This window comes from Dromiciops gliroides, chromosome 2 (genome assembly GCF_019393635.1).
Source record: "Dromiciops gliroides isolate mDroGli1 chromosome 2, mDroGli1.pri, whole genome shotgun sequence".
Lineage (NCBI taxonomy): Eukaryota > Metazoa > Chordata > Mammalia > Microbiotheria > Microbiotheriidae > Dromiciops > Dromiciops gliroides.
The window spans coordinates 444,852,668-444,924,756 of record NC_057862.1 but is presented as its reverse complement, the minus strand read 5'-3'; the positions used below and the strand labels follow the sequence as shown (position 1 = coordinate 444,924,756).

The 72,089-nt window shown below is 36.0% G+C and overlaps 1 pseudogene; it reads right to left on the bottom strand.

Annotated features, from left to right (window-relative positions):
* Nucleotides 1-44,884: 44,884 nt before the first annotated feature.
* LOC122744742 lies at nt 44,885-45,214 on the bottom strand (annotated as a pseudogene).
* Between the last annotated feature and the right edge of the window lie 26,875 nt (nt 45,215-72,089).

Sequence of the window (72,089 nt, the reverse complement as noted above, 5' to 3'; positions counted from 1 at the left end):
GCTAGGCCAATTCATGTTTTGCAAACTATAGAGCTACTGACGTCTTCTGGTGATAATCATCATGCTTCTCACTGTTTACATATCTCCACTGACCACTTTTTGCTACTTTCTGATGAGCATATCCCTGAAGCTGTTACTGCTCTCTGCCACAAGCTGATCTTCAGTTCCATTGTGACTTCTTTTACATAGAAGAAAAGATCTACCCCACTTTTTGGACTATAGCCTGAGACTACCTTTAGCTTTTTTGTGATACAGACTGCAGCCTACTGTACCCAGTCAACCACTTATAAAAGTCGTTAGGTAAATTTGAATCTATCTTTTGAACTATTGTTTTCTTATGCTGCAGTTTAGAGTCAGTATGAAATTCTTTTAATCTCCAATTATTAGTTATGTCCCTAGATGAGGTCCTCTGCAAATCATCCTTCATACATCACTTAGTAACCTTACAAAGAAGAACCTAAGTAGAGCAGGAGAAAGATGATTTTTGTCAACAATGTTCCTCCTGGTTCCCATGGAAATCTATCCAAGGGCAAGACTAAAAAGAGCTGGGTAGAAATGGTGAAGCTATAAACCTTATTCCATATCCTTCCAACAACCAACATCACTGTATTCCTTTTCTTCCTATAAATGAAACCTAAACTCAAATCAACTTTTTTCTTTGTCACATAACATTACTAACTCAATATTGATTTTGCGACTTGATGAATTCTCCCCACCAAAGTCCCTGTCACACAGTCTTGGCTCTGTCACTAACCATATGATATTGAATAAGTCACTATTGTTATTTCTCTGGGACTTAGTGTCCTCATTTGTAAAAATAAAAGGGTAATAGTAGGTAATTTCAAAGGGCACTTTTTTGTTCTAAAAGCCCATGGTTTGCAGGTCACAGGGACCAGTTAGTTAATATGGCCACTGGAAAGCAGATAAAACACCCTGAATGACAAAGCCAAGTCAGCATCCCAGTGAGTAAGATAGGCTACAAATCAATTGAGAGGGATTTATATAATTGAGGAATGGGACTCATAGAAACTACAGAAGCTCAAGAACTAACTGTACATAGCCACAGCAGCAAATTCACTCAGGAGCTGCCTAGTACTTGCTACCTGGTGTGATAATGCATACCTTAAAGAATGTTTTTAATGAAAATGTTTAGGATATCAGATTCAGCAACAGGGACCAGAAGAAAGCACTTTTCTCCAGTGCAGTGCTTCTCCATGTACTGTGTTACCATAGGAGAGGTCCAGGTTTAGACGATGAGAAGTGATAAGAATAAACTTCCCCAAGTGTGGTGCCACTAGTAGTAGAGGCTTTTAAAATTAAATTAAATTTGTATTTGAAACCATTACTAAACTCAGAAAAAATTCAGGCATGAAGTTAGTCCCTTAATGAATTGAGACAGGCAAAATGGGACAAATGGGGCAGGTGGAAGTTAAGAGACCTAAAAGGACCTATGAGCTCTCTGACTGTGGGCAAATCACTTCATCTCTCTGATCCTCGGTTCAATCATATGTAAATCTGCTAGAATATTACTTATCCATCTAACTTATAAGTTTGTGGGGAAAATAGCATCATGGATGTAAATAAGCCAAAATATAAAAAGTGCCACCTACCTGGATGCCCCCACTCCAAGCTCTTTCCTATTTGGACCAATACCTGAAGAACTGAATCTGGGCATTCTCACTTCTCACCTCCATAAAACAGGCACCCATCTCTGGAGAAGTTTATCCATTTATCCCCGGAGCTCATGTCTTTAAGGTCTGCTATATTGATTGGTTACTAAGTATAGACCAGTCCACCTAGAATACTATGTACCTTGTTTTGCCCAGACCCCAGAGTATGCCTCATCCCTCAAGTTACTCAGTCAGACTTCCTCAATACTTACCTGCCATCACTCCCCAAAACTCTCACCCTCAGATTTCAACCTTTTTCTATAGCACAGCAATTAACCACTGTTTATAGAAAGGTATATCAACTGCCCTATAGCTGCATTCAACATTTCAGAGACTGCACAGACTAAAACTCTTTCCTCACTTTCCTTGATATGAATTGTCTTTCCCTATTAGAAAATGAGCTCCTTGAGGGCAGAGCCAAGATGGCAGAAGAAAGACATTAAAAACACAGAGCTACTGATACAATTACCCCAAAAATATCAATAAAAGAAGCTCTGGAGCATAAAAACCCACAAAAATATGGGCTGAGATTATTGTCCAGCCACGAACAGATTAAAGGGAGCCATGCTGTGCTACAAGTAGAGTCTAGCCCCACGATCACATCAACAGAGACCTCAGGCATACGGAACCAGAGGAACTTAACCCTGAGCCTCTGAATCAGCTGCAGCACCAGCATCTTCTGAAACTTAGCTTGTGGTGGGGTGAGAAGGCTGAATGGCTGGCCGAGGAGGAAAGTGCAGGGATGTCAGCAGGACCTAGGGAGGAATTCAGCTGTCCCACCCCAGTGGAGAACCAGGAGGAAATTCTGAGTGGCAGGAGACCCAGGTAGGGGAGGGATCCGGGCTCATCAAAGCTAAGAACCATAGCACAGAACGCTTTCCTGGTTGGTTATTTAGTAAGCTGGCTTGAGGTTACCTTCAGACCAGAGAATAGGCCAGGCAAGAGAAAAACCTGCCCTCCCTCAAACCAAAACACTTGGGACCCTCCGAAGCTGGGGACACCAGTGTAGCCCAAAAGCAGGGCCCCCCAGTGGGGAGTTAAAAGTCAAAGAAAAGATAGCAAGATGAGCACGCAAAGAAAGTTGAGAACTATAGAAAGTTTCTACAGCAACAAGGAAGATCAAGATGTATCCTCAGAGGAGGATAAAAATCACAGGGCCCCTACATCCAAAGCTTCCAAGAAAATTATGAAATGGTCTCAGGCCATGGAAGCTCTCAAAGGAGACTTTGAAGAGAAAGGAGGAAAGATAGAAAGAAGATTCAGAGAGAGAGAGAGAGTGTGTGTGTGTGTGTGTGTGTGTGTGTGTGTGAGAGAGAGAGAGAGAGAGAGAGAGAGAGAAGAAAGAATGGAAAGAGAAATGAGAGCAATGCAGGGAAGTCATGAGAAAAAAGTCAACAGCTTGAAAAGTCAAATGGAAAAGGAAATTAAAAAGCTGTCTGAAGAAAATAATTGCCTAAGAATTAGGATTGAACAAATGGAAGCTAGTGACTTTATGAGAAACCAAGACACTGTAAAGCAAATCCAATTGAATGGAAAATAGAAGGCAATGCAAAATATCTCCTTGGAAAAACAGTTGATCTGGAAAATAAATCCAGGAGAGCTAATTTGAAAATCATTGGACTACCTGAAAACCAGGACCAAAATAAGAGCCTAGACATTATCTTCCAAGAAATTGTAAGGGAAAATTGTCCTAATATTCTGGAAGCAGAAGGTAAAATAGAAATTGAAAGAATCTACCAATCACCTCCAGAAAGAGATCCCAAAAGGAAAACTTCCAGGAATATAATAACCTGGTCAAGGAGCAAACATTGCAAGCAGCTAGAAAAAAGGAATTCAAATACTTTGGAGCTCCAATAAGGCCAAAACAAGATCTAGCAGTATCTACATTAAAGGACTGGAGGGCATGAAATATTATATTCCATAGGGCAAAGGAAATGGGACTACAGCCAAGACTCATGTACCCAGCAAAACTGAATATAATCTTTCAGAGGAAAAAATGGGATTTCAATGAAAAAGAGGACTTTCCGGCATTTGTGATGAAAAGACCTGAACTGATTAGAAAATTTGACTTTCAAATACAAGGCCCTGGAGAAGCATAAAAAAGCTTCATCCACACTTGGTGCAAGAACTTCCAGCAGGGGAGAGATTGTTCTGATGTCACACCCCTGCTTACAGAGCTCCAGGTTAAGGACTTCCTCTCTCAGTGGCTATTTCAGCTGGAAAAACCTAGCTTCACAAAAGCTCAACCAAGGCACAGGACCCTCTCCAGCCTCCATGCAGATTCCTGTGATTGTTTCTAGTTCAGATAGAGTGACTACAAACTTAATGTTCCTTCTCTCTGTGACACCTGCAAGAGGCTGTCACTTACCCATGAGGCACTCTCCTCTTCAACAGTCAATCAGGTACACCAATTACTTAAAAACAAATTATTGCCCAGACATGCTGAAGAATCCCTCATGACCACTGACTGAGGTGATTCCAATGACAATAGCAAGCAGATGCGGGAAGTGTGTATTCTCCAAATCTTCCAACATGTATAAGTTCAAGTGACAAAATTCACCATGAGAAGAAAGAAGGAGAGAAAAGGTCTGAGCCTCACTGAAAATACCAACTCATGTTTTCATGCTGATGGGGGTTTACAAAATACTCTACATACATTATCTCATCTGATCCCCACATTAACCCTGTAAGTTGACTTTGAATTAAGTAGGGATCTCTAGTCCCACACACACCACCAAATAAAAGAAACCTTTTTGCCATAAAAAGCCATCTCAGGGTTTCTTGAAGAGGAAGGAACCCACTACTTTCCAAAGCAGTCCATTCCACTTCTGGATAGCTCTAATTGATAGGAAATTGCTCCTTATAGCAAGCCTATATTTGCCTCTTTGCAACTTCAACTGACTCCTAATACTGTCTTCTTGGACAAGATGACCCTTCAAATATTTGGAACATACTCATGAGTCTTCTCTGCTCTAGATTAAACACCTAAGGTTCCTTCAACCAATCACCAATGTCATCAACTCCAAGTCTTTCTCAATCCCATATACAATCCTCTCTCTATCAATGTTCTTCCTAAAATATGGGATCCAAACTGAAATGGCCTGAATAGAGCAGACTATCATCTCCTTAATCCCAGAAGCTAAACCTCTCGATTGAGTCCAAGATCGTATTCGGTTCTGGGGTTGATATATCATGTTATTAACTTATATTGAGCTTAAAATCCACCAAAACCTCAGATCTTTTCTTTTTCAGAAAGACTACTATATAAGCACACTCCCTATGTTATAATCAGCCTCACAAATAATAAGCCTTTATTCCTATTTTAAAAAAAGAAAAAGAAAGTGAGCTCCTTGAGGACAGGGACTGTCACTTCTCTCATTTTGTGTTAGCAAAACCAACATTTAGTTCTCTGTCTGGAGCATACTAAGTATTTAATAAATATTTTTTCAATCATTTATTCCAATAAATATAGGCTATAAGAGAAGGAGCTCTCTAAATATCTAGATACCCAATAAATGTTCCCTAAATATTTATTATGCACAAGGGTCCTGTGTTGGACACTAGATTGAAATAAAAAAGAATAAATGAGTTAGTATCTGGTCTCAAGGAATTAGTAGTCTAGGAGGGATTTCAAGTATCACAGATCTAGAGCTGTACGAGATCTCAAAGATCATCTATTCCTACATGATAATTTTATAGATGAGAAAACTAAGACCCATAAAGGTTGTGACTTGCCCAAGTTCAGAGCCATAATAAGAATTAGAGGTTGGATTTCAACTCAAGTCTTCTGACTGAAGAGCTTATGATCTTTCTGCTATAACACACTCTTTCTTAGTTGAGTTCTAGCTCAAAAAGTGAGCTCTGACTCAAATCTTTTGGATCATAATTGATATTTTTACTCTGTTTATGATGATAGGTTTAAAGCTCTCTTTTTAGCCAATTGTCCAACATGTGGAATTATAAAAAATACTGATATGAGACATGTAGACACTGAGTTGCTATAATTTCTTGTACAAAAATCAGAAGCCCAGAATCATTAAATTTTATATTTAAAAGACTTCAATGGTTATTTATTCCAAATCATGTACCAAAGGATTCCCTCCTAAGACATACCCAACAACTGGTCATGCATTCTCTATTTGAAGGTCTCTCAAGGTAAGCCATTATACTCTTGTACAGCTGTAATTGCTGGGAATCTTTCCCTGATATTCAGTTGAAATTCACCTCTTTGTGACTTTTACTTGTTATTCCTAATCTGCCACCCTGTGGCCAAACAAAACAAGTCTAATCCCTCTGTCACATGGAAGACTTTCAAATACTTGAAGATAGTTTGTGTATCCCTCAGACTCTTCTATTTTTTATGCTAAACATGTCCAGCTCTTTCAACCAATTCATATGCCTTAAACTCAAGATGTTTCACTATCATCATTTCCCTTTTCTGGACAATGTCCAGTTTATCAATGTCCTTCTTAAACTGTGGTGCCCATAATGAAATATTATATTTAAGAAGAGATCTGATGAGGATAAAGTCAGAACACTCTTGAAGTTATATACCTCTTAATACCCAATATTATGTTAGCTTTTTGGGCTACCATGTTTTGCTGATTATATTAAACTTGAAATTGACAAACCACCAGGCGTCTTATCTAACCAAATGATATCTATCTAGGTTTATGACATCTTATATTTGGAAAATTCATTTATCTTTTGCACCCAAATGCAAGAATACATCTATCACTATCTATCTTATTAAAATCAGTCCAATGATCTACCCTGTCAAAATCCTTTTAGATCCTGACTCTGCCATCTAGATAACTGTTCCTTGTACTTTTTTGGTATCTGCAAATTGGATGCATGTGCCCTCTATTCCTTTATTCAGTTTCTTGATAAAAATATTTAACAGCATAGGGGAAAACACAAATCTCTGGAAGATGCCCCTATGGCATCCTCCTGCCCTATTGGCATTGAACCACTGACTACTGAATATATCTAATTGTATTACTTTCTAATCCATATCTTTCCCTATTTCCACAAAAACATATGAGATACTAAATCCACAGCCATGCTAAAATATATGTAAATTATATATGTAGGAATTCCCTTTCTCTACTAGTTTGGTAATTCTGTCAAAAAATGAAATACAATTAGTCTGCATCGCATCTTGATGACACCATTGTCATTTATGCTTTCCTTATTAAAGATTGGACAACCATCTCTTTAATGATCTTTCAAGATTTCCCCCAGGAATCAAGGACAAACTCATTAGCGTAGAGTTTGTAGAGACTCTTCCGCTTTTTGAAAATTGAGACATTAAGGTGGAGCCAATATGGTGGAGTGGATCCAGGAAGCTGTCTAAATTTTCCCAAATTTCCCTCAGAAACATTAAATTAGGCTTCTCAATGGATTCTGGACCTGTAAAACCTACAGAAAGATTGACTGAAACAATCTTCTGGTTTAAGATTACCTAGAAGGTCTTCAGGAAAGGTCTGTCTCACCTGGGTAAATGGAGAGCACAACTCAGCACAAAGGGTGTCTGGGAGAGCCAGGAAAAAGCTCTCAACCACTGCAAAGATCAGTGGTTGAGGATCCAAGGTCCAACCTCAGTTGTGAGGCTGCCAACAGGCCCAACTATGCTAGGCCACTCCAGTGCAGTGAGCAAGTAGCAAGTAAATGAGGCTTCAGAGCAGAAAGCCAGTGATTGGGCCCCTGGGCCCCAGGAAAGGAAGCATGGGACAGTTCATGATGTACCCCAAAAGTATAACTCAACCTTAAAAGACATGAAAGAGGTAAATAAGAAACAGGGGGGGGGAATAAAACCTCAACATAGAACATTACTATGGCAACAGTAAGGATAAAAACTCAGAGCAGGACAACAATATCAAAACACTTACACATGAAGCTTTAAAGAGGCAGATGAATTGGCCTCAAGACCAAAAGCCCTTCTTGGAAGAGCTCAAAAAAGGATTTTATAATTCAAATAAGATAGATAGAAGAAAAACTGGGAAAAGAAATGAGAGATATGCAACAAAGAATCAGTAGCTTGGAAAAAGAACGACAAAAATTTACCCAGGAGAACAACTCATTAAAATACAATTGGCCAAATAAAAAAGGAGGTACAAAAGCTGACTGGGAAAAAAATTCTTTAAGAATCAGAATTGGGCAGATGGAAGTTCATTGAAATAACAGGAAAAAGTAAAGCAGAATGAAAAGATTATAATAGTAGAAGAAAATACAAATACCTCCTCAGAAAAATAATGGACCTGGAAAATAGAACTAGGAGGGACAATTTAAGAATAGCTGAACTACCTGAGGACCATGATCAAAAGAAGAGCCTGGACAGCATATTTCATGACATTATCAAGAAGACCTGGCCCAATCTCTTACAAAACCCCCAAAAGAAAACTCCAATGAAAATTGTAGACAAATTCCAGAATAAAGGACTAAAATAAAGGAGAAAATACTATAAGCAGCCAGAAAGAAACAATTTAAATATTAAGGAAAAACTATCAGGATTACACAGGACCTGTCAGTTTAAACATTTATCCACTGAGCCAACTAGCTGCCCAGAGTATGATATTTTGGAGGGCAAAGGAAGTGGGATTACAACAAAGAATGTACTACTCAGAAAAAATTAATTATAATTTTTCAGGGGAAAAGATCAGCATTCAAGAAAATAGGGAACTTTAACACTTTCCTAATGAAAAGCCTAGAACCAAACAGAAAAGTAAATCTACAAATACAAGACTCAAGAGAAGCATAAAAAGGTAAAACATGTAATTCAATAAGGTTTAAATGGCTACATCCCTACAGGAGAAGAAGATACTTGTAACTTTTGAGAACTGTATATTTATTGGGACAAATAGGAGAAGTAAGCATAGATAGGGTCTGTGGGTATAAGTTGATTGTGATGTGATGATATTTTACAAAAACTTAAGGGATGACAAAAAGGATAACATTAGGAAAAGAAGAAAAGGAAGGCAAAATGTGGAAAATTAGGCACACAAAACATAAATATATAAATGAATATAGCAATATCCAGTTTGACAAACTCAATGCTTATAGCCTCTGGGATAAAAGGTCACTATTTGACAAAAACTGCTGGGAAACCTGGAAAATAGTATGGCAAAAACTAGGCATAGACCCACATTTTACATTGTATACCAAAGTAAAGTCAAAATGGGTACACGATCTAAACATAAAGAATGATACTATAGGCACATTAGAAAAGGAAGGAAGAGTTTACTTATCAGATCTATGGAAAGGGGAATAATTTATGACCAAAAATGAGATAGGAATTATGAAATGCAAAATGGATCATTTTGACTACATTAAATTAAAAAGATTTTGCACAAACAAAACCAATGCAAACAAGATTAGAAGGAAAGCAGAAAGTTTTGAAACGGTCTTTCCAGGCAGTATTTTGATAAAGGCCACATATCTAAAATATATAGAGAACTGAATCAAATATACAAGAATACAAGTCATTCCTCAATTAAGAAATGGTCAAAGGATATGAACAAGCAGTTTTCAGATAAAGAAATTAAAGCTAGTTATAGCCATAGGGAAAAAGAAAAATTCTTGAACACTACTGAGAAGAGAAATACAAATTTAAACTACTCTCATGTACCACTTCATATCTATCCAATTAGCTAATATGATAAAAAAAGGAAAATGATCAGTGTTGGAGGAGATGTTGGAAAATTTGAACACTAATGCACTGTTGGTAGAGCTGTGAATTAATCCAATCATTACAGAGAACAATTTGGATCCATGCCCAAAAGGCATGTGCATACTCTTTGACCCAATAGCACCACTACTGTGTCTTTATTTCAAAGAGATCATTAAAAAGGGGAAAGGACCCACATGAACAAAAATATTTATAACAGCTTTTTTTGTAGAAGGAAAGAATTGAAAATTGAGCGGATGCCCATCAATTGGGGAATAGCTAAGTACATTTGGCATATGAATGTAATGGAATACTATTGTGTTGTAAAAAATGATAAGAAGGTAGATTTCAGAAAAACCTGGAAAGACTTACATGGATTGATGCTGAGTTAAAGGAGCAGAACCAAGAGAACATTGTACACAGCATCACCAAAATTGTATGATGATCAACATGATAGAATTAGCTCTTCTGCTCAGCAATACAATGATCCAAGACAATGCCAAAAGTCTCCAGAACTATGAAATCTAAATACAGATTGAAACATACTATTTTTACTTTTGGTGGGGGGGTTAGTTGTTTCTTCTTTCTTGTATTTTTTCCCGTTGGGTCTGATTCTTCTCTTACAACATGACTAATGTGAAAATATGTTTAACTTTATTTAAATGAATAACCTGTATCAGATTGATTGCTGGCTTCAGGAATGTGGAGGGAAGGGAGAGTGGGAGAAAACTTTGGAACTCAAAATCTTACAAAAGTAAAAGTTGAAAGCTATCTTTACATGTAATTGGAAAAAATAAAGGTCCAGTAAAGGAAAAAAAATGAAAATTGATTCATTTTCCTTCTTCTTTTGGTATCCACCTTGTTTTCCATCATCTTTCAAATACAACTGATAGGGGCTCCAATAATATTTTCTGACCAGGTTTTTTTCTTTGTTTTTTTTGTTTGCTTGCTTGTTTGTTTTTCATGACCTGAGAATGTAAATCATCTGGGTCAAGGGAATTGAATCCTTCAAGGATAACTAATTGCTTTCTATTTCCTTACTTATCTTCTGTATTAACTCCATCATTATTTTTTTAGGTTTTTAAGTATTTATTAAAGTTAATTAGTGGTTAGAAGAGAGAGAGAGAGAGAGAGAGAGAGAGAGAGAGAGAGAGAGAGAGAGAGAGAGAGAGAGAGAGAGAGAGAGAAATCCACCTTCACCTAGCTGCTCACCAAAGAGAGCGAGTCCTAGCTGCTCCTCCCGGAAGCCCCCTGTCCTCCATCATTAATTTTTGATCTGTTATTTCCATTTTAAAGATCACTCTCTTTTGCAGAGGAAACAGAAAGGTGTTTGTTTTTTTTTAATTAATCAGCTTGGTCTTCTATTGGTTGACAGTTATCATTATCCTGTCCACTTAAAGCAAGAGCCCTATCACATCCCTCCTTTGAATGTCCTTGTTCTCTCAAGATACTTTTTTTCTTTTTGGCTCTCTCAAAATGCTTTTAAAAAATTGTTGAACTTTGTTTCCTTCAATAGCCTTGGTTCATTCTGAGATTTAACATTCATGATACTAATTTTATAGGATCATGCTAGTCTCTTATATTCATCTTCTTTCACATAGTCTTACTTTCCTGTTTTGTGAATTTGATTTTTACATATGAGTTGGTGTGTTCCTTATGTATCTAAATCATTCTCAACAGACAAATTCTATTTTTTCTCCTTAATGGAATACTTACCCTTTGTCTTTAAATTTTCACTCGAGCATTTTCCATCCCTCCTGCGCTGACTTTCTTTAAGGCATTTTTCCTCTGTGTGATATATCCTTCTGTCCTCTGAACCCTTTGAAATAAAAAGAAAATGTGAAATTTCACATTTATAAGGACCATTATGATTTGTGACCCTTTTAAGTATTAAAAATGAAGATTAGGTCTTATTTTCAGAAAAAAAGGTTAGTTTTATTTTAAATGCATGGATAAATAAGTGGAAAGAACAATCACAACACAATCACAAGTGAATGTTACAAAATGAGAGATTTAAGAAACTCTCATTCCAACTATAATAAATACACAAATTAAAAATAAAGATGAAGAAAGATGCTCCTGCATAATTATATACACATATGTGTGTGTGTGTATACACACACACATACACATTTCTAACTAATGGTGGCCATCTCTAGGGTAGGAGGAAGGGAAAAAAAGGAGGAGAAAGAATTTATGTGATAACTCTGTTATATATTTGGAGGGAATTTCTAGAAATTTGTACATGGTACATTTGCAGTTTTATGTCTAATCATCTTTCCTAATTGTACTGTTATGGAAATTCCTGTATTATTTTGTGAATTGAAAATAAAATAAAAAATTTAACAGAATATGACCCCAAAGAAGAGATGTAAGAAGATACCCCTACCTCACTACTTTGTAGTGTTAAGATATCCATGAATGCAGGGCATTGCTTAATAACTGTGTGACCCTAAGTCCTTTAAACTTTCTGTGCCTATTCATTCATCTGTAAATGAGGATAATACTTATACCTCCCTCACAGGGCTGTTGTGAGGACCAAATAAGTAATATTTTAGAGCTCTTTGGAAAATTTAAAGCACTTTATGAATCTTGGGTATTGTTTATTGCTGTTATGAAAATGAGAGACTGGACTAGATGGCCTCTGAAATTCCTTTCAACTATGCATCATAGATCCTGTGATTCTATTAAATAATTGGGAGTTCTTTTAAAAAGAAAAAGAATCAGCAATACCTTCTGGGTTTCAATGTGTGCAAACTCCCATCAGGAAATATAAAAGAAAAACCTATAAGTAATGACTCACATTAATAAAATTGTGGGACAAAGGGTAAATTTCACATGAGGGAAGCTGATTTGTATTGTGGCTGTTCCAAAGTTAATTTGCATGGTCATAGAAAACACATGCTCTAGAGAGGAACTGTCATTGATTAAAGCATGGTTGTCTTTATAAAATTCCATCTTGTTTACATACCATCACTATGGTAACAGGTTTATACAATGGCAGCAATAATTCTTCAGAAAAAGAAACATTTTCACAAAGCATTATTAACCTCTATACAATGGGATGTGCTGGAAAACAGGAAAAAAAACAACAGGTTGTGGGCTGAAGGGATAATGAGTCAGAAAATCAGGAAGACAGGTGAAAGGAGCAATTTTCTCTGATGAAAACAGAATCATTCAGTGTCTGGCTAGCAGGGAAAGGAGGGCTCTAACAGCAAGGCCTAATGTACCAATTAGTCCTTTACCTACATCACTCCATGCCATAGTATCCTAAGTCATTGGTGATGCAGCAGAAGACAACTGAACATGCTTCTAAGATTCCTTTCTGGGCTGGAATGGATTTATAAGACCACCATCTTTATTCAAATTTACCAATTATAGCCTACCTTAGGTCTGGGCCAGGTATGCTGGCACATCATGACAAGGAATATGCTTGACAGGCCAGAGAGGATGGAAAAGGGCCAGTGTTTAGTTTTTGATTTTCTTAGTCCCAATGTTTGGTGGCAAACCTAACACGTGCTCTATGTAGCCTCAGTTGCCAATACTGGTTACAAAAAACATTTCTGGTATTGTATATGCAGTTATCTCAGTGGCTTGGAAACAGGATGAGAACAGTGTGTTTTCTTTCACATGGTAGCCACATCTCAGGATAATAAACACACATATATATGTGTGTGTGTATCTATCTATCTATCTATGTCTCTATCTATATATTTCATGCCTCTCTATATATATAATATATGTATGTATGCATGCATGTATATGTATATATATGTATATATATATATATATATATATATAAATAAAATCCTGACATGTAGCTATCATGTGAAAGGAAATATATATATATATATATATTATGTCTACATATATGTGTGTATATAATACATAGGCATATATTACACACACATATGTGTGTGTGTGTGTATGTCTTAGAAAGCACAGCATTCACTCCCAAGCTATTATAAGACAGGATCACTTTCCTTCATCTCTACCTGTCCACATGGGCAGTGACATTTTGAAAGTTGTCTCTTGTTTGCACACTGTTGCTTTTCTTGTCAGTTCAGACCTGTGCCAGGCCTTCTTTGACTTCTGATGCTGTTAACAGCTCTCACCTCTCTTACTATGGTCTTTCCTGTGAGGGGTTTTTACAATGCTATGCCTAAGTCTTCTGCCCCCTAGAATACAAGGGGAAGGAGAGGAGAGGCCACCCTGTGGGTTGATATAGGAAACCCAGGCCATCATCATAACAATTTTGACTATCATTTTGGAATTCTGAAAAATCCTTAATCTCCCTTTGGAACAGAATGAAACAGAATAAAAACCAAGAAACTGTGTATTTTAACTATATCAATACTATCATAATGAATGCTGTAAGTTTATGGAAGCACTGATTTGTTCATGAGCAACACTCTCTTTTCCATTAATCATTTCATTGACAATAGAGTAGTTATCTTTAAGAGAAAGGAAGTTAATTCTTATTGCTCTATAAAAATTCACTTCCAGGAATTTGGGGACCAAAAGGGACTTTAGGGGCCATTTAATCTGACTTATAGCTGTAAAAGAATTTACCCTATCACACATATAACAAGTGATCACCCATTCGTTGCGTGAAACCTTCTAATAAGGGAGAAATCAGTATTTCCCAAGGCAGTTCATTCCATTTTGTGATAACTGTATTTTAGTAGCTATTTTTTTACACCTAACCTACCTTTGTTCCTTGCATTTTCCATCCATTGTTCTAATTCTACAGTTTGGAACCAAGCAAAGTCTAAACATTTTTTTCCCATATGACAGCCCTTTTAAGAGTCACTATCATATCGTCTTTAAATCTTCTCTTCTCCAAAGTAAAAAAAAAATCAATCCATTTTGCTGTATGCCTTCCTACAAGAACTCTTGAATTTGGCAATCATTTTCCAAAATGTTTGTTTGCCAAAATGAATACCCTAAGTACCCTGAGGTATAACAATGTTGCCTTTCAATATAGTACATTTTGATCACTGTGACTGGAGTTTTTAAGAGGTAAAATAAGAGCATGCAAGATGCTCAGAGAAAGGAGACCAGGGAACTTTTAGAAGGGCACATTTGCAATAACTAGGATTTGTTGCAACTCTGGGCAAAACTAATTTCTGGAGCCCAGTTCCCTAATGTGTAAATTAGGAAGCTGAAAACAGTCAAAATAGCCATTCAAGGATGGGGGAAGTTGTTGTTCATCATTAATTTTTGAAGAGAACCAATGATATCGCAATGTTGAGATAAAACAGTAGATTATGGGTAATGTCTTGACTTGTGCATGAATTAGATTTAAGTGAGGCAGAATTGCACAAAGACATCAGCCTCACTTTTCCATGATCATTGAAGTCTAGTGGCAGGACAAAAATCAATATAACTGGTATTGCATAACCTGGATGCAATGGATCATGTTGATATCTTCAATGACTGATCAAGTTCTAAGCACTCCACAGCACATACTTCAGTTGTTTTTATGGCCATTAGAACAAATTGTTTTCATCCATCCATTCTGCCAGGAAAAGTCTTCACATGCTTGGAATAGACACCCCCCTTCCTCACAAAAGGTTTTGTCTCTTGTTGGTTACCCTCATCTTGTTTTAGCCTGTGTGTTGATAAGGTTAACTGGAATATGCCACTCTACATGGTATAGCTTATTGGAACCACAGGTTCAGGGCCCCAATATGTCAGTGAGTTTTAGGGAGCTGAGAAAGGAGATGAAGGCATCTTAGAGGAGCAGTCAAGAAAAGGAAAAGTAGTCAGCAGCCCAAGACCCCAGGAAATATTCCTCAGAATAAAAAATAAAAAAAGTAGAAGTAGAGGAGAAGGTAGAGAGATTGGTACAAATTGTGTAAGTTGGAACAGGGGGGACAAATGGCGGGGAAAGATCAAGCTCTGATGAAGGATAAATAATTCAGAAATATTTGTGAGAGGACAATGTAAGAAATAAAAATTTTATGGATCATTGTTGAGGGAGGTGGGGCTGGGAGGGTATATAATATTATTTCCCAAACTATCTTGTTTCAAGAAGCAATCACTCAAATTCAGTTAGAATTTAGAGATATAAGGACAATGTTAAATGTGGGGATGTTTTTGAGGAAAGGATGAAGAGGAGAAATATGCTCTAGAATACTAAGTGCTGGAAACTCTATGGTGTTTGCACTCTCCTGGACCACTCTAAAAGGTGCCACCCTCATCCACGTTGGTTTCTTAGCAACTAAATACTTGACTAATATTCCATTTTTCCCTAGTGCTTTAAGAGCTGAAAGATATTAATTCCAAACAAGACATCTAAATTGTTACTCTGGCAACTTGGGTACTAAACCTTTCATAGATTAAATGATGAAATATTATATTAAAAATAACCTTTAGTATTTTCCTCTAGCATTACCTAGAAATGGAATTTTGCATTAACCCACCAACCTCCATGCTGCACTGTACGTGCTAACTGTTAAAGGTTTGTAAAACACTAGTAGAGGAAGCAGAGAGTTAATCAGGAGATGATAGGTTGTGTGTATCATAAACTATTATTAACACTCACACTGCCCTATGATCTCAAACCATAAGGGAGAGGGGAGAAGGCTATTGCAGATAAAAAGGAGACATCCATAACTGAAAACCCTTGTCAGTGGGATTGATATCGTGGGGCTCTGGCACTAACTGTTTTTAATATGTATTTGTTGACATAAATTGGAGGAGATAGCCACTGGGGGAGTGCATATTAAAGTATGAAGAAAAGTGGCAACAAAAGGTCTACTATTCCTCCAGAGGCTGCCCACTGTACCATGATATTAGGTATAAATTACATAGAGAGAGGTTCAAATATTTTAAAGTGGGGCTAATATCACTTTCATTCTTCCTCCTATATTCAAGAAACCTTTTTTTTTTTTTTTTGCAGGGCAATGAGGGTTAAGTGACTTGCCCAGGGTCACACAGCTAGTAAGTGTCAAGTATCTGAGGCCAGCTTTGAACTCAGGTCCTCCTGAATCCAGGGCCAGTGCTTTATCCACTGTGCCACCTAGCTGCCCCAAGAAACATATTTTCAACAAGCACTTACTTGTTTTAAAGAAACCCATAATCTCAGGAATGATAGGAACTTCAAAATTCATCTATTCTGAGCTGGAAGAGCAATCTCCCAAAAAGCAGTCAGCTAACCTCTACCTAAGGACTCCAGTAAAGGAATCTAAACTCCATTATTCCCCTAGGTAGCCTTTGCACTTTGGAACAATTTTAATTGTTGAGGATCTTTTCCTTATATGTCAAAGTCAAAAACCAGCCTCCCTAAACCTTCTGCCTTTTGCTTCTGGTTCTTCTCTTCCCCTTCACACCACTCTCCCCTGATCAAGACCAGCAGCACAAACATAAACCATCTTTCATATGATTGCCTCAAACACTTGAAGACAACTATTGGATTTCCCTCAGTCTTTTGTTCTCCAGTTTAAGTATAACCTATTTTTTAAACTGCATTTAAGTAACTGCTCTATATCCTAACCATACCAGTTGCCTATATTTGTTGTTCCTCCATTTAGACAAAGTCCTTCATACAAAATGGGGCCCTGAACTGAACACAGTATTCCATAGATGATATTATTCTCCTGCTATATTTTGTCCTATTCTGACCACGTTTGGAGTATTAGGTTTAGTTCTATTTGTAAAGTTTTTAGCATAGTGTCTGGCTCATAATAGGCATTTTATAAATCACTTTTCCTTTCTGGGCACCACAAATTGGGAAGGACATTTCTTGAGATTATCAAGAGGTGGACAACCCAATGGTGAAGTACTTTAGCTTTATTCTATATGAGGATCATTTGAAGGAACTGTGAGGTTTTCAAATCTAGAGAAGAGAGACTTGAGGAAATGATAATTCTTTTTTGAGTGTCTGAAAGAACTGTTGCCTAGAAGTGGGATTATACTTAATCCAAAGAACAAAACTAAGAAAAAATGGATTGAAACATTGAAAATAGAGTGGGAGCAAATTTGTGTTTATATAAAAAATATCAAATAATTAGAGGCCTCCATAGTAAAATGAGTTGCCTCAAGATTTAGCGGACCCCCAGCATTTGTTGTCTTCAAGCAAAGTCTAGAAAACCACTAACCAGGTATAGTTTATGTAAACTCCTTGAAGGAAGTGTCTTTTAACAAACTGTTTTGTCTTTGTATCCCCAAAGTATAGCATGGTGCTTTACAAATGGTATTTCCTTAATATGTGTTTATTGGGTTGTACTGACAGGGGACTCTGGACATTGTATGAGGTCTTTTTATATTCTAAAATTATGTGATTCTTCTTTTGGTGATTATCAAAGCAGAGTACAGCAGAATAATTATCTCCCTTATTCTAGAAACTACCACTCTTAAAGAAGCCTAAGAATGCGTTAGCTTTTCGGGATAATTGTACATGTTAGACAATGCAAATTAATTCAAAAATCATAGTTCAGTAAACCATCTCTTCTTTTCAGGGATTTTTCACAAGTATATTTATCTCACCAGTTCTCTCTGCCTTGTACATGTGCTACTGCTTTTTTGGAAACCTAGACATGACTTTGTATGAATGCTTATTGATTTCAATTTCTTGGCTTTGGATAGACTGGTGAAATCTTTTTTTTGAATCCTGACTCTGTCCACCAGCATATTATCTACCCATTCTCCAATCAAACTCTATGCCATCTCAAAAAATGATAAACCAAACAACCATGTTTCTATCCCTTACAAAGTGAAATAGCATAATGTCAAGAACAAATCTCTGGACCATTCCACCAGAGACCTCTCTCTAGTATGACACTGATCCATTTATCATTTTACTTTGGATATGATCACCTAATGAGTTTTCAATCCAACTAACTGTGCTCTCCATATTTTTTCATTTTTCTCCCAAAGGATTCTAAGAAAGAATTTGTCAAAAACCTTGATTAAATATGTGTACTGTTGGAAACTTCCTAAGTCTTCTTTTCTTCCAACCTAGTAACCTTGCCAAATAAGAAAATGAAATTAGTTTGCCATGGCCATTAATGATGAAATTTCTTAGTGAAAACTGCTATCTTTTCTCAATTTTCAAAAGTCCCTTTTTTCACAACATAATCTATAATTACAGCAGGAATTGAACTTTCGCCTAAAATTTAGAGAATTCACTCTTCCCTTTTGTGAAAATCAATACATCTGTCTTTCTATCTAGAGTCTTATAGCACTTTTTATTTTCAATATGGTTTTTCAGAGATAGCCATGGTGGGTTAGCAATTATATTCTCCAATTCATTCAGTATTTTTTGATATATTTTGTGCAGTTCTAATGAGCTGACAATAAATAACTAGATGTTCTCTTATCATCTAATCTTTGATTTAGGAACCTGAAGAATTAGTAGTATTTTTGATTCAGTGGATATATTGTAACTTATTAGAACAAAGTTATTACTCAGAGTAATTATAGAAAATAACTGGCCTTGGGGCTAATGGTTCAAATGTAACTCCACCTGAAGAGTAATTTAAATTTTGTTTAGACTAACTCAATTCCTTTGCTGAATAATCAAAATAGTTACATGATGTCTTCTTGTAGGTTCAAGTAAATCAATACTCAAATCATACAATGAAAAACCCATGTGGAACTTTATGCCATACAGAACGATTTGGGTAAAAAAAACCCTATATTTCCTTATCAATTACATTTATCAGTTTGAAATGTTTAAAAGTATACTTATTTTTCAGTATCATATTTAATCTTTACAAAAAATAATGCTCTTAGGGAATAACCAATGAAAGCCCAGAGTCACTGGCATTCTGACCCAGACTCTAAGCTTTGGCAAAAGGAAGTCAAAGAAGAGCCAATAGTTCTGATAATATTACTTGGAAATGCCCAAGTATTGGCATGTCAGAGTTCAATCCTGATAAGATAAAGTAAAAGGTCACCAGTTAGAGCCTCGTGTTCTAGGAGCAAAAGTCTAGGTTTCAGTGGGAGGAGGAGACTGGGATATATTCTTGGAGATGACAACAAAATCAATTATTGGCATTGGTCCCAATATTGCCAATTGATATGGAGGTGAGGAGGAAAGGATAGCTTCTGTCTGGAATGCCATTTGACATAGTGCTGGAAATTCTATGTACCTAATACATATAGCATTGTATGTAGCACTATAACAAGAGCTACTATACCAATGTATTGCCGCATTAGAGAGCATTAAGCTGTGTTACATAATATAATATTATAATACATACAGTGTTATAATATAACCTATTCTAATAATGTATAATAAAGAATCAGCATGATGTTATGGAAACAAAAACAGATTGAAGACAGAAGATATTGTTTCAAATACTACACTTTTTACTTCATCTATGACTTTGGTCAAGTCATCTTTGGTCTTCAATTTCTTCATAAATAAAATAAAGGGATTGAAAACGAGGCTTCTTATGTCTCTTCAAGCTCTAAAACTGTGACCACAGTACATAATACTATAAGTAAGAGTAATAAGGAAAAGAAACTCAAGGAATAAATATAAATGAGAAGGTTTTATTTTCAAACAGTATATATGGATATTTACTTATAAAACTCAAGAGGATCAGTGAGAAAACTAAAAAAAGTGATAGATTCATTGAAAGTTACAACATATAAAACAAATCCAAAATTAATTACCCTTTTTATATATTAATAACAAGTGCATAGAGGAAAGGCAAAAGAAATTATGTTTAAAATAACTACAACTGATCTACCAAGATAAACAATAGGCATTTATAAATATAACCGAAAATAGTGTTTCCAGAAATAAAAGAAGATATAAATAACTAGAAATATTTCATTTCCATTGATCATATTACAAAAAGACCATACAGCATCAATAAATCAACAATAAGCATTTATCCCATGCTTACTATTTGTCAGGGACTTTTCTAAGTACTGGGGATACAAAGAAATATCAATCTATATATCAAGCATTAAGCTAATCAAATTATCAAGAATTTATTTTATAAGAAAAATTAGTCAAGTAGTTCAAGGAAAATCATGAAATAAAGAGAATGGAGTCCTAATATTATAGATTTCAAATAATTTTTAAAAGCTGTTATTACCAATTCAATCTTATAAAGCTATATATATGTAGATATAGTTAGATATGTAGATAGACAGGTAGATAGATAGATAGATACAGATGGATGGATAGATAGATGGGTAGATGGAGGATGGATGAATGTATGGATGGATAGATACATAGATAGATAGATAGATAGATAGATAGATAGATAGATAGATAGATAGATAGATAGATAGATAGATAGATAGGTATGAATACTTTGTTGCTGTTGTTGCTTGTCCTTTGTTCTTTGTTTTTTGTTTTGTTTTGTGTGGGGATTTCTTTGGGTTTTTTGGTTTTGCTGGGCAATGAGAGTTAAGTGACTTGCCCAGGGTCACACAGATAGTGTCAAGTGTCTGAGGCCAGATTTGAACTCAGGTACTCCTGAATCCAGGGCCAGTGCTTTATGCAGTCTGCCACCTAGCTGCCCCTGTTTGTCTTTTGTTCTTGAAGAGGATCATGACATCAGGGAGGTGATGTCATGACTTGCAGTGAATTGGATTTAAGTGAGCAAGGGCTGTGCAAGGTCATCAACCTACCTCTTTCCTCCAAAGCCATATGGCTCCAGTGGCAAAACATATATCAGGATGATTGGAGATGCCCCCAGATATTTAAGGCAATTGTAAGTGTCTGAAGTGAAATTTTAACTCAGGTTCTCCTGACTCCAGGGCAAGTGCTCTATCTACTGTGCCAGCTAGCTTCCCCTATAGGAATGCATACATATATTTATATATACATGTATACATACACATATACATATGTAATGCAAATCAGTGAAATGAACTAGAGAGTAAAGTAGAGTCAAATGAGTTCTACAGTCGATTGGTCAAAAGACACAAATCAAAGATCACAAACTAATCAAGAAGGGACATTTTATTCAGCACAAGTTGCTGAGAAAACTTGAAAGCAATTTGAAAGACAATAGGTTAAGCTAATTTCTTACTCAAAATGAAGTATATAAATTCCAAATGGAATTCAAATGAATTCCAAATGGAAATATAATCTAGATTTCAAAAGTGACAACCAAAAATTTAAAAGGTAAAAAATATTGGAGAACAATAGGCCATAGTTTTTTAAACAATACTTTGGCGGGGAGGGGGCGGGGGGGAGGGAATTCATAGCCAGACAAAGTAGCAACTATATAAAAGATAAAATAAAATTTTTATTATATGAAATTAAAAATCTTTTTCAGGAACAAAATCAATGTGGATAGAATAAGATAAACTGTGGAAAGGAAGATATTTGCTCCTAAGTTCTCTGGTGAAAAAGTTTGTTTGGTTTTTGTTTGTTTTTTCCCCATGATATAATGGAAATTGACACAAATATTTAAGACCAATATATAATCCCCCAAAGATATATGGCTATAGAGTTTACAAAGAAGAACAAACATACTATAACAAACATGCTAGGGAGAGGGACAACAGACACAAGATTATTAATATTAAGGAGATGCAAATTAATATATAGCTAATTTACACATAGTTGTTTGAATATTGTCCTCCCCAATAGACTTTGAGCTCCTTAAAAACATAGACTGTCTTTTACCATTTTTATATGAGTAGAGTACTTGATAGAGTTCCTGGAACAGAGTAGACTTAATAAATATTTATTGACTGACTGGCTGACTGATTAGATCACATGCCAGATATCAGTTAATTCCCACCAAATTGGCAAAGATATTAATATTTGGGAAAATTAGATGTTGGATTATGCCAGGTAGTGGAGTAATTAGTCTAACCTTTGTGGAGAACCATTTGGAATTATGAAAAAAAAAGTTACTAAATTGTTTATACCCTTTAACCCACTAATCCCCCTGCTAAGATTACTTCCTGAAGAGGCTAAGAGAAGCAAGACTAATATAATAAAAATTAATATCAGCAATATTTGTAATAACCAAGTATAGAAACAAAATATATGCCCACTTTTTGGAATTAGCTGAACACACTCTGGCTTATAAGCTAGGAGAATATTATTCTATTATAAGGAAGAGAATACAAATATGAAGAATTCAGAAAAAAACAATAGATGATTTATGTTCATAAAGAATAAAGTAGTACAAAAATACAATGTAAATGGAGGCAACACAAAAATAAATACACAAAACTCAGGTAAAATGTAATGGACAATGTTGGCACCAGATGATTAAGGCAAATTTGAAATGCACATATCTATTCTATTAAAAAATTGACAAAGTACAAATGTTAAAAGTGGCATATATTCAATCACAATCACTCTAAGGTTGCTTAATTCCCTCACCTGCTTTTCAACAACATACATTGTAAGGAGGAAGTGTAGAGTATCTATGGGGAACTGTCTGTTTTGTCAAAATAAAATGTATCAATCAGTAAAATGCTTAAATGAGAAAACTATTTAAAGAGAATGATGTAACTAAATAAGGAACTCATTGACCAATTGAAAATTAAATAAAAATATATAAATTACACAAGCAAGAACAGGAAATAGAAGACAAATAAAAGAGTAGGAATGTTCTATAAGAATTGAATCAAATGTACCAAGTCATAACAAGCTTGTTATTGTTAACAAAAAAAAAAATTACAGATTACAGAACCACATTTTTTAGTGGATTTCACAAGGACAATAGATGACAATAAGAGAACAAAACTAATCACTTCTTATTTTAGTTCCATTTTATTATCTAAGTAGAATGACATTTGGACCTAAGATATAATAAAAAATCATTAACCAGAAATTGAAACCTAAAGTAAATGAAGAACTGGTCAGAGAATACTCAAATGTTCTCAATGAGTTCACATCATATGTGGGTAATAATAGTACCTACTTAACAAGGCTGTTATGAGGATCCAATGGGATAATATGTGAATTGTTTTATAAATTTAAAAAATGACACATAATTTTGAGATATTATTACTTTCATTATTCCTTATTATTAACAAGCCATCAGAGCAATAAACCATATCATTGGGAAAAAAGAACATAGCATACATGATCAGCACAATTTTAGAGCAATAGCTCTCAATATGTGAGTTGTTGTTACTTAGTGGGAAAGAAAAGACAAAATTATCACAAAGGGTCTGCTTATCCCAGTGCAATTGTTTCATTGGAACTAAAATAGAAAAATAAGCTCAATGTGTAATCAGATGTAAGGGTGAAACTTTTGTCTTTTTCTAACATACCTCCACTTTCTGAAAGCTGTAAGATAGTGCCAGTCATCATATTGAATGACCCAGGATAACAATTAAGCAAATATTCTTCTGTGGCCTGAAGAAATGCTTCTCTTAAATGTAGTGCTATTTTCAAATAAATGTAAATTATCTTGTGATTAATAAATTGTAAAATAATTTTAAAGACTTACTGAATTCATGGTAATGTTTTAGCAACACATAATTTCTTGTTGATGCTAGTAAGTATCATTATTTAAGGCAAAGTAAAATATTTCAACCTGAAAACAGAATCCTCACACTCGAAAACTAGGAAAATTGTATACTATCATATCTTATTAAAGTAATATTTGTAATTAATAGTAGTTACAATAAATTCACTAAAATAAAGTAGTAGAATGGTGTAATGGAAAGAATCCAGAATGTATTCAGAGAATCTGGATTCAAATGCTCACCTTGTCATTTGCTGTCTTAATGATGTGGAAAAAGTCACTCAAACTTACTGAGTCTGTTTTGTCATATGTAGATTGAGGGCATAGGAGCCAATAACATCTAAGGTCCCTTTCAGCTCTAAATTTATGAATTTAAGTGCATAGGAGAAAGAAGTACAGAGGTGTATAGGTGTTTAGATGAAGTTTTCCATGTTTAGGTATTGGAGGATTGTGAGAGAATGAAATGTCATAGAATAATATAATTCTTTTTTGATACTGTTACTAGACTTGTAGACAAGTTTTATAGACATGGCACACCAACATTTCAGTAAAGTTTTTGACAAAGTTTCTCATGTTTTACCTGCTCAAAGATGAAAAGATGTAAACTAGTTAAGAATAAAGGTTGGTGGATTGAGAGCTTTTTGAAAGACAGGTTCATAAATAGACATTAATGTCTCAATGTGCACTTAAAAGGAGGTCGCCACTGTAGGCTGTTCTAGAGATATTTCCATGGTCTTGTGCTATTCAACATGCTTTTAGTGACTTAGATGAGAGTATAGATGACACACTTGTCAGAGTTACAGAAGATGTAAAGCTGGAAGGGTATAGATAATATGTCAGATAATAAAGTACAGGCACAAAATATATTTACAGTCTAAAATAATATGTCAAATATAATAAGGTTACATTTTTTTTTGCGGGGCAATGAGAGTTAAGTGACTTGCCCAGGGTCACACAGCTAGTAAGTATTAAGTGTCTGAGGCCAGTTTTGAACTCAGGTACTCCTGAATCCAGGGCTGGTGCTCTATCCACTGCACCTTCTAGCTGCCCTGGGTTACATTTAATAGAAATAAATATAAAGTTCTTTACTTGGCTTCAAATAATCACCTTCACAAGCACAGAATAGTAGCAATGTGGCTAGACAATAATTCACATAAAAAAAGTTTTGGGGGGACAGCTAGGTGGTGCAGTGGATAGAGCACTGGCCCTGGAGTCTGGAGGACCTGAGTTCAAATCGGGCCTCAGACGCTTGACACATACTAGCTGTCTGAGCCTGGGCAAGTCACTTAACCCCAATTGCTTCACCAAAAACCAAAAACCAAAACAAAAGAAAACAAACAAAAAAAAAAAGTTTGGGAGCTTTAGTAAGTTCAAAATGAATCAATTCTATGACATGATCAAAAAATAAAAAAACCAAAACCTAATACTCCCCTATAATACACTAAAAGATGAATAATGTTCAGAACAAGGGAGGAAACAGCCCTGCCCTAGTTGGACCACATCATCTAGAGGTTCTTTGTTTAGTCCTTGGAGCCACATTTTAGAAAGGACATTGCCAAGCTGGATAGCATCTAGTGGACAAACGGGATGGATCAGGTACTGAAGATTATGTATATAAAAATATTTGAAAAAAATAGGAATGTTTAGAGAAAGGAAGGCATAGGGGAAAGAGGTATTGATGATAGTAATTTTCAAATATTTAAAGGTCTACAATAGGGTAGAAAACGGAATTAGTTTGGTTTTTATAATAACAACTAAATATATTTATATACAGCTATAAGTTCTGCGATGTGTTTCATATATATTATCTCTTTTGTGTGTGTCTTATTTTCAAAAAAGTATTTTATTTTTTCCAGTTACATGTAGAGATAGTTTTCAACATTTGTTTTTTTAAGGTTTATAGTTTCAAATTTTTCTCGCTCCCCCCTTCCCAAGACAACAAGCAATCTGATATAGGTTCCATATGTACAATTACATTAAACATATTTCTGCATTAGTCATTCTGTGAAAGAAGAATCAGAGCAGAAAGAAAAAAAAACAGAAATGGTATGGCTCAATCTGCATCTAGATGCTACAGTTCTTTTTTTTTTTTTCTGGATTTGGAGAGCATTTTCCATCATGAATTCTTTGGAACTATCTTAGACCATTGCATTGCTGAGAAGAGTCAAGTTAATCACAGTTGATCAACACCCAATGTTGTTGACAGTGTGTACAATGTTCTCCTGGTTCTGATTATCTCACTCAATATCCATTCATGTAAGTCCTTCCAGGTTTCTCTGAAATTTGCCTGCTCACTGTTTCTTACAGCACAATAGTATTGCATTACATTGATATACCACAATTTGTTCAGCCACTCCCCAATTGTTGGACATCCCCTCAATTTCCAATTCCTTGCCACCAAATGAGTTTGTTCTAATGGTTCCAGTGGGTAGAACTAAGAGCAAGAGGAAGAAGTTAAAGAGAGAAAAATTTCAATTTGATGCAAGAAAAAAAAACTGGCTAAGAATTAAAAATTAAGTTAAATGGCTCACCCTAGATCTTTACTGAGATGTCAAAGGCATGCCTTAAGCAGCATGTAGACTGCAATACTCCTGAGTAGAGTCCAACTATATTAATTATAATTGGGAAATACCTAACAATAAAAAATACAATAAAATACCTAAAATATTACATTTAGAAATGAAGTCAATATAAGATCCAAAGGGATCCTTATATACAGATTATTGGAAACCTTTTCTGTATAGGTTTGACATCACTGCCACAGAAGACAATGGGCTCTTCACTCTTAGGTTAGGCTAAATGTCACGGGTATTGTGGAATCATTAGTCAGCTACATATTGGATGGAATGACCTCTGTCTTGAGTCAGAATGCTAATATACAGATTTTGGGCAGGTTGAGTTAACCGTACTACTGGCCTAACCCTGCTGCACTGAGCCAGAATGCTAAGATATAGCCCAGAAGAAAGTTGACTTAACTATTGCCCCAGTTGTATTGACCTGAAACCTAACTATGAGCCTTTTGGGCAAAGAGTTTATAAGTTTATAACACACTTTGTGTGAAATAGTGACTTCCTTTTAAGCGACTTTTACCTAGTGGTTACCAAACACGTTATTAACTATTAGCAAAATCATTATTTGTCTTAACCCTCAAGTTCTGAGTGGTCCTTTGTGTCAGATGGAAGAATTCTCCTGGGCCAATCTCCAAGGTGCCTCCCAGCTACAATATCCTATGATTTTGTGACTTTGTGCTTTTGTCTTTGGGTACAAAATAACATAATAAATAATATGAAACAAATGATCTAATCTGGCATTCTGCTAACTAGAAATCTTTTTTTAGCATTTCGCAAAAAGAGGATGATAGTGGATGTTATTAACTTCAGAATATTAAATGCCTTCAGAAAATCTAGGTGAGAAAGATTAAATTATATTCAATTATTGTGGTATATTCACTGTTGTGTTTATTATTGTATATTTTATTTAAATTATTTTTAATTGGTCCTCTACTTTTATTGTACTTGATATCTCACTATTAAACCCCAAGCTTATGTATAACTAACAAATAGTGAAGCCCAAAATGAAGGAACATTTTGCCTTCCTCTTCAAGAACAATCTGCTCTGTCACTGGGCATTCTGGATCCATGGGCCTTACCATCCAGTTTATAGCCTATATGTTTTCTCCCCGTATTGGAATGTGAGCTCCTTGAGAAAAGTACTTTCTTGAATTTCCATCTTGAGCCATTGCACTTAGAACAGTGTAAGATATATAGTAAATCCTTAATGTATGTGTTTTAATTCATTTATATATGATTAATGAGAACAATCATTTCCAAAGCCCAAAGGCTTATTGTCAAAGTGTTGTGACACAGTAGATTAAAGAAGTAAATGGATAAGTGTTTGCATTCTTTTAATTGACATGGTGAATTTCAAAGGGCTCTTGCAAATAAGGGTTCTTTCAATAATAACACTTTCAAAGGATGTATCTCTCAGTTTCATGGGTAACTCACAATTCCTGAAGGTCACTGAGCACAGATGGTAGAAAGGAGGGAAGCAAGCACTTGAAGCCTCAAGGGAGAATGGAGGTTGGGGCATTTGGAGTAGGAAAAGAAACACTTGAAAACAGTTAAGCTTACCAGGTGTCTCAACATGTTCTGCTATCAAAGCCCATAGACTACTGGGTATTTCCATTACTCATCCCACTCAGATAACTGATCCATGGTCCTTGAAAAGATTATGTCACATGGAAAAAATTAGAACTTTATTATACAGTTTCTCAAATCACTGATAATGCCATATGAGCTGACAAATTAAAATTTGGCTTTCAGTAGAAACCATACATTTATTATGATAAATGAAAATCATGCCAAGTTTTAGTTATAACAAAAGCTGAAGGCGTCCAACAAAAACAACAGGAAAATCTCATTTGTTTTTTCTGTATTCCACTTTGATTTAGATCTTAATACCACTAGAAGATTCCAAAAATCTTCAAATGAAAACTTATGAATAGTAAATAGGGAGCCCTCTGTGAAACTGTACCTATAAAGTCTTTTCCCATAGTCACTGCCTCCTCAGCTCTGCTGAGACAAATATTCTCTCACATGGGAGGGTACATGCAGATCTTGTACCCAGTCTATCTAATTATTTTGGATGTACATGTTTGAAGCTAATTTGCATATTGGAAATATGGTAGGGCAGGAAGGGAAGGGTGTTGGCATTTCTCAACTGTGCCAGTGTTGTCTAAACACAGCATAAGACACTTATCTAATGAAGTAATAAAAACAGTGTGAAATTTAGAGTTACCAAAGGACATCTTTAAATGATATGATCTCCCCTTCCTGAAATGATATTAAAGGAATTGCTTGTTTGTTATATGCCACAAATCTTTCCCTGTGGACTCACCTCCACAGTTAGGGCCCATAATATAAATATTCATATAGATGTTACATCATATATCACTCAGTCAGCGCTTTCAAGGTATGAAATTATACAATTAATAAAAGAGCTGCACACATTAACTACCTCTCATTACTCTGTCAACTCCTATTTATTCTAGTATTATGAACAAAATTGTGAGCCAGTAATATGAAATCTGGCTTATATGTTCATTGCATCTAAAAGGATGTTTAATTAAATACACATATGCCTATGAAAGATGCCAGGTATTATCAGAAGGCTTTCATTTAAATAAAGATGCCTCTTAAAGTAGATACTGAGTTAGATGTTTTGTTATTTATTGTGTTGGGGATAATTGAGCCACATGGCATTATATGATAAATAAATCCATAATCAAAAAAGAATGCTGCTCCCTGAAATATACCAACAAAGTAGAGCCTCAAAATGGGTGCACAAATCCTTTTAACTCATAGCACCAGGAGCCAAAAATTACCTTCAGCAAAATTAAACGTCTTTGCCAAAACCAACATTTTTGTCAGTGCCACTGTTACCTCCAATCTCATCAAACAGAACTTCTGTGTTTTCTGCTGTCAACCCCTTCTGGTGTACAAACCATTTTGGAAACCCTCCTGTTCCTTGATGCACACTTCCTATCTATCAGAATTTTCCTGTAGTGTATCCCATTTCCTTCAAGGCTAGGTAATCTCTGATAAATTAGGCATAGATTATAGAATTTAATGCTGAGAGGGACTATAGAGATAATCTAGTCCAAGCACTTTTTTTTACAGAAGAGGAAGCTGAGGCTCAAAAAGGTTAAGTGACTTACCATAAGTCATAAGGCAATGATTTCAGAGTCAAGATTTGGATCAACCTCTTTGGTTCCAAATTTTTGTATTGTACCACAGATGAAGTACTTTTCTTTTGCTATTAGGGAAGGATGTCTAGATATAAATATACATTAACACAAAGGAATCAGTCCTTGAATGTCAGGAATTTCATGTAAATGTGCCAGAGCATGGTGAGCTATTTCTGGCAGTTCTACTTAACTCACGCCATGGTAGATACTGCATTGATGAAATAGAAAACATACTGCACTGAGGGTCAGGGGACCTGGGTGAAGGTCCTGAATCCTTGACTAACTATGTGGTACTGGTAAATCACATCATGCTTCAGAGCCTCAGATTCCTCATCTACATAATGAGCAAAATACTATAGATCCTGCCCAATTCATATGGTTGCTGTGAGATCATATATAGAAAGTGCTAATGAATTTGTTATTACTATAAGGATGACTATTATTTTGGCAGTGGAATGTGCATTGTTTGAGAGCAGTGACTATTTTATTTTTATTTTTATAAGAAACACCATTATTAGCATATAGAAAATACTTAATGATAATTTTTGAATTGAATTGAATTTCTTGGAAGTAAATAGTCAAGACAGTCATTCTCATATTGCCACTTCTGTATATGTTAAATATATATCTTGTGCTGAGCTTCTTACAGTCTCAAAGTAAAAGGGTTTTCTTCTATTTGGTTTAGTCTTCATTAATTTATATAAAACAATGTGAGCCATAGGCTAGCCTGTGATGAATGACTTTTGACAACCAGCATGTGCAGGAGCTATAAAGGGTTTGAGGAACGTATAGTTCAAATACTCTTGCAAATCAAACTTTTCCATGTGTTGGAGAATAAGATATTAATCATTGCAGTACTTCCACTCCCTTTTCCCTTCCTCATGTCACAGTGAGATTCACTGATCTGTTTCTATTTTGCATACACTGCTATGTAGAGTTGTATCATATATTTGGTTGGTGACAGATGTTATTTCCACCATAGTTCACAGCAAATTCCCTTCCCCCCATACAGATGTGATTTAGTGCATCATAAATCAATCACCACTTTTGGAAAATCAGCTAACATCTGTCCTCTTTAGAGATTCTAATATAAACACTGTTAACCCACTAATTCTTTCTGAAGAAGTGCCAGTTGTTTATGAAGATGCCAATTGGCTTGGATATTATTTGAAGACTTGACTTATTGACGGATATTTCAAGAATGAAATAAGTGCATTTTTAGAGAACAAACTTGGGTGTTAAGTTGTCCAGCTCAGTTTGGAGTATCAGCTTGCTTTGAATGATGTCATTATCTCACAAACAGCTGCACTGCAGAACTTCAGAAATTAATCATTGCTGTTGGCACTTTAATAAACAGCTGCTTTCTTAAATGTTTTGGAATGAACACTGATCATTGCCAACACTTTCTGAAATAAGATCAGTGGGTTATAAAACTGCCCATTAAAGGGAAGAGGAACAAACTTGAAAGTGTAACTCAGAGTCTCTCAACATTTGATTTATGCTAAATTCAGTCAAATGTTCTTAAGTGATGTCAAGCCAGGTTCAGTATTTTCAGAGAATAGTAATAGTACATAGGAGTAAAAAGGAAACCTAGGAACTGATTCAAGCTCCTACACTTACATGCTAAGTTACTTTAAGAAAGTCATTTCACTTTAAATACGGAATCATAAAATATTGACTGTCTTCTGTATAGGATTGCTAGTAAATAAGGTTTCAAACCATGGATGTGAAAATGCTTTGAAAAGAAAAAAAAATGAAAATAGATTTAAAGTATGAATAAATACACAAGAAAACAAAAAAATCAGAAAGATACAAAATAAATATGATAATTTTGTTACTACCTTATCAGATTTAATTTTAACAATTTTTACCTTCTCATGCCACCTTTATTGCTCTTTATATATCAGAATGTTTTAATACAATTATTATTCTTTTTTGTTTTGTTTTGTTTTGTTTTTTAGTGAGGCAATTGGGGTTAAGTGACTTGCCCAGCGTCACACAAGCTAGTAAGTGTTAAGTGTCTGAGGCTGGATTTGAACTCAGGCACTCCTGACTCCAGGGCGGTGCTCTATCCACTGAGCCACCTAGCTGCCCCCAATTATTATTCTTAATAAAAATAAGAGAATAAAATACCATACCAATTTAGTACGTATGTTTTATTATTATCATTTTCTCAAACTTTCTGTCATGAAGGAATAGCAGAACTGTTCAACTTCCTATAAAAAACTCTGAAGTTAACTAGGATTTAACACTGCTATTTTTCTTTCACTGACTCACCTCTCCTTTTTTTTCTGTAAAGGATTTTAACAACAGAGAATCAAACATTTTATCACCCATATATTCCTTTTGTGTTAGAAAATGTGTGTGAGTAGTCTAGTACCTATATAATCCATGGCCATCCTAATGCAGCAAAAATATGATGTTAAATGTTATATACATCATCCAATGTCTCCTCAATAACACATATTTGAATATTATTTCTGCTTCCCAAAGCTCCCTGCAGATAGCAAGTAAAGAGAAATAAATTCAGCCATAACTGAAACACAGTCATTGGAAAACATTTTTCCCTCACTGGTTCCAAACAAGAAGAGCCATATAAAAAGGAATGCTAGGAAGTGGTGCATTGATGTTCTGGAGACAAGTAAGGATGAGCTGAGAGTCACAGGTAGACATCAAAGGATGGCACCAAAGGGTTGCCTATCTTTGCTCTGGGAAATAACTGAGATTAGCTTCAACTCTATGTTGCTAAGTAGCTTAGTGTGAGTAGATGTGGAAATAATTCTGAAGCAAATACTTCATATGGCTTAGTGACAAAAAAGAAATGTTACAAAGAGCCTGCTGTTGTTGATAATCTGCACATTCTGGATTTGGCACCTTAGTCTGCTCATGCAAAATCAGTGTGTCTCCTTTCTTCTCTCTTGAAGCAGCTGCTCTTCCCCACATTTCTTTTCAAGACTGAAATATAGCCTGTAAGCTTTCCTGGCCTTAGGTGCATGCCTTGGCCTATGACACCAATGCACTCAAGGTCACTCTAGACTACTTATATCACTCTTGTTACATGGGCTTAGGGCAGGTAAATCAGACACCCCAGCAGCCCTGGACATCTTAATGACTTATTTGGGATTCTTTCCAGTGTCAACATGCCCTCATAATCTGGAATCCATATAAGAAAATACAAGTCAAAACAAGTATGTCAGGAAACCTGAAAAAAGTTTAACCATTTGAAGAGTGTATTGACAGACGAAATGTCAGGAAGACTGAAGAAAAATCATGGAAAAGAGGATCAGGGAGGAGCAAGCTGGAGCTGTTGAATCATTCTAGGTAGACTCATTTTGTGTTGATCTATATCAGTTACATAATGTTAATTATTAAAAACTCCACCTAATATATCTAAAAACAATGAGAATGGGAATGTCCACAGAATAAATGAATACATGCTTCTTCTGATAAACTTTAATCTGTAAGACTAAACAGTTAAAATTTGAAGATGTCAAAATAAAAGTCAACTCTCTATTTCTCTTCTGTCTGAAAACGTTTGTTTGTTAAGTTCAGAAAATAAATGTCATTTAATGCCATCACATTAGATTCTTGTATTCTTTGCTTTGTTTCCTGGGTCACAGGTAGCTCATGATGATTTCTGTGAAAGAAGTGGTATTCAAACCATCATGAAGGAAACACATGATCTAAAAGGTTCTGTAAGAGAGATTCATCTTTTTCTGCTTGGCCCACAAGGAAATAAATAGCAGAAATGGTTAGAAGTTACAAAAAGAAAGATGTAGCCTTGACATGACAAAAAAAATTTCCAATATGTGCAAGCTACACTCCTCAGCCCTATTCCTTAACAAGAAAAGTATGCCCCAAAGTATATATGAATCCTTCATTCCCTTCCCACCAAATGCCAATTATACAAAGACCATCTCACATACTGAATAACAAATAAAATAATTTTTAAGCTAAGAGAAAACAGAAATCATAATTAGCGGATTAAAATCCACAGAATTAAGGAGCTCCCCCATTTAGAGTAAGATATCTTACTTCAACCAAGAAAGAGACTCTGATCTCATCAAAGAGGAAATTCTCCCAAGTCTCTAGTGTGGTAAACTGGAAGTAGAAACATGCTTTGGGAACCATCTCCTTTACATATTGATTTCTTCCCAGAATTTTTCTCTCCCTATAACAAGAGAGCATGGAATCGTCTGTCCTTTCTCAAAGCCAGTTGCTAAAAGAACAAGGACCTCTCCTCTCCCATGGTCTAACAAATTCCACTTCTCATGCAGACATGGAACACAAAATAACTATTTTCTATCAGTGAAGAGAGTCTTATGCACACCGAGTTTCCAAAAAAAAAGTTTTATACAAATAAAGATACCTACAATTAGGAAAACATTCATTGTTCTCATGGGTAGGCCAAACTTATATAAATAAAATGACAATACCACCTGAGTTACTTGATTTGATCAGTGCTATACATATTAAATTACCAAAGAAGAAATAACAACAAAATTCATCTGGAAGAAGAGCTAAGACTTTAAAGGGAAGTAAGGAAAACAGAGAGAGAAAGAAGGGGAACTTGCAAAACCACATCCCAAACTATACTAAAAAGTAGTAATCAATAAAATGATTTAGTACTGGTAAAAAAAAAAAGGAGTTGAAGGGATGATATCTGTAAAGCATTTCTTTGTTTATCCTTGTTTTTTGTGGGGCAAGCAGGGTGGGGAGGTTTATGTCTGGTGCTGGATTTGGGCTTGGGGGCCCCTGGGTCCAGGGCTGGTGCTTTGTCCACTGTGCCACTTGGCTAACCCATGATATCTTTAAAATAGGGCTGAGGGGTTGGAGGAATGCACTGGGGGAGGGGGAAGGGGAAAGGTAGATCACATGAATGAAACAAGAAAAAAGCTTATGGAGGGGAGGGAACAAGGGGGAAGGAGTGTGGGAGTGAGTGCACCTTACTATCATAAGAATTGGCTCAAAGAGGGAATAACATACATACACAAGTGGGTATAGTATTATATTTTGCCCTGAGGGAAAGCGGGAGGGGAAGGAGATAAATGGTAGGGAGAAGGGGGGAAGGGGGGAAGGGCAGATTGGGGGAGGGAGCTGTAAAAAGCAAAACACTTTGGAGGAAGGTGAAGATGTTCTGTATAACTGCACATATATGACTCATTGAATTGCTTGATTTCATAGGGAGGGTTGAGGAGGGAGGGAGGGAGGAAGAAAAATTTAGAACACAGAATTACCTCAAAGACCTTAATCTCATCAGAGTTGGCTCAAGGAGGCAATAACATACTCACCCAATTGGGAAGAGTAATCTATTTAACCCCATGGGAAAGTAAGAGGGGAAGAGGATAAGGAGGGAAAGGTGAAAGAAGGGAGAGCAGAATGGGGGAGGGGGAAGTCAGAATTAAAACACTTTTGAGTAGGAATAGGGTAAAACAAGATAGAATATAGAGTAAATATCATGGGAAGAGAATAGAATGGAGGGAAATAGTTATGGTGATTGAGTATAATGGCAAAATGTATGGCACCTACTTTTCTGGCCTATTGCGAAGAAAATTATTTGTCAAGTTTAAAGAGGGGCAGAGCCAAGATGGTGGAGGAAAGGCTATGACTCCCACAAGCTCCAGATAAACCCATCCACTCACACCCAAATAATGCGGTAAAAAATCAAAACCCAGAACAGCCTAATGCACATAAGAAGAGAGTGAGACTATTTCTCCACAAAAGAGAGCAATTCTGATCACCTACTGATCAGGCTGAACATCTCAGCACACAGTCCGGACCAAGCCAGGGACACTGCTTCCAGCGCATGTCAGAGTCTCCAGCACCAGCAGCTTCTGAAGCTCTGATCACAGACTGGTGAGGGGCCTCAGCCATAGGCCAGGGTGAAGGGGAGGCAGTTTCTACTAGAATTGGGGCAAAGCACCCTGGGTCTGAACCAGTGGGCTGAATCGAGTGGTGGTGGCCCAGTAGGGGAGGGACAAAAGCATGCCAAGCTTCTGACCATAGAGAATCAGAGTTCAATCAGACTTCTGTTTCTGAGTCAAAGAGAAAGAGGCTGTGATTACTCACAAGCCAGGCAGGCTGAGAAGAAGCCTAATCACCCCCTGGGCCATGCTGTAGCATGAACAGTGTGTCCTGGAAGCAGTGCTACACTTTAAGAAGGAGTAAAAAGCCAAGAAATAGTAAGCCAGGATGAGTAGGCAGAGAAAGCAGAAGACCATCGAAAACTTCTTTGGGGAAAGGTAGACCACAATACATCCTCAGAAGAAGAAGAAAATAACAGGGTCAAAGCTCCAACATACAAAGCTTCCAAGAAAAATATGAACTGGTCTCAGGCCATGGAAGCTCTCAAAAGGGACTTTGAAGAGAAAGTAGGAGAGATAGAATGAAGATATAGAGAAAGAGAGGAAGGAATGGAAAGAGAAATGAGAGCAATGAAAGGAGAGTCATGAAAAAAAAGTCAACAGTTTGAAAAGCCAAATGAAAAGGAGATTAAAAAACTGTCTGATGAAAATAATTGCCTAAGAATTAGGACCGAACAAATGGAAGCTAGTGACCTTATGAAAAACCAAGACACAGTAAAGGAAATCCAAGTGAATGAAAAAAATAGAGGGCAATGTGAAATATCTCCTTGGAAAAACAGCTTACCTGGAAAATAAATCTAGGAGAGATAGTTTGAAAATCATTGGACTACCTGAAAATCATGACCAAAACAAGAGCTTAGACATCATTGTCATAGGGTGCAAAGCACCCCAGAAGGTCTCTGGGGCACATCAAGGAATCTTCTCCTTGAGAAACTAAAGGAGAGGACAGATAACCTAGAGAGATAAGTGGAACCAGTTTGGACTGAGCTAGCTTTGGGACCTCCACCCTTCATTCTGGTCTCCCTTACCCCAGGGGAGATAAATGTGGGTGTGGCTGAGGCCTTTGTGTCCTGAAGAAAGATTCTTAACCACCCCTCACCCAATTCCTCCAGTCACTGCCAGCGGGGGATGGTCCTCCCTCACTAAAGGAACTTTCCACAGGCAGATGGTCTACCCCCATCAGTCCTCTATAAAAGTACCTGCCAGTCTTCTGCTCAAGGAGATTGGTACCTCTGAACCACGTGCTTTGTGCCTATCTCCCCATGATAAGTCCAAGGATTTCTTTCATGGTTTCCCTCCCCCCCCCTTCCCTTGCCCCTAAATAAACTACCACCTTATTCTAACTACTTCTGTGTGCAAGAGGGGGTAATTATTTAAAGAGGAATTCCTAAGAACCCCAACCCCTAACCAACCCATACCCCATTTCCCCCATTACACCACCCTCCAAGAGATTGTGAGGGAAAATTGCCCTGATATTCTAGAAGCAGAAGCTAATATAGAAATCAAAAGAATCCACCAATCACCTCCTGAAAGAGATCCCAAAAGGAAAAACTCCAGAAATATTATAGCCAAATTCCAGAACTCCCAGGTCAAGGAGAAAATATTGCAAGCAACTAGAAAAAAGGAATTCAAATACTGTGGAGCTCCAATAAGGATAAAGCAAGATCTAGCAACTTCTACATTAAAGGACCAGAGGGCATGGAATATGATGTTCCAGGCGCAAAGGAACTGAGACTACAGCCAAAAATCACATACCCAGCAAAACTAAGCATCATCTTTCAGAGGAAAAATGGAATTTCAATGAAAAAGAAGACTTTCAGGCATTTGTTATGAAAAGACCTGAACTGAATAGAAAATTTGACTTTCAAATACAAGGTCCTGGGGAAGTATAAAAAGACAAACAGGAAAAAGACTTCATGAGGGATATTAAAAGATCAAACTGTTTATATTCCTACATGGGAAGATAATACTTCAAACTCATAAGAACTATCTCAGTAAGGAATTCACAGAGGACACAGGTCTGAACTGAATATGAAGGGATGATATCTGTAAAGCATTTATGTTACATTCTTTGTGGGGCAGACAGGGCGGGGTGTCTTATGTCTGGGGCCAGATTTCGGCTTGGGGCCTCCTGGGCACAGGGCTGGTGAATTGTCCACTGTGCCACCTAACTAACCCATGATGACATCTTTAAAATAGGGTTGAGGTGTAGGATAAATAGACTGGGGGGGGGAAGGGGAGAGATGGTCTAGGGAGAGGTTTTTCACATGAAGGAAACAAGAAAAAAGCTTATGGAGGGGAGGGGAAGAGGGGGAAGGAATTGGGGAGTGAGTGAACCTTAATATCATCAGAATTGACTCAAAGAAGGGCTAACATATATACTCAAGTGGGTATAGTAATATATTTTTGCCCTGAGGGAGGGCAATAAGCGGGGGGGGGGGGGGGCAAGGAGGGAAGGAGGTAAGGGCAGATTGGGGGAAACAGCAGTAAAAAGTGAAATACTTTCAAGGAAGGTAAAGATGTTTTGCATAACTGCACATGTATGACATATTGAATTGCTTGATTTCATAGGGAGGGTTGAGGAGGGAGGGAGGAAGAAAATTTGGAACACAGAATTAGCTCAAAGACCTTAAACTCATCAGAGTTGGCTAATAGAGGGAATAACATTCATACTCAGTTGGCGGGAGTAATGTATTTAACCCTACAGGAAAGTAGGAAGGGAAGAGGATAAGGAAGGAAGGGTGAAAAAAAGGGAGTGCAGAGTAGGGGAGGGGACAGTCAGAAGTAAAACACTTTTGAGGAGGAATAGGTTAAAAGAAGATAGAAAATAGAGTAAATATCATGGGAAGGGAATAGGATGGAGGAAAATAGTTATGATGATTGAATATAATGGCAAAATGTGTAGTACCTACTTTGCTGGGCTAATATGAAGACAATTCTTTATCAAGTTTAAGGTACTTTATTCAGGTTATGATGAACAGGATGCTATCAGAAAAACCTGGAAAGACCTACATGAACTGAAGCAGAGTGAAATTTACTGTAGACAAAATAACAGCAATAGTGTAAGATAATCTGCTGGGAAGCATGTGGTTATTTTCAGCAAGGCAATGATCCAATATAACCCTGAAGGACTTAGGAAAATGACAACCCATCTACAGAGAAAGAAGTGATAGTATCTGAAAATAGATGGAAACACATTTTTTTAAATTTTTTTTTCCTCTTTGACAATTTCTCAATCTGAAGTTTTGGGATTTCTTTTTACTGTTTTCTCTCACAACCTAGCTAATATGGGAATGTTTTCCATGACTACTCATGTATAACTTATTTTTAAATGCTTGAGTTCTAGTGGGTGGGGGTAGGAATGGAAGAGGAAGAGAAATTGGAACACAATTTTTAAAAAAATTGATGTTAAAATTTGTTTTCACATATATTTTGGAAAGCAAAATTCTATTCAATAAAAGAAGTAGAAATAAAAAAGTACTATATAAAAGTTATGAACAGCATGCTATCAGAAAAACCTGGAAAGACCTACATGAACTGAAGCAGAGTGAAATGTACTGTAAACAAAATAACAGCAATAGTGTAAGATGATCTGCTGGGAAGGACATCGTTATTTTCAGCAATTCAATGAGCCAATATAACTCTGAAGGACTTATGAAAATTGCAATCCATCTACAGAGAAAGAACTGATGGTATCTGAAAACAGATTGAAGTATATTTTTTGAAAGTTCCTTAATGTGAAGTTTTGTTTTTATCTGTTTTCTCTCACAACCTAGCTAATATGGGAATGTTTTCCATGACTACTCATGTATAACTTTTATTGAATTTCTTGAGTTCTTGGGGGTGGGAGGTGGGAAGGGAGGGAGGAAGAGAAGCTGGAACACAATTTTTTAAAAAGAAAAGTGATGTCAAAATTTGTTTTTAAATGTGATTTGGAAAATAAAATTCTAAACAGAAAAAAAGAGTTGATCAGTGGGACAGATTACTTTCACAACTACAGAGGAAAATGAACATAATAATAGCATTTGAAAAGACCTTTATTAGTAGGGTAACCTGAGATTTTATTTAAAACAGTCTTCTAGGAAAACTAGAATGTTATACAGTAGAAATTACATATAAAAAAATTTTGCATCCTATATGAAAATAAACTCCAAATGGACAGGTGACACAAACTGTGACATCATAAACAAATTAAAGGAGGAAAGAAAAAAAATACTTTTTAGATTTATGAATAGAGAAAGAGTTCATGACCAAACAAGGAATAAAAAAGATCTTATGAGATGGAATGGGCAATTTTGATTATTTAAATTCTTTTAAAAGATTTGCATATTGGGAGTGAAGCCAAGATGGTGTTAGAAAGGCAGTGACATGCCTGAGCTCTCCTTAAAACCTTCAAACTCCTTCAAATAATACCATAAGACTATTCCTGGAGCATCAGAATCCACAAAAGGACAGGGTAAAATAATTTTCCATTGAAAAGCAACTTAGACAGTTGGCAGGAAAAGTCCATTGTATCAGGGAAAGAGTGGAACACAACCCAGCACAGGCCACACCAGCACAGACTCAACCCCAGAAAATCAGGAGCAGGCCTTAGGAGTCTTTGAATCAGTGGGGACAGTAACTGCTTCTGCAACTCAGTCCACAGATGGTAAAGGGGTCAAACAGTTGGCCAAAGAGAGATTACAAGGGTCTATTTGCTAGCACTGAGGCAAGACTCTGTTTTTTGGTCTATATTTGGATCTAGGTCACAGCCTTAGGTGGAAGTTCCAGGCCAGGGAGGAGCACAAGCACACTAGAGCTCGCAGCCACAGTGAAGCAGGATTATGTTCATAGTTCCAAGGCAGAAAAGTAGGCCTGTGGTTGCTTGCAGACCAGAGCACAGACCAAGAGAGTGGTGAACATACCTCTCCTTAAATCATAGCACCTTGGAAGAACTAAGAATTTACAAATACCTAGAACTATCTCTCAAAACAGATGCTCAAACACCCTGAAGCATGGGACAGTGTGCCCTCCACCGTGGAAGCAGTGCCCTACTTTAAGAAAGAGTTAAAAGTCAAGAAATAGGCTGGGAAAATGAGCAAACAGAAAAAAAATGCCAACCCTCGAAAGTTTCCTTGGTGACAAAGAAGATCAAAATACATACTCAGAAGTAGATAACAAAGTCAAAGTTCCTACATCCAAAGATTCCAAGAAAAAGATGAATTGGTCTCAGGCCATAGAAGCACTAACAAAGGACATTGAAGATAAGGTAAGAGAGAGCAAAGAAAAAATGGAAAGAAAAATGATAGTGATGCAAGAAAATCATGAAAAAAAAAAGTCAATAGCTTGAAAAGCCAAATTGGCCAAATGGAAAAGGAGGTACAAAAGCTGTCTACAGAAAAAAATCCTTAAAAATTAGGATTGAGTAAATGGAAGCTAATGACTTTATGAAAAATCAAGAAACAAAAAAGCAAAACCAAAAGAATGAAAAAATAGAAGGCAATGTGAAATATCTCATTAGAAAAACAACTGACTTTGAAAATAGATCCAGGAGAGAAAATGTGAAAATTAGTGAACTACCTGGAAGCCATGATCAAAAAAAGAGGCTAGGCATCACCTTTCAAGAAATTGTTAGGGGAAATTGCCCTCATATTCTAGAACTAGAAGGTCAAATAGAAATTGAAAGAATCCACAAATAACCTCCCAAGAGAGATCCCAAATTCCAGAGCTGCCAGGTCAAGGAGAAAATATTGCAAGCAGCCATAAAGAAACAATTCAGTGATTGTGGAGCAACAGCCAGGAAAGTGCAAGACGTAGTAGCTTCTAGATTAAAGCCTCAGAGGGCTTGGAATATGATATTGCAGAGGTCAAAGGAACTGGGATTACAACCAAAAATCATCTAACCAGCAAAACTGGGTATAATCCTTCAGGGAAACAAATGGGAATTTAATTAAAAGGCCTGAAATGAATAGAAAAATTGAATTTCAAATATAAGACCCTAGAAAGGTAAACAGGAAAAAAATAATAAGGGATATTAAAAGGTTAAACTGTTTATATTCCTACATGGGATGATGATACTTGTAACTCATAAGATTTTTCACATTATTAGGGCAGCTGGGTGGAGTATATTTAGATAGAGGGGACAGGTGTGAGTTGAATGTTGAGGGATGATAGCTTTGAAAAAGTAAAATTAAGGGGTCAGAGGAATGCACTGGGAAAAAGAGAAAGGGAGAGGTGGAATGGGGTAAAGTATTTCAAATAAAAGAAACAAGAAAAAGATTTTATAGTGGAGAAGTTGGAGGAGGGACTGAAAAGTGAATGAACCTTACTTTCATCAGAATTAGTTCAAAGAGGGAATAACATACACACTAAATTGTGTATAGTAATCTATCTTACCCTGCAGGAAAGTTGGAGGGGAAGGGGAAAAGGGTAAATAAAAGGGAGGGCAGATTGGGGGCGGGGACGGTCAGAAGCAAAACATTTTTGAGGAGGGACAGGGTGAAAGAAGACAGAGTAAATATCATGGGGAGAGAATAAGATGTAAGGAAATGATGAGCAGAATTCTATCAGAAAAACCTAGAAAGACTTACATGACCTGATACAAAGTAAAATGTATAGAAAAATGGAAAACAGCCCAGGATTCTAAATACTTGGTCAGCTCAAAAAAAAGTTTTGCACAAACAAGACCAATGCAATGAAAATTGGAAGAGAAATGAATCAACTAGAAAAAAATTTTGTAGCACGTTACTATGAAAAAGTTTTCAGATTGAAGACATATAAAGAACTGATCCAAATTTAATAGATGAAAAACCATTCCCCATACATTAAATGGTGATAGGATATGGACAAGCAGTTTTCATAGGATGAAATCAAAATTACCAAAAACCATATGAAAAAATGCTCCAAATCATTAAAAATTAGAGAAGTATAAATTAAAGGAACTCTGTTATTGCACCTCAAATCTGTCAGATTGGTAAAGATGACCAAAGCGAAAAATGACAAACATAATAAAGGCTGCAAGAAAACAGGTATACTCATGTTCTGCTGGTGGAATAACATATTACTTCAGCAATTCTAAAAAGTGATTTGGAACAAATCCAAAAATTCACTAAATTCACCATGTTTTTTGAGACACTAATACTACTATTGAGCTTATACCCTAAATAGATCAAAGAAAAAGGGAAAGGATGCCTATGCACAAAAAATATTTTTAGCACCTATGTTTGTAGTAGTTTGCTTACTGGGAAATGATTAAAAATTTGTGGTAAATTAATGTAACATGCTATATATCATACATATTATATTACATATATATGAATAAATAATATTGTATATTAGTATTTAGACAGCTAGGTGGAAGTGGATAGAAAGTTAGGCCTGGAGTCAGGAGAGTACTCATGAGGCCATTATGTCCAGAGTGCTTGTATGTAGGAGGGCACATATAAGGCATACATGTGACCAAATCATGTAGGTAAAGGGATAACTTTCATCTCCAACCTGGAAGAACAGCTGATTTCTCCACATAACGTAATCATTTTGTTTTTGCAAAGCCAGTTTTCTTATGGATACATAGTTTCTTTCTGGCCACCGACTAGCCGGAACCATAGTGTGCCAATTGCTGCTCTGGTATTATCTACATCAGATTATGTTCTCTTGAACCCTCCTCTACTGTATACTTGAAGACATTTCTTTGACAGAATTCTTCATTACTTCCAGGTTCTGGTTTATCTGAAATCTTTGGCTATCTCTCCCATAGGGGAGAGAAGATGCGCTTTTTTTTTTTTTAACCCTAAAGCAAAAAGTCAGAGATCCTTGTCCAGGTGCCAATAAAATGCATTCTCTCAGATTCTCCTGCTCTCAGAGTCTTAGCTACTGGGGCTTTTCTTTTCCATGTCAGAAGACTCTCAGTCACATGTGCTAAGTCTTTAAGAAAAAAGATTATGGTTTTCCAAACAGGTAGTGCTCAGGTTTAGTTCTATGTTTGAACTTCTAAATTTTTATATCCTACTCTAGTCTCCTGAGACTTTCTGAATCACAAACTGCTTATTATATCAAAATGAACAACTTATAAGTCCCTCACATCTAATACATCCAAAACAGAAGTAGATATCTCCCCCTCTCAAACCTACCATTCTTTTGAACTTCACTTTTCTGTCAAGGACATCATAATCCATTCTGTTTATCATCCAATTTCTCAATCTCATAATCATCTATATACATTCACACTCCCTTTTCCCTTATACTCAATCAACTGACAAATATGATCTATTCTATCTTTATAATAGTTCTCAATCTTTCTTTTCTCTACCCAGACAACCAATACCCTAACCATAGACCCTGTAGCCACTGATGTTGACTACTTGAGTGGCCTTGTAATTAGTCTCTTCTTTCTAATCTTTCACCTTCAATATACTCCACAGAAAAATTAAAGTGATATTCCTAAAGTACAGGTTTACCATGCCCCTACCCTGCTCAAGAACCTTAAGTGGCTCCTTATTACCTCTAGGATAATGTATAAACTCCTGTGGTATTTAAATCTCTTCATGTTCTGCCTCCGTCCTACATTTCAAACTTACTAAGTTATCATAAATTCTAAATTCTAGCAAAACTAACCTATTCACTGATTCCATAGTCAGCATTCCATCTCCTGTCAGTATGTCTTTGGTCAAACTGTCCCATCTCTGGAATTCACATTTTTCACCTTTGTCTCAGAATCACTTCACCAATTTCAGTTAATTTGCTACCCCCTAAATATGTTCTTTTCTAACCCCCCTCCCTTGATAGCATTTTGCCTTGATACTATTTATACATACATATATATATATATATATATATAATATATGTATGTAGTTGTGTGTTTAGTATAATACATTTTAATATAAAATATATATTTATATATGTGTATATATATATATATATATATATATATATATATATATATATATATAGTGTAAATACTTACCTTCATATATCTTCAACCACCTTACCTACCACAGAAAGTAACCTGCTTGAGACTAGAGACTTTCATTTTGTGTCCTTGCCTTCCTAGTTCATTGCACATATCATAGATTGGTTTTCCCACAACACAAAAAATTCTAAAACTTAGAAGGCCCCCAAATTCAGAGGATTCATTAATCATATGAAGATAACAAGTCAAGGAAACCTCCACAAGGCAATTCGTTTTAGTGTGTGTGTGTGGTAATTGGGATTAAGTAATTTACACAGGGTCACACAGCTAGTGTCAAATGTCTGAGGCTGGATTTGAACTCAGGTCTTGCTGGCTCCAGGGCTGGTGCTTTAGCCACTGTGTCACTTAGCTGCCCCTCCACAAAGCATTTTTTAAGACAATTCACCACGGTCTAAGGTAAGATTTATTTAAGCCTTCTCAATCACAAGCAAAATGATAAAAGGTCAGCATATTTGTTACTGTGTGATGGAAGTTAACTTAAGGTCCCATAGAATTTTCTGATCCATATACAGAGGAAAGGATGGTCCATCAGCTGCTGTGGTCCCCCAGTGCTTGATTAGTATGGTCCAAGTTTTCTTTACTCATCCTCATAACCGGTTGGGAGAGGATTGATATGATGGTTATGAAACAGAGTAGGGTTTCTATCTCCCCATGGAAAGGGCTTGGTCCGGATGCGGAGATGTGGGTAGGGGACGAATTCGGGCCGTTCGTGATGTTCCCGCGACTTCACGTAGGCGTTCAGCATGCTGACTGCCACCCCAGGGAGCGCGAGGAAGAAGGTCAGCGACCTCCAGAGGCGGCCCGTGCCCTCCTCACCGCGGACGCCGCTGGACAGGAACCGCCCGGCCGGGGCGGACCTGGCCCAGCAGCGACAGCAGCCGACCGCTCGCTTTACAGCCATCTTCCAACAATACCACAAAGCAATTTTTTAAAAATATAGATGACAATAAACTTATCAGCCAGTTATTCTCAGTTTTTCCACTGCTTTCACTCTCCTCACTATCTGCTGCTGGCTTGCAGTTACTTTATGATCCTGTGCCTGTTTCAATTTGGAAGACTCTAGTTTTTTGCGATTTTTTTGTTTTAGTGAGGCAATTGGGGTTAAGTGACTTGCCCAGGGTCACAAAGCTAGTAAGTGTTAAGTGTCTGAGGTCGGATTTGAACTCAGGTACTCCTGACTCCAGGGCCAGTGCTCTATCCACTGCACCACCTAGCCGCCCCTACTAGAGTTTTTTAAGTTAACCACATTGCAGTTTCCCAGTATACAGTATTCAACTTCCAGGGAAGTGAATGTTTCAATCACTCTAGGCTTCTGCTGCTACATGTGGTGGAGTTCCCTTGTTTCTACAACCACTTACTGTTGTAGGGCAGCCGGACATACATCTCAGTTAATACAGTTTGGGTAACCTGACTTTTTAAGTTAGATATACAACATCCTCTTAGATGAAAGGACACTAGCATATCAAGTTGAAACCCATACATCAGAACAGTATGAAACTCCATATTTTTCCCTTTTATTTACACTACAATCAAGTCAAACTGGCTTCTTACTTTTGTCATGCACAACATTCCATCTCTCTTCTCTAGATCTTTGTACTAGCTGTCTCTTATGCCTGGAATACATGCCCTCTTCAACTCCACTTCTCCAAATCCTTCATTTCCTCAAATGCTTAACCGAAATACCTCCCTCTACAAGGTTTTTCCTTCTCCCCTACCCTGGTGAATTATCCACCAAATTACATTGTACACATGTATCTATTTTTTTATATACTGAAAATTTTCTTTATTGTAGAATAGTATGCAAGACAATGAGGGTTTAGTGAGTTATTCAGCCTCACATTTGAACTGAGGGCCTTCTGAATTCAGGAGGACCTGCACCACCTAGCTGCCCTGTTACTCTGTTTAGATGATTCCAATTTTGTTGGCAACATTCAAAGATTCATAGTCTGAAGCCAGTCAGACATAGGCCTTCTTCTCTCCATCAGGCCTGATCAGTGTGTTGACCTTGACCACATCAATGTCATAAAGCTTCTTTACAGCTTGCTTAATCTGATGCTTGTTGGCCTTGATACCCACAATGAAGACAAGGGTGTTGTTGCCCTCTATCTTCTTCATAGCTGACTCAGTGGTCAATGGAAACTTAATGAGGGCATAGTGGTCAAGTTTGTTTCTCCTTGGGGCACTTTTCCAAGGGTATTTGGGCTGCCTTTGAAGTCTTAGAGTGTTCAGTCGCCAGAAGGTGGGGGATGTTCAGATCTTCTTTTTGTGGCTGTGGACACCCTTCTATACTGCCTTCTTAGCCTTCAAAGCCTTGTCCTTGGCTTCAGTCTTGGGGGGAACACTTCCTTCCTCGCCTTCAGCACTCTCTTGAGGAAAAGCTACATGTATCTATTATATAAACACTAACACACACATATCAGATGCTGTCAGATATGTAAGGGAGAGAGGTGGGGAGGAAGAGAGACTCTCAACTAAATTTCAAGTAATTTTATGGCAAGAGATGTTTCAAATTTCTCTATTCTGGATTTAGCATCATGATTGTCACATTGTAGTGACATATTTGTTAAATGTTTTTTAATTGAGTGAATAAAGAGTCTGGAGAACAAGAAATTAGAGGAGGGAAAAGATAAAAATGTACAAGTGTAATTTGGTTATTTTTGTTTTTGTTTTTACTAGAGTTATAATTCATCAATATGGGGAAATCTCAATGAGAAAATTCCTGTAGTAAATCAGACTATTACTGTCTTAGTCTTAGAAAATCACCTGGCTTGCTTAGTGGTCAAGTAATTTGGTCAAGTTCCCCCAGACAGTATAGATTCAAACCCAGGTTGTCCTGCCTCTGAAACCATATTTCTATCATGCCTATTCCATTCTACCAATCCTAATTCATGAATCACCGACAAAAAGTGGTTAATATATATATTATAAGCATTCCAAAAATAGCATAAAAATGAAAGCCTAAGTAACACATTCCAAGAAATAATATAAAAATTGTTCACAAATATTGGGACCAGATAGAATACACTTTAGGATAGTAGATTTAGAACTGGAATGCACCTTGGTGGTCATCTAGTACAATATCCTCATTTCATAGATGAGAAGGTTGAGACCCAGTGCCATCAAGAAACTTGTTCAATGTCACACTGGTAATAAGAAGCAAGACTAGAATATAAACCCAGCTTGTTTGACTCCAAATTCAGCATGCTCACCACTATGACAGAGTTTCAACCTGTGAAGATCAAAATAAACTTCAGAATCACAATAGAAAGAAACTCCTTAAGTTGCCAAGAAATTTTATAGTCAATTTTCAGAATGACTTCAAAGAACAAATCTTATGCTCAACAATGAAAACAAAACTTTCAGATTTCAAGAAAAAAATTATAAAAACAGTAAAGGATTAATCCATTTGTGGTAAAAAGTGGAAGTTTTTTTAACAGTCGGTTAGAGATAACTGAAAGATGCCAGTTTTTTGAAGGATCACCCTTTCGGGGAGGAGACCGTGGCGAACCACCAGTCCATCTGCTAAGCACTCCACTTCCAGGGTGCTAGCTTAAAAGGCAAGGAGAGAATGGAAGTGATATCTTTTTCCACTCTCCTGGCCCACTGGTTTGCTCTGCACACACAGACGCTGACTCAGGTTCAACTCGGCCTGGTCCTCCGTAACAGCACGTGCTTGAGGTGGTTCTCAGCCTCAGAGGTGGCCTTGGGTTTTTGGTGAGTTCTATACAGAATATAGACTAAGCTTAGATCTATGACTATTTGTTTATATTTCTACTTTCCTATCTCTCTAATCAACATCACCTTGTAATTCCCAAACAATAAAAGCCCTAACTAAAGATCAGAGGCTTCTTCCACTTACTGGTCTGGGAGATAAATAAGGGAAAGGTTAAAGGGGAGTTTAATGCTCTTGTATCCAATTTTAAATCTCACGCATTTATTTAAAAAATAAAAGGAAAATGCAATGAATCATAGGATTATTGCTGTAGAGCTGGAAGGGACTTTAAAAATAATCTAGTGCAGCACTTTCTATTTTCATATGAGGAAACTAAGCCCCAAAGATGTGAAGTGGCTTGAACACTATGGAACACTATGGAAGGTCACACAAATAGTAAGTTACCAAACCAACCAAATATTTAAATTCCGGGCCCATTGTCTTAAGATTCATTACTCTTTTCAATGTATAGTTATCCATTGTTTCAAAGGCAAAGGGCATAAGATGGCATCCCAAAGTAATATATCTTTTGAAATTGAGCATAAACATCAAAGAAATATCTGGACATCCAGTAGAAAAGAATTCATATCATTCTAATTTCACCCCAAAGATGAGTAGAATATTCAATTTAAAAATAGACCAAATAACTGAAAGTTAAATTCTTTCAAATGCTAATAAAAATAGACATGAAATATATCTTTTCATGTGACTGGAGCTAGACCAGGACATAAAAGTCAGAATTTTTTTTTTCTGCTTTTTGGTTAACTTTTCTTTTAAAAAGGCATGTGTTGGAAGTCAATGAAAAATTAAGAAATGATCAATGGGTTAAATGGAGTGAAAAATACCATAAAAATCAGGAGTATAGGTGAAGTAAATAAATTAATATTTCAGGGTGAAATCACACTATGTATTAGTAAATTAATACTAAATATGATAGGATAATACAAAGGACTCTTTCTCAGTTGGGAAGGGAAGAGATAAAAAGTTGGAGAAACAAATGCATTTAGCTAATGCCTAGACAGGACTCCATAGGGGAGGTATATGAAAGCTTTTTCAGTATCTCCTCTTATATTTTGAATGTTTGGAGAGTAGGCATAGAACATTGGGCAACAGAATGCAAAAAGATGAGTAGAAATTGGATATGGCCCACAGATGTCAGGAGCAATTGGGGATCCCAAACTTGAGAGACCAAAAGATGAGACCACTGTCTTTCACTGAATTGTATGGGGAGAGAGTTGAACACTTCAGAGGATAAGCTTCTTCAGGGTGAATCTATATCTCTTTTTATTTCTTGCCAGGGGAGGAAGAAGGGTATCTAAGAAGGAATGAGTCAGAGGATAGAATATGAGTCCACCAGTTCAAATGGAGGATAGCAGGGCATATAATGAAAAGTGTGATAACACAAAACAGAATTATATACTGCCCAAGACTAGAGTTACTGAACACTTTGCACTGCCCCATCCTGCCTCTATCAATGATCATAATTTCTAGGATTATATTCTAGAGAATCCTAGAATGAGTAAGGAACAAGAAAGGGGTTAGGGAGAAAAGATCACTTCTTTGCAAGGGAAATTACAAATAAAATCTCTGGTCTGTTTTTTGGTTTTACTGAACTGCTTTTAACAAATCTTTTGCTTTTAATATTTATTACAAGGAGTGACTCATTGGATAGGTTGACAGGAACAGATATATTTGGATATTAATTTAATATGAAAGCAAAGACATCAATAAAAATAGAACTATTTAAACAACAAATTGTGTTAACTGAAACAGAATGATAAATAGAAACAGAAAGCATTTTTTACCATATGCTTATCTTCTGGTCTATTAAAAGGAAGGTAACAAGCAAGAGAGACACAGAGAGAGAGAGAGAGAAAGAGAGAGAAGATGAAGGAGAAGATGATATAGGCAATCAGTTTTATGTTTCAATCTGCAGAATTATTGGCTGATAGTAAATACTAAACATGAGTCTTAATAAGTATGCATGTACTAAACATTGGCTATACAAAAATGAAAGAAGAGACAGTCCTTACCCTCAACTTGTTTGCTAGCTCTCATTGTTACAATAAGAATAGCTTATATTTGTATAACACTTTAAGATTTAGAAAGTACTTTCTTCATAGTAGTCCCATGAGGTAGGTAACATTATCTCTGCTTTAGTGTGAAGAAACTAAGGTCAGAGATATTGTCAAATCAACAATTCACATCAAGTCAACAAACACTTATTAGCTCAGGCACTGAACTAAGTGCTAGGGATTAAAATGAGAACACAAACATGTTCCCTGCCTCAAGAAATGTATAGTCTAATGGGGGCGGGGGCAGAAGATACTAAGATGTGTAAAATGATGTGTGGTATACATAATATAAGTTGGAAATATAATATGGCTGCTCTGGCTCCATTTTCTCAGGACTTGAATCCTCACTGATTATATTTACCCCATTTTCGCTGCCCAGAAACTAGTACCCTGATACCATTTAACAATGTAACATTGGCTTAGTTTTTATAAAGGGATGTTTATTTCAAAGATATATCAAGAAGTAATGTATATACATTTCTCCTGCCCTTTGGGAGCATAAGCCCTCCTACACCATCTCTTCTCTGTGTATTATTCTCAATTTGTCTCAGTTCCTAGGAAACAGTCATCCCAACAAGTTTAAGACCAGCGCTCTATTAGGCTAGTATCCTGGACCCTTGCTTCTCAGGCTTAACTGCTGAAACACACAATCTGGATTAATTCCTGGCTCTGGCATCCTTGCGGTTATTGCTCCCAGATCAGGGATTGTTCTCCTTGGACTTAGGACTAAAGAATACAAACAAAAAAAGACTAAAACCCTAGGCCTGTCTTCAGGTTCATGTGGTCTGGGGATGATAAGTTACCCCTGAGGTCCTCCCCTTTAATGAATAATATCACCTGCTATAAGTAAAGCAATCCTCTACCCTCAGATGCAAATACAGGAAAAAACTCTGATTAGGCAGGTAGTTGTAAAGACACAGACTTTTCAAAAAGCTATAAAACTGTACATATCCTTTGATCCAGCAATACCACTGCTAGGTCTGTATTCCAAAGAGATCATAAAAATATGGAAAAGGACCTACATGTACAAAAATATTTATGACATGTCTTTTTTGTGGTAGCAGAGAAATGGAAATTGGGGAATGGCTGAACAGGTTGTGGTTGATGAATGTAATGAAATACTATAAATGATGAATACGCAGACTTCAGCAAAATCTGGAAAGACTTACGTGAACTGATCCAAAGTGAAGTGAGCAGAACTAGGAGAATGTTGCACATAGTAACAGCAACATTGTGCAATGATCAACGATGACTGACTTAACTTTTCTCAGTAATATAAGGACCCATAAGATTCATGAGAGAAAAGTCTTTCCAAATCCAAAGAAAGAACTGATGAAATCTGAATTCAGATTAAAGAATACTACTTTAATTTTTTTTATTTTTTCATATTTTTCATTTTGTTCTATTTCTTCTTTCATGACATGACTAACATAGAAAGATTTTAGGTGATCATACATATATAACCTATATCAAATTGCTTACTGTCTTAGGGAAGGGGAGAGGGAAAGAGGGATACAATTTGGAACTCAAAATTTTATAATAAATGAATGTTTTAAAATGCTCCTTGACTATGAAAAAAAGGTATTCAAGATCTGATATTGTGATTTGTAAGCTAGAAGTTCTTTCTACTATACTATAAATATACTTTATATAAATAAAAGCTGCCCAGTTTGGGATGGGACACAGCTAAGATATTCTCTCTTCCATGCAATCTATTATCTGGTGACATTGGTCTTCTTGCTACTCCCTGAAGGTAACAGTCCACCTTGTGACTCCATGAATTTTCATTGAACATTCCCTTCTCCTTGAAGACTAACCCTCCTTACTGCTCTTTTGGATTTTCTGGCTTCCTTAAACTAAATACTCCTATTTAGCAAAAAGCCTTCCCTGGTTCTCTACTATGCATCCACCCTGAGCAACTGCTCTGTCCATAAGATTATTTCCCATTTATATTGCATATATCTTGTATGTATCTAGTTGTTTGCATGTTGGGTCCCTTAGCAAAATGAGAACTTAATGAGGACAGATACCATGCTTTTTTTTCTTTCTTATTCCCCATGCTTAGTATAATGCCTAGAAAAAATAAACACTTAATAATTTCTTCTTGTTGATAATGATGAGGTTGATGGTGAGGATGATAAGCATGAAGACGATGATGACAATAAGTTGATGATGATTCAGTAGCTCTTAGAGTAGGGGAAGCTGAACAATGACAGTACATTTTTCAGGGCCGTGAAGAAAATGGCCATGTAATAGAGAATCAAGTGAAGCATGTCTAAGGGCCTTACTAAAATATTGGTACAGAAAGAATGTTAACTAACCCAGACAATGGGGTCTCAGGGCCAAAGATCTAGAGGTGAAAGGGTAAAACGCTCCAGTGCATGATCTCTTTTCTGGGCAATGTGTCAGCTATCAAGACTATGGTGAATTTAACTTCTGTGCCATTTAGTGCATATGAATTTAATTTTTTTTTAATTCTTTATGTTTTAAACATAATGCATTTCCTTCTTTGTCCCTCAACTTGATAAATTTTTATTGTTGACTTCTCTGGGATCATGAATTATAGCGACCATTTTTAATGAGTTCACTGAAGCTTAACAGATTTCATTTCATTCTTTTATTTTCACTTCATCTACATCTATATATTTTCAATGTATTTCATTTATGAAACAAATAGTTCCATATTTTTTCTGTTTCCATTCTTCTATTCCTATTGCTGCTCCTCTTTTTAGTATTCTTTGGGGCATTTGATCCATTAACATTTATGGATATAATTGTTTAGACATGTCTATGTACTCACCTGAAAGATGAGAGGAGGTCTTATAAAGAGGGAGCTCAGCTCAGACATTTCATTTCTCACTTGGTTTAATAAGTCTTAAAATTTGGTTTATCAAAATCAAACTACAAAATTAGCTTGTTTCACACAATAACCTTTATAAAAAGTGTACATCATTATAAACATCTGTTTTTCATGCATTAGGAAGGTTTACTAATAATTAAAGGTGAATTATTTTGTCGATTTCATAATCACCTCCTAATATTATGTTGTAAATCCAGATTTTCTACATTTTGAATTAGGATTTCTTAAGTAAGGCATACTTGTAAAACTTTCTGAATTATTAAATTTAAACAAAATATAATGATTGTTGTTGTTCAGTAATTTCAGTTGTGTCCAACTCTTAATAACCCCATTTGAGGTTTTATTTGTGAAGATAGTGGAGTGATTTGTCACTTCCTTCTCCAGCTCATTTTAAAATGAGGAAACTGAGGAAAACTGGGTTAAGTGACTTGCTCAGGGGTCACCCAGCTAGTACGTTTGTAAGACCAGATTTCAGGAAGATGAATGTTTCTGACTTCAGGCCTGACACTCTATCCACTCTGCTACCTAGCTGCCAGTGTAATAATTAGTCTCATTCAAAATGCAGTAAAATATAATCTACTTTATGACAATGACAATACTTATTTGTCTTTGTATTCCTGGTACTCAACACAGAATAGGATCTTAATAAATGTTTACTGGTTGGCAAATTTGCATAGTTTAATTATGGTAAGTCAATGCTGCCCTATTGATATGAAGTATAGATTTCTTTTGACTAGTAAAGGCTGAGGAATGAGGAAAAGTTTATCATTTATATCAGTTTGGAATACAACAAAAGAATAGAACATAATAACAATAAAGATAGTTTGATTAAAGATAAAGGTTAGGTCTAATAGCATTGTGCACAGAAAAATAAGCTTATTTTTTCAAACTGAAAATTAATCATCTATAATTCAGTCAGTCAATAAGCATTTCATAAGCCCCTACTATGTGCTGGAGCCTGTAAAATGCACAGAGGATACAAAGAAAAGCAAAGATAGTTCCTACCTTCAAGTACATCTCAATCTAATGTGGGAGACAGTAAGCAAATATAAGTACAAATAAGATAAATATAGGATAAATTGAGAAATAATGGAGACAAAGAAAAGTGGAGAGAAGGTGCTAGAATTAAGAGAGATAGAAAAACCTTACTTTCTTAGAGGAGGTAGGATTTTAGTTCTTTTTTTTTCTTTTTGGTGGGGCATTGGGGGTTAAGTGACTTGCCCAGGGTCACACAGCTAGTATGTGTAAAATGTCTGAGGCTGGATTTGAACTCAGGTACTCCTGAATCCAGGGCCAGCACTTTAACCACTGCACCATCTAGCTGCCCCCTTAGTTCATTTTTTTAAGGAAACCAGTGAAGCTAGGAGGCAGAGATGAGGAGAAAGAATTTCAGGCAATGAAAAAGTCAAAAAGAAATCATCAGAGTGAAGACATGGAGTAACTTTGTTCATGGAAGAGCCAGGAAGCCAATGTCACTGAATTAAAGAGTACTTGGGATAGCATAAAGTGTCAGAAAACTGGAAAGGTGATGAGGAAGGGAAGGCAACTAGTTTATGAAAGGTATTGAATACCAGATAGTGGATTTCATATTTGACTTGCCCAGGATCACACAGCTATTAAGTGTACTTTTGTATTTGATCCTGGAAGTAATAGTTATTGTTGATTATTGAATATCAAAAACATTCAAAATAAAATACTCATCCAACTCCTAAAGTACTTTGTTGATAAAACCAACTGTCATTGTAACCTACGGTCCATGATTTTATAAGAGATTTGATAACTATATTTTAATATAATTGCTTTCCTTTGTATCTCTATGTATTTTATAATATGCATTTTAAAACATTCTGAAAAGAATTTATAGGTTTTATGTTTATGGACGGTGGTCAAAGGAGTCCATCTCTCTCTCTCTCTCTCTCTCTCTCTCTCTCTCTCTCTCTCTCTCTCTCTGTCTCTCTCTCTCTCACTCTCTCCGTCTCTCTCTCTCTCTCTCTCTCCCTCCCTCCCTCTCTGTCTCTCTGTCTCTCTGTGTCTCTCTCTCTGTGTCTCTCTCTGTCTTTCTCTTTCTCTCTCTGTCTCTTTCTCTCTCTGTCACACACACACACACACACACAAACAGAGTTAATTAAGAAAGCAGGTAATAGGTCAATCTCACCATCCCTATAGTTTTCCAGACTATAACTTCCTCTGGCCCATATTTTCTTAAATTTGTTGTAATTCCCTATTAGAATATGTTTCTAGAGCATTGCCTTTACTTTCAGTATCTATATAGTGCTAAGTAAAATGTGTAGGAGATAGTAAATAAATGCTTTTTTATTTTATTCATTACAAGAAGACAGCATAGTAATATTAGTATATAATAATTTTTATATTTCAGAACTGGATAAAGATGAGGAAAAAAGAGGAAGAGATAAGAGTGGAACAAATTGTTATATAAACCTGATTTGACTGACATTTTGACTTCTGAATGTTAATATTAAAGAATTGACATATTTTCCACATCCCACAGTATATTAATAAAAATTTCATATTGTTAAAGGAATTATAAACCACTATAAAAAGCAAATAAGATAAACACATCATTTGCAAATCATAAAAAATAAAATGTATAATGAATAAAAGAAATGTGAATAAAATATTGACCTAAATAAATAAGTAGTGATAGCCTGAATAATTATTAGATTAAAAAAAATTAAGGACATATAAGTGACAAAGTTGATAGAACACCAGGTTTGATGTCAGAAAATACCTGAGTTCAAATTCTCCCTCAGATAGTTACTAACAGTGTGACCCTGAACAATTCACTAAGCCCTAATTGCCTCAGTTCCTCATCTATAAAATGGGGACATAGTAGAGAAGGAAATGGCAATCCACTCTAGCATCTTTGCCAAGAAAACCTTAAGAACAAAAGCCTATGGGCTTACAGAGCCTGACACCAGTGAATGATTGGACAACAACAAAAAGAAAATAATAATGAACAGAAACAATAGGATAATTATGTTGACATAATTAAATAATTTTAATAAATAAAAATTAAAATGTTTAAAATTAAATTATAATAATGAAAAAAGATGCTGAAATTTTGTGGATATAGCTAAAGTAATTCTCAGAGGAAAATGAGCATATCTGAACATTTATGTCAACCAAATACAAAAAAGAACAGAGCAATTAATTAAGGATATAATTTAAACGATTAGATAAGAACATTAGCAAATATGAGGCAAAAATAAAGAAATAAATCTTGAAAATTCAAAGAAAAATAGAGAAACTCAAAAACACAAACTCGGGAAGTCATAAAACCAGAATTTTCTTATTTTAACATCTTTTGTTTTTCATCACCTTCATTTCTGAATATATCCAGCCCTTGTCCTCTACCTAGGGAGCTATCCTTTGTAACAAAGAATTAAAAAGTATAAAAAAGAGGTTTAAATGGCTCAGCAAAACATCAGCTATGTCAAATAGCATTAACAATGCATCCAACAAATCTGAAGGAGTGTACAATATTATACTCTCACAGTCCCCCATCTTTTCAAAGATTTTTTCATCCCTTCTTTGGAACAAAGTTTCTCGTTAAAATTATGTGGAATTTATTTTGATTTTTATTTTGTTCTTTATTGTTTTCTTCAACCTGCCCACTTCACTCTGCATCAGTTCATATTCCTCCTCCCATTTCTCTGAACTCTTCATTTTTATCATATTCCATAGTGTAATGATATTCCAGTAATTCATTTACCATAATTTGTGTACCTAGTCTCTGATTAATGGCAACTACTTTCTTTTTAGTTGTTTGCCGCCCCCAAAAATGTTGTGACTAATACTTTAGTATATGTGGGCATATATTTCTGTCTTTTGTTTCCTTTGGAGTACATGCCTAGGAATGGAATCTCTAGATCAAGATATTTTTTGTCACTTTAAAAAGAAACATAATTCTCGATTGTTTTGCAGAATAGTTGGACCAACTAACAAACTGTTTTTTTCTTTTAAAATATTAATAAAATGATAATCTATAATAAAAAACAGAGTAAATGAAATCAAGTGACTAAAACAAAAGAAATTAACAAGGTGAAACCAAGAGAGAAAAATAAAAACAATTATGAAAAAATTGTATACACTTATATGCAAACAAAATTGAGTTTTCAAAAAAAGATGAATATCTACAAAAAGTTTTTTTGTTAATACATGAAATGATAGAGTAATCTCAGATAAAGGAATTTAGCAAGCCATAAATGAATTTGCAAAAGTGGGAAAAACTCAAACAATATAGTTTGACAAATGTATTCAATCAGAGAGAAATTAATATCTGTTACAAAATGTTCTAAAAATGGTAGAATAATACACTCCATCAAAAATTCCATATTATAGAAATATAGTCCTTGTATACAACTGGGGGGCAGGGGGAAGAAAGGGGGAAAAACGGAGTAAAAGAATTAAAGACAAATTTCACAGAGTATAGTGATCCACACATCTAGGAATCTCTAAGGGAGGGGGAAACTTTGTGTTCAGTAATTCCCACTCCAGAATACTTCCACAACTTGTTACGTTCTTCCAGGTGTTTTAGTCTGTAGTAATGGATGATCCCAGCAAAAAATATTCCTCTGATCTGGATTGAGGCACAGCTTTCTCTTTGGAAAAAGTCAGAATGGTTAGAAGATGAGGATCTGGAAAACTTCATTTCCACAGCCCCTTGATAGGAAGGGTATCTTGTCTTTTGATTGTCAAGTACCCCAGAAGTAAGAACAGTTGGGGCAAAAGGTAAATAATTCTTCCTCCAAGTTGTCTGTGTCTATCTGGCAAATGAGTTTGCTACTTGTTGATCAATAACACACACACACACACACACACACACACACACACACACACACACACACCCCTAATTTGTTGTAGTGATTCAACACTCTTAGCCATACCCAATTATTTTATTGCCATTCTGTAATATAGATTGAAATCCGATACTTCTGGGCTTCCTTCCTTCCCATTTTTTATTGAATCTCTTGATATGTATGATCTTTCATTCTTCCAGATTAATTTTGTTATTATTTTTGTGTTACTATAAATATTTTGGTAGTATGATTGGTATTTCATTGAATAAGTAAATTAATTTAGATAGAATCATCATTTTTATTATATTGGCTCAGCTGATATATGAGTAAATAATATTTTCCCAATTGTTTAGATGTATCTTTATTTGTGCAATGTTTCTTAATTATATTCATATAGTCTCTAGGTTTATCTTCATAGGTACGCTCCCAAATATTTTCGATTAGCTTCAGTTATTTTAAATGAATTTTTTCTATCTCTTTCTACTAGATTATGTTGGTAATATATAGAAATGCTAATTATTTACCTGAGTTTATTTTATTTATTAGAACTTTACTAAAGTTGTTTCAAATTTTTTTAGGTTGATCTTCTAGAATTTTCTAAGTATCCATTTTATCTTCATAGAGTGAGTTTTGTTTATCCATCATTTATTCTTATTTGTTCAATTTATTTCTCTTGTCTTATTGCCAGGCTCATATTTCTAGTTATAATACTGAATTATAGTCATAACAATGAATATTGTTGATTGACCCTGGTTTTACTAAGAATACTTCTAGCTTATCCCCATTACAGATAATGGTTGTTCTTGATTTTAGATAGGTACTTCTTATCATTTTAAGGAAGGCTTTACTTATTCCTATGCTTTCTATTTTTTTAATAAAAATGGGTGTTTCATTTTATAAACACTCTTGTCTGAACCTATTGATATTGTTATATATATATATATATATATATATATATATATATATATATATATATATATATATTTTAATGTTTTTGTTGGTAATATGGAGAATTGTGCTTTTAGTTTTCTAATATTTAACCAAACTTGCATTTCTGGTATAAATTCCACCTAGTCATGGTACACAATCTTTGTGATATATTGCTATGATCTACTTGTTAGTGTTTTATTTAAAATATTTGCATCAATATTCATTAGGGAAATTAGTCTATAGTGTTCTTTCTCCATTTTTGCTCTCTCCTGGTTTATATATGAAAACCAAATTTTGTCATAGAAGGAATTTGATAGAACTCCTTCTTTACCCATTTTTACAAATATTTTATATAGTATTGAATTTGATTGTTCTATACATGTTTGCTATGATTCACTTAAAGAATCTATCTGGCCCTAGAAATTTTTCTTAGGGAGCCCGTTTTTGGCTTATTCAAAATATTTTCCTCTCCTGCTAATCTGGGCATTTCACATTTTTTCATCCATTTCACACAGATTGTCAGTTGTATTTGCATATGATTTGGCAAAATAACTGAATAATTGTTTTTATTTTATTTTCATTTGTGGTATGTTCACTCTTTATTCTTGATACAATTTGGGGTTTTTCTTTCTTTTTTAAATCAAATTAAATAATAGTTTTTCTATTTTATTTGTTTCCATAAAACCAGCTCTTAGTTTCATTTATTAGGTCAATGCTTTTTACTTTGAATTTTATTAGTATCACTTTTGATTTTATAATTGTTATTTTGATGTTTAAGAATTGTTAATTTGTTCAATTTCTTTTTAGTTTCATGATCAATTAATTGATTTGCTTTTTCTCTTTTATATTAATGAAAGAGTTTAAACTTATAAATTTTCCCTTAAGTACTGATTTGGCTACATCTGACAAATTGTGGTATAGTAATTCATTTTTGTCATTATCTTTAATGAAATTATTGATTGTTTCTGTTTTGTTCCTTTACCCACTCACTCTTTAAAATTAAATTATACAGTTTCCAATTAATTTTAATCTATGCAAATTCCTCCTTAGGTCCCATGGATACCCCTGGAGAAATAGCATCCCCATCCTCAAACTTATTTAACATAGAATCATAGAGTTAGACTTGAAATTAGAATCATGGTTCATGGAATTAGAAATAGGATCATGAGCTTAGAATTGACATTAGAGTTTAGCAAGCCCAAACCCCCTCAATGATGAGACACCTAAGGCTCAGAGAAGTTCTGACTTGCCCAGATTCACACAACTAGTTCGTATCTGAGGTAGGGTTTGAACCCAGTTCTTCCTAACTTCAAGAATACCACTATGCTACAGGGCACTGCCTCTCTATAACATGATTAAAGAAATGTCATCTATGGCCTTAACAAAAGAGAACAAAATTAAATGTATAAAGATTGAGAGAAGAGATAAAACTTTTATTTATATGTGACAGAATGACTTAAATGAAAATTGCAGGTTACAAAACTGTTGTTTAGTCATTTTCAGTTAGGTCTGATTCTCCATGACCTCATTTAGGGTTTTCTTGTCAAAGATATTGGAAGGTGTAAAGGCCTAAAATTCTAGCTATGATGTCTAAAATCTAATGAGTGGTTACCTTAAATTTGAAGCTTTAGCAAGAGTTAAGACATTTAAGTATTTATTAAAGTGCATCAGAAGTTAGTGGAGAGAGAGAGAGAGAGAGAGAGAGAGAGAGAGAGAGAGAGAGAGAGAGAGAAAGAGGTAAAAAGCAAACTTCATCTAACTATCTAAGAGAGCCCAGCACCTGTCCTCCCACCAACCTGAGTTCCTGAAACAAAAAACCTTGCTACTTCCAGAAGCCTCCTGTGAAACAGGAAACAGGGCTGTCTACACAAAGCTCCAAGCTAATTGGTTGGTAGCACTGATTGACAGGAACCACAGGGTGGCAAACATCACTTCCTGATGCTGATCTGACCTTCAAAACCCCAGAAAGGTCACTTCCAGACACTAAAGTTACATGCTTTCTTTTCATGGCCAGAGCTCACAATGTCCCTCCCAGCAGGGGGTGTCATTCCAATTCTCACAAAGGGTTGGGTATTTCATTCTCCAAATTGTTTTACATATAAGGAAACTGAAGCAAAAAAAGGTTAAGTGACTTGCCCAAGATTACACTACTAGTAAGTGCCTGAAGCCATATTTGAACTCAGGGTGATGAGCCTTTCTTTTTTTTTTTTTTAAATAAAGTATATTTATTTATTTATTTATTTTGGTGAGGCAATTGGGGTTAAGTGACTTGCCCAGGGTCACACAGCTAGTAAGTGTCAAGAATCTAAGGTCGGATTTGAATTCAGGCCCTCCTGATTCCAGGGCCAGTGCTCTAACCACTGCGCCACCTAGCTGCCACAGTGATGAGTCTTTCTGACTCTGGTTTCAGTGCTCTATCCACCAGCATCTCTATGTAAGATAAACAAACAAACAAAAAAGGAATAATTTACAATGAGAAGTTTTGGGGTTTTTCCCCCAAAATATCTTCAAGACAGCATAAATGTCTATGACAAAATAAATGAAAACACCCCCATCCTCCTAGTTACCAAGGCTCTCAACTTAGGTGATGTTCTCAGCTCCACACTACCCCTCCCACACCTCATATACAATCTGTTGCAAAATCTTCTTGATTCTAACCTCACAAATAATTTCTCATAAACACCCCCTTCTCACTTCAGCCTGATGCTAGTCCTCAGCACCTCACACCTGGACAATTGAAATAACCTGTTGGTTGGTCTTCTGTCTTGAGTCTCCCCCACTCGAGCCCATCCTCCACTTATCAATCAAAGTGATCTTCCTAAATCTCAGGAATCACAAAAATGCTTCACTATTCAATAAACTCTGGAGGCTCCCTGTTATCTAAAGTATCAAATATGAAAGCATTTATTTGACATTTAAATCCCTTCATTGCTTTGCCCTTTCCTATATTTGCGGTCTTTTTACACTTTAATCCCCTCCAATAAAATCCACTGGCCTTCCCTCTCTTCCTCTTATAAGGCACTTCTTTTCACAATTATGTGCTTTTTCACTGGCTTTCCAATTTTCTTTACTGTTCTCCCTCCTCTTCTATACCTACTGGCGTCTCTGACTTCCTTCAAGTTTCACTTCAGATCCTACATGCTAAAAGAAGCCTTTCCTCTCCCCCCAAATGCTAATGCCTTCCCCTTGAGATTGCTTGCAATTTGATATAGTATATATTTTATATATCGTTGATAAAAGACTTATAATATATTATGATATATATGTATACACATGTGCACACACATACCTCATACTTAGCAGAGTGCCTGACACATAATAACTGCTTGATAAATGATTGTTGATGATTAAAATTTAAACTCTGATTCAATTTTTTTTTTTTAGTGAGGCAATTGGGGTTAAGTGACTTGCCCAGGGTCATACAGCTAGTAAGTGTTAAGTGTCTGAGTCCGGATTTGAACTCAGGTACTCCTGACTCCAGGGCCAGTGCTCTATCCACTGCTCCACCTAGCTGCTCCTGATTCAATTTTTAAAAATAAATATTTGGAGGGAAAGTAAATGAACACATAGCATCTCTTATAATAGAAATAAGGAAAATTACTGGGACAGGATATTGTATACAGTCAGGCAAATTTTTGCTTTTTTATTTTGTATATCTGAGATCCTTATCCCAATGAAATGTCTAGCCCCTATTCCTATCCTTTTGTAAATTGTTCATAATCTTAGCAATATATTGTAATTCTCTATTTTTTGGCATTTAATAGACACGAGAGCAGAATTTAGGTTGCCCATCTTTTATCCCTCTTCCTTACTACCTGATCAATCCACATCTTTTTCCCATGGTACATGTCCTTGATACATTTTATGGACATTCATTAGAAATAAGCCTTTTTTCTGCTTCTTTCAATGTTTCACAGATGCAAATATGGTATCTGAGCTCTTCACTTCTTTTCCTTCATTCTTCATACAGAGACAGGTCATCTCTTTTTTCTGTTCCTATATATGAATGATGTCTTCTCTAGACACTTGTTACCCACAAATTATTGTGAGAATTGGATTTTGTATGACTTTGTATTCCTCAGAAGTATATAACACAGGCTCTTTCACATAACTCAATAGACATATGTTAATGGAATTATTTTTCTTTCCATTTGGCCTAAGTCTCAATGTAGAGAGCATTGAAGAGAGTTTAAATGAAAAGGCTTCTTCCATGTAGCACTATACCAGGGTTTGAGAGTATCTAACATTATGGGCCAGAGTTGCAGGCTCAGTAATAAATAGCATTTGCTTTTTTTTCTAATCTTTTCATTTCAAAGAAAAAATCATAAAACTTTTTTGGTATTTTAGTGATAAATATATTAATGTGTCAGCAAAAGCATAAGGTTTCTATAGGATTAAATTTTGAACCACTTATTTTATTAATGAGTAAAATTGTAAGATTTTCCAAAGCAATATGATATATTTATGTTACTCATTTTTTAAAAACATGCATACATACATATAGATATATATACACATATACATACAGAGAGAGAGAGTGAGAGAGACAGACAGACAGACAGACATTAGCAATTACCACCCAAAAGAAATAACAACAGTTCAGTGAAAAACATGTTTGAAGAGATCTTGATATGGGACTCAACCCAAGTCATTTGAAAACATTACAGATCAAACTGGATACAACAAATAGTCATGAAATCGATTAGATATGTAAGCATCAATGAAACAGTCACTCTTTGGACTCTATCAGCTCAGGCTTTTTTTTTTTTTTTAATGAGACAATTGGGGTTAAGTGACTTGCCCAGGGTCACACAGCTAGTAAGTGTTAAGTGTCTGAGGCCGGATTTGAACTCAGGTCCTCCTGACTCCAGGACCGGTGCTCTATCCACTGCGCCATCTAGCTGCCCCTCAGGCTTTATTTTTATTACAATGACATTTAAGAAAATAAAATCAAGACTTCACCAAGTATGAATATGAAGAGAGGAGTAAAATATGAAGAGAGGAGTAAAATATGAAGAGAGGAGTAAAATAGTCCCTTTTCTGAAGGAGCTACATTCTAATACCACATCTACATATACAGGTGTATATCAACATATATATGAGATGTGAAATAACAATGGAAGGAAAGGCTCTGGCAGCTGGAGAAACCAAGAAATCATCTATGTGGAAGGGGATGCTTATATGGATTATAGAGGGAAATGAGGTTATGGATGAAAAGGTGAAAAGAAGTATCTGGACTTGACCAAATAAATGGAGATTTCTTTGGGGGAAGTAACACAACTTTAAAGATATTCAGGAATGATTTTTAAGATATCTCAATGAGATGATCCTAAAAGGATGAAAAAAGGCCATATATGTTAGTAAATTGGAAAAAAGTGACTGAGAAGGTATCAGCAACAACTGACCCATATGACTACTTTCTTATTTCTGAAATATATTTATTAAAATGGTGTATATGGACATAAGAGATTTACTTGATGATTTTTTATTATTTTCCAGTTTCATAAAAGGAGAGTTTTCAACATTTATTTTCATAGGATTTTTAGTTCCAAATTTTTCTCCCACGCTTCATTCTCTCCCTCCTCCCCAAGACATAAGGCAATCTGATATAGGTTATATATGTGGAATCACATTAAACATATTTCTGCATTAGTCATATTGTGAAAGAAGAATCAGAACACAAGGGAAAAACCTCAAAAAAGAAGGAAAAATTAAAAACAGCCCAAAAGTAGAAAGAGAATGGTTCAATCTGTACTCATAATCCACAGTTCTTTTTTCTGGATATTGAGAACATTTTCAATCATAAAGTTCTTTGAAACTGTTTTGGATCACTTCATTGCTAAAAAGAGCCAAGTCTATCACCATTTTTTATCACACTATGTTGCTGTTACTGTGTACAATGTTCTCCTGGTTCTGTTCCTCTCAGTCAGCATCAGTTCATGTAAGTCCTTCCAGGTTTTTCTGAACTCTTCCCGCTCATCATTATTTTTCACATTGATTTTTTAAAACTTTGTTTTCCAAATTTTCCTCTTCTCTCCCTTCTTGACCCTCCCTATGAAATCAATCAATTAAATATATGTCATACATGTGCAGTTATGAAAAACATCTTCACATTAGTCAGGTTGTGAAAGAAAATAGACAAAATACTTTTAGAAAGAGGAGTTAACAAATAAAATTCTACTTCAATCTGTATTCAGATACTATCAGTTCTTTCTCTGTTGATGGCTTGCATTTTTCATATGTCCTTCTGATATCATCCTGCTTATCATTACTTTCACAGTTACTAATGATAACTGTATTACTCTCCATTTTATTCCCTCCCCTAGCTATTTACTCTATTTCCTATCTTCCCTCACCCTATCCCTCCTCAAAAGTGTTTTGCTTTTTACTGCCCCCTCCTCCAATCTGCCCTTCCTTCCTCTTTTTCACCCCCCCCACTTTCCCTCAGGGCACAATATATTACTGTACCCACTTGAGTGTGCATGTTATTCCCTCTTTGAGCCAATTCTGATGAGAGTAAGGTTCACTCACTCCTCCACTCCTTCCCCATCTTCCCCTCCACTCCATAAGCTTTTTCTTGTTTCTTTTATGTGATCTACTTCTCTCCATTCCACCTTTCCCTTTCCCTTTCTTCCAGTGCATTCTTCTTACCCCTTAACTTTATTTTGAAGGTGTCACCATGGGTCAGATAGGTGACACAGTGGAAAAAGCACCAGCCCTGGACCCAGAAGGCCCCAAGCTCGGATCTGGCCCCAGACATGAGCCAACCCACCCTGCCTGCCCCACAAAAGCCAAGAATAAAGAAAATAAATGCCTTCATATTCAGTTCATACCTGTGTCCTCTGTCTAAGTATATTCATTTCATCTTTCCTAACACTGAGAAAGTTCTTATGAGTTAGAAATATTATCTTCCAATGAAGGAATAAAAACAGTTTAATCTTTTAATATCCCTCATGATTTCTTTTTTCATTTTTACCTTTTTATGATTCTCTAGGGTTCTGTATTTGAAAGTAAAATTTTCTATTCAGTTCAGGTCTTTTCATCACAAATGCCTGAAAATCCTCTTTTATCATTGAAAACCCCCTTTTACCCTGAAACATCATCAGTTTTAATGGGTAGGTGATTTTTGGCTGTAGTTCCAGTTCCTTTGCTCTGTGGAATGTCATATTGCATGCTCTCCAATCCTTTAATGTAGATACTGCTAAATATTGTTTTATACTTATTGTAGCTCCACAGTATTTGAATTCCTGTTTTCTAGCTGCTTGCAATATTTTCTCCTTGACCTTGGAGCTCTAAAATTTGGCTATAATATTCCTGGATTTTTCCCTTGTGGGATCTCTTTCAGGAGGTGATTGGTGAATTCTTTCAATTTCTATTTTACCTTCTTCTATAATAGCAGGGCAAATTTCCCTAAAAATTTATTGGAAGAGGATGTCTAAACTCTTATTTTGGTCCTGGTTTTCAGGTAGTCCAATGATTTTAAAATTATCTCTCCTAGATCTATTTTCCAGGTCATCTGTTTTTCCAAAGAGTTATTTCATATTGCCCTCTTTTTATTCATTCAGATTTGGTTTACTGTGCCTTGGTTTCTCATACAGTCACTAGCTTCCACTTGTTCAATCCTAATTCTCAGACAATTATTTTCTTCATAGAGCTTTTGTATCTCCTTTTCCATTTGGCTTTTCAAACTGTTGACTTTTTCTCATGACTCTCCTGCATCACTCTCATTTCTATTTCCATTCTTTCCTCTACCTCTCTAAATCTTACTTCTATCTCTCCTACTTTCTCATCAAATTCCCTTTTGAATGCTTCTGCGGCCTGAGACTAATTCATATTTTTCTTGGAAGCTTTGGCTGTTGGAGTTTTGACTTTGTTATTACCTTCTTCTGGGGGTGCATTCTGGTCTATCTTTTCCCCAAAAAAGATTTCAATAGTCTACTGTTTTCTCTGTTACTCATCTCAACCTGAAAGCAGATATCTGATTGAAATCTGATTCTCTGTGGTCAGAAGCTTGGCATGCATGTGTCCCTCCCCCATTGGGCCCACACCACTCATTTCAGTCCACTGGTTCAGAACCAGGGCACTTCACCCCAACACCAACAGAGATCTCAGCCACTTCACCCTGGCCAACCACCAAATCCCCTCACTGGTCTGTGAGCCAAGCCTCAGAAGAAGCACCTGGCCCTGAAGACTCAGAGTCCCTGGAAGTGGGGTCTGATCCTGACTGGGTCTGCCCTGTATGCTGAGCTCCTCTCTCAGCCAAAACAGCAGGTTATCCCAGTTGCCATTTTTGGGTGAAAAATAGTCTCATTCTGTTCTTATGTGGGTTGTGTTGCTCTGGGGGTCATCTTGTGGCATTATTTTGGAGGGTGTGGATGGGTTTATCAGGAGCTTGGGGGATTCACAGACTTTCCTTCACCATCTTGGCTCCACCCCCTACTTGATGAAATTTTCAAATAAGAAAGGTGAATTTATACATACACAATTTCATAAATATGTATGTGTATATATAAATTAAACAGATAACTACATTTCACTATCACACAACCTATACAACTGAGACTATTATTTGATAAAAGTTTTAATAAATAGCTTCACTAGAACAATATTCACCATAAAAGTCTCTCCTCAAACAAGGAGTCTACCATGTATATATTAAAAATTTAAGATTCTATGGCAGATGTAATCACAGAGATAACTTTGTTCAACAATCTGTTGAGTATCAATATTGAACATAGTGTAAGAAGGAATACATATGTTCACTGAAGGTGTTTTCAAGTTTTATGTGCTATGTCCTCTGAAAAGTACAGATAAAAGAAGGATTACCTGTGAAAGATAAAGTTCTTCAAGTGGGCACAATGGAAAGAATGCTGGATTTGGAGTCAGAGGAGCTGGGTTCAAAATGGCAGAATCTGCCCTTTACTACAATGTAATGATGCATAATGTTTAAAATCTAAATGTGTGGTTGCCTTAAATTAGAAACTTTAGCACAAGTCTTTGAGCATTAAGCATTTATTAAAGCATACCATATATTAATAAAAAGAGAACACATGGAGTTCAGAAAGGTAAGAAAAGGCCTATCTAGCCTAGAGCTCCAGCCTGGTCTGGTTCTTCCTCAAGTCTTCTACCAGGAGTCTGCTTTAGCCATGAATTGCTAGAGCAAACTGAGTGTGGAAACTTTTTATAGGCCTGAAGGAGAGGTGGTCCTTACATACTGCTTCAAGCTGATTGGTTAGAATCATCCAAATTCATTGGTTCACTGTACTTGAGTGTAGTCTTGTGTTGATGTCATAGTAACACTCCCTCTTGGGAGTCATCCAGGTGTGGCTTTAATTGAATTAACTTTAAGTAGGTTAATCAGCAAAGTCAATCAGTCTCAATCAGTCTCACTTAATTCAATAAGTTCTAAATTAGTCTCAGGTGGGGCCTTTGGGTATCTGCCAAATCCCATTATTTTCTCACAGATGGCAACATTACCTAATGGCCTTGGGCCCCTATTTCTACATTTGTACAATGAGATTGTTAGGTAGATAACCTCTAAAGGTCCTTCTAGCACTATATCTAAGATTCAGATGAAATCTCATTAATTATATTGAGCCCTGAATTATTCCTGGACCTTAATGAAACCTTTGGTCATCCAAATGAGATGGGCCTCAAATTATATAATAACAACATGAATTTATGTATGTATGTATATATGTAGGTAGGTAGGTATTTATATTCAATGGACAAGTGCAATTAGACAAGCAGCTCATTACATTGGTCTATCAGTGAGACATAGTGGACAGAGAGCCAACTTCACAGCCAGGAAGACCTGACTTAATGTACCAACTCTAACATACTGACTGTATGAGCCTGGAAAAATCATTTAACTTCTAAGTCCTCCAAGGTAACACTTTAAGAATAAAAATTGAGGAAATAGTGCTGATCTACATTGATGAATGCAGTAAAATCACAGGTCCAATCCCTATCCCTATTCCTATTCTACTAGTTTACCTTGGATGTTAGAACTGTATTACAAGTGTACAGCTAACTGGACCTAAAATTTAAAAAGAGGAGGATTGTAAAGCTGGAAGACATCTAATAACTGAAACAATAAGTACCTTCAATAATTCCAAGTTATTTACTGCTGGAAAAAGTCACCTTTCATAATACCCATTTTCTCCCAGTTGTCAGCAGAATAAAAATTCCTGGTGTCTCCAGAAAGAATGGATAGATACATGATAGGGTAAATTGGCTGCCTATAGAATATTTCCAACAAGTATCTGTACACGAATAGTGGTAATAAAGATATCATCTAGGATATACTTATCTGTTCACATAGCATTAGTAAATGATACCCTAAAGTCACCAAAAATATGAAAAGAATCAGAGAAAAGTATCTGGTTCCTTGAATATATTGTCTGTAGAAGATAGATGGAAAGACATGGATGATAATAGTATGGGATTAAAAAGAAAATATAGGGGCAGCTAGGTGGCACAGTGGATAGAGCACTAGCCTTGAATTCAGGAGGACCTGTGCTCAAAGCCAGCCTCAGACACTTAACACTTACTAGCTGTGTGACCCTGGGCAAGTCACTTAACCCCCATAGCCTCTCAAAAAAAAGTTTAAAAAGAAAAGGAAAGTATAAGTGGATATTGAATTGTACTAGTAGAGAGCAAATCCATTCTAATAATTCCATTGCTACATCTAAGTATGAGTAACAATCATTCTGGCAGGATTTGGACTGGCTTCCTTCTGGCACAGCCTATGCAAGGACATGCTGATAAATGTGTAATAATTGACTGTGCTGGGAATAGAAGGTATTTATGAATAAGTTTAGTCTGCATAACCAACACTTTCTCTATCACTTTAAGTAGAGACAATCAATAAAACAGGCATTGATTTATAGTATGTGCTGATTTCTGAGGTGTAAATGCTAACCATGAAAATTTAACAATCAGCTCAAGGTTCCAGTTAACTCTAGTGAACCCCTGAGCAAAACTCACTAAAGATCCTGAGAGGTATATATCTTCTCAGTTTGGAAAGAGAAGCAGAGTGCAGACTCAGAACTAGAAGACTTCCACTACAGTAGGAGATTTCAAAAACCTTTTGGGAGAGAAGAAAGAAGACACATTGAACAGAGTGAAGTAGTGGGCCTTTTCCCAGACTCTCTAGAGTTATACAATATTTAGTGCATATACTGGCTATATTATCCACAGTTCTCAAAGATGTATAGAAGATGAATCACACAACTTCAAAGTTGATAAGGGTCTCAAATATTATCTTGTCTAACACACACACACACACACACACACACACACACACACACAGAGATGAACAGGAATCACCTCTATAGCATTCTTCCCAAGTCATCATCCAGTCTCTAAGTGATGATATTCATTCCACTTTGGGGAAACTCTAGGTTTCATAAAATGTAAGGTTCCTAACTGATGATGTTCCCAATTCTAGACAGATTTATGGATAAGTATGGATGACAATCAATCCTGAGAAGAGGTATTATGATGTTAAAAACTAAAGGCATCTATATTTCTGCTTTTCATTTCATATATATTCCAGCCCCTTAGTTCCTCTCTTTGAAACTAAACTGGACTTCAGAATTAGCAAACAGAAGTCACGCATAGTACTCCTGTCCATGCATAGTCAAGGAAGCTTGAAATGACTTAACTTTATATAGTTAGGCATTTGCATGCACTAATTGAGGGGTTAGTCAACCAACTAATTGTCATCAACTAAGTAAATGCTGACTAAATTGGTTGCACATGTGTAAATCTGAAGGCTGCTTGTTAAGTATATGATCTGTAATGAGGCATTCACACTTAGAGTGGTTCGTAGTTATATATTTAAGCTGCTATTTCTCTCCCCCACTGTCCAAAAAAGAAAATTAAAAATTAGACAAATCCCTCCTTTGTTTCATTTCAGACATATTCCACAGACCACAAGAGCATCTTCTGTTCTTTCCAATAGGGAGGTCTGTTGATACAGCTGTTGAATGGTGTGTGTTTCTTTTCTCTGTGAGAACTTTGCCACACACCTTTGAAACCCTTGTGGTTATTTTCAAGGTTTCATTAGCCACTACACAAAAGAACCCATGGGCCTTTTCTGTTACTAGTTGGACATTCACACCAAAGAAAGGAGCCCTCTATGAAATGAACAGCATAGGGAGTACTCATTGAATTCTGTCATTAAGGCAGCTGTGTAGTGTCATGAAAAGCATAATTCGGGGCTGCCTCAGATGAAAAAAAAGAATTTCAAAGGAAATTTTCTCTTGCTGACTTCTTTGAATCTGCCTACAAAAAATTTCACAACTTGATTTCATGCTTATTCTAAGGGAGAGCAAATTAATAAACTGCCCTTGTATTATTAAAGACCCAGCTACAACATCACGTTACCAGTCAAACGGGTTTTTTAGTAGCTGTCATAATTTGGGCTCTTTGTCATTTAGTTCTTGGATTGTCACATCCGAGGATGTTGTATGTGGTTGATAAATGTTTTCTACGGTGAGCCAAAGTATAATCACAGATTAAGCCTCTCATTTCTTTCCCTTCCACTCTTTTTTCCACAGTCAAAAGGAATCAGGAAGGCAGGATTCAAATGAAAACTAAGCAGCACGTAATTCTTAAATGAATCGCTAAATCTCCATAATAACCAGAACAGCGATTAAGCTGGGACTATTCACAAAGGCTTTGGATGCTCATCTTTCTCTTGAAAGAATCCGTTCCTTAAAATTTGACTTTGGGGATATTCAATCAGCATGAATATCTCCAAGGTATTTTCACCATAAGATAGCTGTCAACTTATTTGAACAAAGCATGAAATTTACAATATATTTACACAAGAGTCCACATGGAGTGTGCTTGAATGTGCTCATTGTGCTCCCTTCAAAGTGGAGTGATGAGGAATCATAGGACTTTTTATGTAGCGGAAGAAGGCAATTTGGCTTTATGTGACACCTTTCATACTCAAAGAATCCCAACAGTGATGCACTTAGAAAGTATAAAGTGCTTGTACTTTGTAAGTGAGATAGTGGTGGTTTGGCAGCCGTGTGGGAAACTATAGCAACTTGAACAGAACAAGAGCTCAAGCTTAACTTTAGATGGGTCTTGAGACGGTAGAGAAAGAGAGCTCAGCATGAGTAGGCATTGAGGAGGAGTAGATTGATTCAAATAAAACAAATAGCCAGAATTAAAGTCAATATCCTTGAAACCTACCAAAGAACATTCTACTTTTCATTCCCTTCTTTCCTCTTTTCTATGGATGTCTAACCCTGGAGACTGTTGCCCAAAGGGAAGTTGTCTGCCCAGATCTTTGACCTATTGTTTTCTCCCTTGGAGGAGGTTTTTCCCCCATTCTTCCTAGTCCAAAGGGATTGACAATTTTAATG